The following is a 72,089-nucleotide window of genomic DNA, read 5'->3' as shown; positions in this document are numbered from 1 at the left end:
GAGCTGTTATCGACATCTGGTGAGACATTCAAGTCTATAGCATATTTAGAAATATATTTACTTAGAACTACTTATTTCGCCTGCTGTATATGTATATATATATATATATATATATATATATATATATATATATATATATATATATATATATATATATATATATATATATTTATTTACAGACTGCCTTATTGGATGCAAGCCTACCCCGGACCCTGGACTGACAAAGCTTCCTATCGAAGACATAAAAGTCCAAAATTGCACTCAATAGTTAAAAAGAATGGATTCTTTATTCACCAACACCAGCATACTGTGTTGGTGAATAAAAGATCCTAATTTATTTATTTTTTTTCACTTTTTTGGATGTCCTGCCTCCTTTTTGGATTTTTATGTACTGTATATATCACTTTTGTATGAATGTAGTCTAACAATGAACTGTATGTTGACTGCTGTCATCCACTTAAAACCATTTGAACATTTGGCTTTCATATCACCAAATGCCCAATGATTTCTAACAGTAGATGTGACAGTCATTCTGCTAACCCTTGTTTCTGCAGGAAATTATAAAGGGGAATAAAGGAATTATCAGGAAAGAATGACTGGACATTTTTTAGGTAACATGAATGAATTTGAGTATCCTTGCCTATGTGCAACAATTTTAGCTAGTAACGTGAACGTATTCATTGAACCAAGCAATTATCTGTATGTATGTGGCACATTTGAAATCAATACATATTGTCTTAAGAATTTGATCACCCATTACTTGGAAACAATTATATTGCCCTGTGTCTATGGAGGGGTGAGCTATGACTGAGAGATTAAACTGTCAGTTTCTTTTCTAATCTCATTATCAGTTTCTCAGGGATTTTACTGAACTATGGGATTTTACAATGATGCTCGGGAGCTCAATGACTTTTTTTATGATTTTGTTTATTTGAGGCATATAAAACATTATACTTCACATAATCAGTGGAAACTCAATAACAATGGAAACAATCTGCTCTTTGTAATCTTAGATTTACTTGGATTTCTCACTTCATTCCCCTGATATAGTCATACTGTATATGTGTAGAGTAATCATTTAGCCATGTTATAAGATGACAAACAAATCTAAGATTTTATATTTCATGTAGTAACCAGTAAAGACCATGAATGCCTTCTAGATGGATATCATTGGCGTTGGCACAGTATTTTCTATTGTGGGAGTGCTGCATTTTCTCGGGTCCTCTGGAGCATTACATGGTAACATGGTTTACTTTTCTACAAGTTGGAACACGTGTTTTTTAGATTTTGTGTAAACAAATGGAAGACCAATACCATGTTCAAATTACACATGTGTAGTAGGACTCACTCCTTCATAAATAATATATAGCTTGTTCTCATTAAATACTTCTTGTTGAGTATAGAACTAAAGTCTGATATCATTCATTCAATATAATACATTATTTATATATTTGGAAACAACAAAATGACTAACGATGGAGTGGTGGAAAAAAAATAGCGTAAGCATGGTACGTACAAAAATATAATGTCAACTATTCTTCACCATTGTACCAATTATTTTTTTACTATTAGAAGGTCTTTAAGAGATCACTAATAAGCTGTGTTTCTTTCTATTGCTGTACATTGTTGTAAATGAAGCTACAAGATGACACTTAAAATTGCGACTACCCCAGGAACTAGTCAGATATTATGTGTCGTGCTTTTTCTACGCCATGATTTCCAACTTCTAAGCTTTCACCAATACATTTAAAAAACATGCATTGGGTCTAATTTATTAAGAAGTGTATGATTCTTAAAGAGGTTGTTCACTACTCACCATTAGGGGCCACATCGCTCTAAAACTCATAGGGAAGGCCTTTGTCAAATAGCTTGTGTAGCACATTCTGCCTCTGAGTGGCACTATTGCAGTCCGCTCATTCCCATTAAGTGACCCCCAGGGCTCCGTTACTTCTGAGATCCGGTGATGTCCTGTCAACTTCCAGTTGACCCGACATCACCGAGGCCAGCCCCAGTCTCCTTGAGTGACTGGGCTATGGGCAGAGTTTCACCGCTTGTCACAACCCAGCATACTCCTGCTTACTGCAGTCTGCAGTGAAGGAGAGCTCGCGTGACATGCTGCACTGTGATGTTGGGCTGTGACGAGTGGTGAAACTCGCCCACAGCCCAATCACTGGGGCCAGCCTCAGTGTTATTGGGTCAACTAGTAGTTGACGTGATATCAGCGGATCTCATAGCTCACGGAGCAAAGGGGTCACTTGATGAGGATGAGTGGACTGCAATAGCGCCGCTCAGAGGTAGAATGTGCTACACAAGCTATTTGACAAAAGCCTTCCCTATGAGTTTTACAGCGATATGGCCACTAATGGTGAGTAGTGAACTACCCCTTTAATAAATCAGGTTGATCTTCTGTCAGTGTACTTTTCCTTGAAATCAGCATGATAGATAACTCCACAGATTTTGGAAAAGAATGATGCTGTTTCAACAAGAAAGAAGCTATGCCTTTAAATCTACAACTTTCCTATCCTAAATAGTATATATAAGACCATAGTTTCTGCTCTGTGATTACCAGCTTTGTGATTTGTACAATAAAATATCTACAAGACCTAGAATGGCTAAAGCAAGGAAGAATTAAGGCCCTGATTCATCAAAGAGATTGCACAAAAATCTAGATTATATTGCTTGGAAAAGTCATAACATTTTTTACACAAGGCACACATTTTGTGTTTTTTGATGTTTTTACACTAGTTTCAACCAGCTTCGATGAAGTAGGCAAGGTTGAGGCAAAACGGAGGTGAAACGTGGGCACAATGTTACAGCTCATCTAATACATGACAAGCTGTAGCGTACCTTATGTCTGAAATCGTTCCTCATTCCCCGACTGGAGTAAGATTTGTGGTGACACGCCCTGAGGTGCACACTTGTCAGACATATCAGATTCATTAAGACGTGCATGCTTCTTAATCTGACTCCAACACGTTCCCGGATTCATCAAGACTGGAGTGAACACCAGTCTTGATGAATCCGGGTCTTTTCTGTTAAGGAGAATCCCTTACAGGTCAAAAGTGGTAAGCTTTTTTTTTTATTACTGCTGCTCCCCTCATTTCTTTTTAATCCACCATACGGTTGAAGATATATGAGCCTTTTATTCAATTAATTTTTAAGGTCTTTACCAACAGGGCATTGCTGACAGGATAATAATGCAGAGTAGCCAAAAGACATGCTTCTAGGAAATAATATAAGCCACAACCCCTTGGTAACAACTATAAAGAATAGCATTAAATAAAAGTGACCCTATCTCTGGTTGCCATGGTAGTGACAAATTATGTGATGACTCCTGTCGCTATCATGATGTATTTCCTGTGTGAGCCGACACTCGGTCGGCTCACACAGGAACGCTGTATTTCTCCTGATCAGAGCGATGCTGCTCTGATCAACAGAAATGAAAAAGGGATCAGACTGTGCAGGCATCAAGTCCCCTAGGGGGACTAGTAAAATAAATAAAAAAATGGAAAAAAACACCCTAAAAGTTCAAATCACCCCCATTCACCCCATTGAAAATAAAACTGTTAAAAAAATAAAAAATATGCACACATTTGGTATCGCCACATTAAAAACTGCCTGATCTATTAAAATACACAATCATTTCATCTGATTGCCACACACCGTATCGAAAAAAAAATTCCAAACGCCAAAAATACGTTTTTTAGTAGCTGCCAATTTTTTAAAATATGCAATAATAGGTGATCAAAATGTACCACAAAAATGATATAATTAAAAATGTCACCTCAAGATGCAAAAAATAAGCGATCACTGAGCCCCAGATCCCAAAAAATGAGAACACTACAGGTCTTAGAAAATGACGCAAAAAGTACCATTCTTTTTTTTAGCCTAACTTCTGAATTTTTTTTAACCTCTTAGAGAAAAGTAAATGTATACATATTTGGTATCTACAAACTCATACCGACCATAGGCATCATACTGACACATCAGTTTTACCCTATAGTGAACATGGTGAATAAAATATCCCAAAAACAATTACACCTTTTTTGTCATTTCACCGCACTTAGATTTTTTTCCCGTTTTCCAGTACACTATATGGTTAAATTAATAGGTTCATTCAAAAATATAACTCATCCCACAAAAATAAGCAAAATTGACCGAAAATAAAAAAGTTGCTGCTCTTGGAAGAAGGGGAACAAAAAACGAAAACGGAAACTCACCCGGGGTAAAGGGGTTAACTGCATGAGATCTGTAGGAGTTGTAGGGTCTGTGAACGATTTGCGCCATTAGTGTAGAAAATATTGCTAAATGTAAAAATAATAAAAAAACAAAAAGTGGAACATATTTTTGTAGTAACTTGAATATTGAAGTGATAACTTTACTACCATGGGTTGAATTACAAATAGTTACAACTTTTTACAGATGACTATAAAGCAAAGAGAAGGCAAGATACAGTATAGTAGTTGCAGCAGTATAAAACGTCTATTCGATGACTGATGATTCTATTCTTTGCTAAGTTAAAGGGGTCCAGCACTCATCCGTTAATACAGCTGAGGAAAAAATTGCAGATCAGCTCTGCCTCATTGAATAATATTGGACTGAGTGCAATACGATTGTTTTCGGTTTGGACTTGTCCGATTTAAACGCCAGTGTGAGCAAACCCTACAATTGGACATGTCTCTGTGACTCTGTGCAGACCACTCCGTCTACAAAAATAAAAAGGCATGTAAACAGTCCCACAGACTATAATATATATATATGTTCTACCATAGATGAAACTTGTATGTGAAAAACTGGCACCTGAATCAGTCCGATGTCCCGCAGTTTACAGGAGCAACTATGCTTTCCACTCATTGAAATGAATAAAGAAAAGTTACATAAAAATAATACCTGCAAAAAAACAAAAACAAATAAAGTGCTATTATTTAACACAGAATTTTTGCTGCCAAGAGATGCATTTTTGGTGCAGAAGTTTCTGCTGCAAATACTTAACGTGCTAATACTAATATATTAATACTTCATATTCTCAACTGTATTTTTTTTCACTGAGAGACCATGACCTTGTGAGTGAACTGTCCCAATTTTTTTAAAAAAACATCCCCTGTAAAACTAAACAAAACAGTAAGGCCATGTGTCCACGCTGCGGAAAATGCGCGGATTTTGCCGTGGATTTCTCGCGGAAAAGCCGCGGATTTTCCGAAAATCTGCAGCAGCGGTACTTCCCAGCCATTTCTATGGCATTTTGGAAATGCTGTGCCCATGCTGCGGATTTTGATCCGGAAAAATCTGCAACATGTCAATTATTGTTGCGGATTTTGATCCGGATTTTGGCTATAGAATTGGGAAAAAAAAAAATCCGCACCAAAATCCGCGGTAAATCCGCGGCAAATCCGCACCTTTGAAAAGGTGCGGATTTGCCAGGAAAGTCGCGGATTTTCATGCAAAAAAATCCGCAGCAACATTCTACCGTGGACACATAGCCTTACATTACAATTAGGGATGATCGAATACCTCAAATATTCGGCTTCGCGAATATTTGCCGAATAGGTCGCTGCTATTCGAATATTCGCGAATATTCGATGCACAATGTAAGTCTATGGGAAACCCGAATAACAACTATTCAAAGGTATTCGGGCTTCACATAGACTTACATTGCGCATCAAATATTCGCATAGAGGCGACTTATTTGTCGGATATTCGCGAAGCCGAATATTTGAGGTATTTGATCATCCCTAATTACATTATATTTTTAATTTTGACAGAATTTTTCTATCCCTAACTAAGGATAGTGCTGAGACTAGAGTTAGGGTTAGCTTTAGGATAATAAAATAGTTCATTAAAAAATTAACAAAAATATAACATACAACTTTGCATTTTTCAACATTTTCTTACAAAACTACAGGGTGCACAGATTAGGTATAAATTTCTTGCCTAGTTAGGCAAATAGTTATTACTTTTCCACTACCGAGGAGCCTCATTTTTAATGTCTCTGACCTAATTTTCTCTATGATCTTCTATTTTTTCCGGTAAACACTTTCTAGCCTTGAGTTGGTAGGCAGACACTTTGTAGGATCCCTGTATCACTGTACAGAACAAATATAAGGCACCATCTTTCAGAGGTATTTTCTCTGTGCCATTTATTGAGCTTCAATATTATGGCCACAATAGATGGACGCCCTTAGTTCTACTGAACTGAACATGGCCCTTGACATGGTTTTGTGATAAATCAAGTTTGGATCAGCAGAGCCCTTGGGTGGTCTTATTGTTGGGATGTAAAATAGATAATATAGTTTAATACATTAATCTACATTATCTTAATTATACTTTTTTCCCCATTAACTTTTAGTGAATTATTTTTCTGGTTCTCACAAAAACTAAGTTCTTCCCTATAGATGCTAAGTTTAATAAAACTATTTTCCTTCATAAATGCTATGGTCAGGGGATTTTTATACTGCTGCACCTAAAATGTGATTTTTTTTTTTTTCTTTTTTCCCATGTTGATACTGAAAGTGCAGGAAGCATAAGGCAATGGAGAAGGGAAAGTAATAGAGGGAGAGGTTAAAGATCAGGTTACTGGTGAGAACTCTAAACTAAAGTTTCTCAACTTTAGTCATTAAACATGCCCAACAGGTCAACTTTTAAGGATTTCCTTTGGTGGGATCATGAGGAGTAATTACTGACTAAGCCAAACAGATTAACTCACCTGTGCATGATTAAGAAAAGCCCCACAACATGACCTGATGTGATAGTTCAAGAGCAAACCTGAGAAACTCTTAACCCCACGTCACTTTCTCTCACATGCATGTTGTCAATCCGATTGGTTGCTCTGTGCTTCTCGCTCAATATTTAGACCATTATTTAGGTGAATATTCTATTTTTTTAATTTCATTATTGATATATATCATATATTTCACATGGTCTTAACTATTATTACTTATTTGGAAATTCTTATTCAACGTATAGTATTATAAGGCTAGGTTCGCACACTGCGTCTTTTTGACGCTGCGTTTTTGTGCGTTTTGGCCGCTAAAAACGCACAAAAACGCACCTGCGTCGAAAAAACGCATCAAAAAACGCATGCGTTTTTACCGCGATTTGGTGCATTTTTGGCTGCGTTTTGCTGCGTTTTTGATCTCTGCGTTTTGCTGCGTTTTTCAAATGCATTGCATGGGCGGAAAACGCAGAAAAACGCAGGAAAGAACTGACATGTCCATTTTTTTTTTTTAACTCAAAAACGCAGGTAAAAAAAACAGATGTGTGCGGACAGCAAAAATGAAAACTCATAGACTTTGCTGGGGAAGCAAAGTCCTGCAGTTTTAAGGCCAAAAACGCACCTGAAAAACGCGCAAAAACGCACTGTGCGCACATAGCCTAAGTCTTGAATAATGGAATCATAACAAAGAAGGTGATAATAAAGATGCATATCAGAAATCGTATTCTTCAGATTTGTATAGCGGAATCTGCAATCCTTAAAGCATGCTGACATAAAATAATACACCAAAACTATCCTAAAAGGTAAGGTCATAATTAGAGATGAGCGGATCTGTGGATACTTAGGTTCCCTGGGTTCAGCCAGACTTTAGTTAAAAGTTTGTTTTGGGACCCAGACTAAACCTGAACTTCCCAGACAATAAAGGTAAAAAAGTTTTTTTCAGCTCACCCGGTAAGTAATGCAACTGGTTCCTTTGTCCAGGACGGTGCAGGGAGAAGGGCTCTGTGTTCAGGAGTGGAATGGTAATACGGTTTGCAGCATTTGTATGACATCTCAAAGCCTACCTCCAGGAACTTGTCAGGAGCATCGAGACATTTTTTGTATGACCATAATGGTGACGTTAGTTTCCTCCGGGTGAACGCCTTTGAACAAATTCCGCTCCCTAGAAGAAGGGGTGACTGCACTCATATGCTGCGAGATAAGGAGGCCAAATGGATCCTAACATATAATTCCTGCATGCCAACGGGTATGAATATCAGAAGTGATCTCATGTACATATATTAATTATATTAGCTGTAGTTCTAATGAATTTTTCATTTATTATCTCCTGGCATTTTATTTATTTTTATATATATATATATATATATATATATATATATATATATATATATATATATATATATATATATATATATATATATATATATATATATATACATATGGAATATTATGAAATATGGCATATCATGTTATTTTATTAATCCTTTAGTGGGAAAACTGACTGATAATCTCAATGTGTTTTTTCAACATAACAAGACCTGGCTGATTTTTTATGTGAATATACTATGTCTAATGGCTTATGATGGGTTAAATGACTTGCAGAGATCTATTGGTCATAATGTTCTGTTGTTGCTACTCCAACAGTTTGATTAGTATAACCTGTGTGTGTTTGAACCGGATATGATGTTCAAGGGAGGGATCAGGTATTTTCTATACATATTGTGTTTCATTCAAACAGCATATGTCTAAGATTAAGAGCCACACCGGCTTGAAACGCGTAAGACTTTTTTTTTATCTTTTCTGGATGTCTATCTAACGCTTTGTTAGTTTTATGTTTCTTTGAAATAAAATTAAATTTTAAATTAAATCATCTTTGGACGTGATGCTGGACAGGAAACTTTTTTCCAAACCGTATTGCCACTGAACTTCCCAGACCCCAAACCCCATGAAAGTGAATGGGGACCCGAACTACTGGGCTTCACTTGAGCAATGAGTATAATGGAAGTCAATAATTGGGCAGTTTGGCTCTCCACCCACATACAGGCAGCCATAAACAGAGCATTTCCGGGAGAGGGAGGTTGGGTGTTTTGTGGGAGTTTTTTGGACACACTACATCCAAAATTATTCAGAGACTATAAGTGGCTCTCACTGGGTCGAGCATGGAGTGTACCCGAGCAGCTTGATGCTCGATCGAGTGGTTAACATACAAACAGCACTCAAACTCTGATAAAGACGTTTTTGAAAAAAAAAAAACATATTTGGGTCCAAGCCCCAGACACCCAATGTTCAGTTCAGGTTTGCTTATCTCTAGCACCAATTTATCAAGAGCAGCACGTGGACACATCAGTCAGGTTTGATGAATTGGTAAGGTGGAGTGCGAGAAACCTGATTCTTTAACAGTACACCACCCTTTGTAATGATTTTGATGAGTGCGGTCTCTACACCTCATCACGCTGCCATCCTGATCCAGATTTACCCACTGTTTTGGAGCTAGACAAAAAGGAGTGAAACTGCTAAAAGTTGCAACACTTTTGCATTGCTGTTTATTGCACAAACATTTTACAACTTTTCAAAGCTTTTTTATTTCACTTTTCTGGCATAGAAGCTTTGATGAGTCAGGGTCTTAAATGTATGTAACCAATAACGCGATTGTGTCTTAAAGGGGTAGTTCACTACGAAGCATTACTGGCCACATCGCTATAACATTCAGATACAAGGCTTCTCTCAAATACCTTGTGTTGGCAATAGTGCATCTGACCGGTGCTATTGCGGTCCACTCATCCTGATCACGTGACCCCCAGGCTCCGTGACCTCTCAGATCCGGTGATATCATGTTAACTTCCAGTTGACCTGACACCTCAAGGCTGGCCCCAGTCTCCCTGAGTGACTGGACTGTGGGCAGAGTTTTCCCGCATATCACAGCCCAGCATCACTCCTCACTGCGGCGCTCTGCAGCGAAGGAGAGAGCGTGCAGGATACTGGTCTGTGACAAGTGGTGAAACTCCGCCCACAGCCTAGTCACTCAGGAAGACTGAGGCCTGCCTCGGTGATGTCAGGTCAACTAGAAGTTGACATAACATCTTCGGATCTCAGAGGTCACGGAGCGTGAGGATCACGCAATGGGGATGAGCAGACCGCAATAGCGCTGCTTAGAGGCACTATTGCCAACACAAGGTATTTGAGAGAAGCTTTTTTTCTTAACACTTTATTGATGTGGCTAGTAATGCTAAGTTGTGAACCATCCCTTTAATAACTAACTGATAACAAGACCTCCTTTAAGTTCAAAGCATCTTACAATTGTAAGAAAGTATTTATTGAGAAATATAATAATATGCTTGATGGATAGGAAGGTACAGCACAAGTAATACAGAAAAACATGTACGATGCATCTGCTTGAGTGTAAAACTAAGAAAACTAAGCAGAATTACAAATTAGAAACTGGAATGCCATGGACAGCAACCAAAAATAAAGAATAACGGCAACAAATTTTGTCATTTATTGATGCGACATCAGAAAACGCCTCCACAATAGTAACAGCTGGGTACCGTCACTGCACAGGGATAGAAACAGAACAATTGCATTTATTGTAAAATCCACCAACAAAATGAGACTGGGAAATCATGTGTTGCGTTTTTCATTGACCTCTTTTAACCTCTTTATTTTAACCTTATTATTTTACAGATTTTGACCTAAAAGAACTGGAATCAGTAATAATATGATCAATCGAGCATCATTCATCAGCTTTCATTAACATATATCGGATTTCTGAAACTGTAAACCAAGAAACATTATAATTTCTGAATCCGTTTCTAATCATGTTTTCCAAAAGTGCAAAAAAAGATTCATGTGACACAGCCCGAAATAGAAAGAAAAAGATCACATATGGTTTTCATTAAACACATTCATTTATACATAGTTGGTATATTAGAAACTGTTTTTTGTTTTTTTTCTATGAAATTACTCTTTTGGCCAATCAAAAAATGTGTAATGCTTAAAAAAAAAAACAGTCATTATATAATATATATAGCTGTGAAACTATAAGTGGAACAGAAGCTTCAATTAACAAAGGCCTTGGACCCTGAGGAAGACAATAACAGCGGCACTTTGGAGTGCCGTGGTTATTCTCTTCTCCATTTGGGTGGACTTTCACTATCAGTAGTCGGTGGACTACTACTAAACCAATAGTACTAAACCTTTATATTTAGTGATCCTGGGACTCTGAGGAGCCGCATATGGTTCATCATTACTACCATAAACTACTTATGTAGTTGGGGGCCAAAGTTTGTGCTGAAACCCATGAGCCTTAAGATACCCCTTTAATGCAGTATTCCCATTTTCATAGATGAATATTGTCGGATAGTGCTTGTAAAAGCAAATACTTTTGCAATTTACAGCTCATTACAATTTTCAGTCATACTTGAGATATTGTAACAAAAAGGAGACAATTGCACTCTGTAGTACTATGAATATGGGAATACAGACATACATTACTGCTATAAAAAAACATGTAAAAATTGAGTGACTTAGCACACAAAATTGGCCAGTTTTATGTGAGCCCAACAGCCAATGGTAAGGCAACCTCCTTTTGTTCGATCGCTATCAAACTAATGCCTCTCTTTGGGTTAAAAACCCTACAAATTATGGGCAGACAGGGACTTGCAAATGGAGAATTAAAATAGGCTAAGGCTGAAGAGCAGGAGTGCTCAATCAGAAACAGAAGGCATGACCCTGTAATCTTTTTACGAAATATGAATAGCCTTTTAACCTCTTCAAAACCTTGGACGTATATACTGTATGCATCCTAGATCATGTCCCTCTGGTTACCGCGGGCTCCGGTGGTGAGCCCGCGATAATACTCGCACCTGTCTGCTGATCCGATCATCAGATGTGCGGTTAACAGGCATGGGTGGATCAGTAATTGACAGCACGATTTAAAAGGCCGCAGTGGGGATCGCGCCATTCTCCACCGCCATTGGCAGCCCTGAGACTCACAGGAATGCTGCATTTCTGCTGATCAGAGCGATGCTGCGCTGCTCAGAAGAAATGAATAGACGATCGGACTGTGCAGTGATAAAGTCCTCTAGGGGGACTAGTAAAATAAATAAAAAATGTAAAAAAAACATTTTTGAAATAATATGAAAAAATAAAAAAAAAAAAAAAAAAAGTTCAAATCACCCCCCCATTTGCCCCATTGAAAATAAAACAAACTAAAACTAAAAAATATACACATGTTTGTAGGCGGGACGAGAAAAAAATTCCAAATGCCAAAATTAGGCTTTTTGGTCGGTGCAAAATAATTTTTAAAATGCAATAACGGCGATGAATATGTAGCATCTGTACAAAACTGTTATAATTAAAAACATCAGCTGAAGACACAATAAGCTGAAATAAGCTGTTACTGAGTCCCAGATCTTGAAAAATGAGAACAGTACAGGTCTTGGATATTGGCGCCAAAAGCGCAATTCTTTTTTGGTCAAACTTCTGACATTTTTTTAACCCCATAGATAAAAGTAAAAGTATACAAGTTCGGTATCTACGAACTCATACCGATTTGAGGCATCATACTGACACCTTAGTTTTACCATATTGTGAACAAGGTGAATGAAAAACCAGAAAAACAATCATGCAATTCCACTTTTTTTGCAATTTCACTGCACTTGGATTTTTTTTTCCCATTTTCCATTACACTATTTGGTAAAACAAATTATTTTATTCAAAAGTACAACATGTCCCACAAAAAACAATTGGCAATATTGACGGAAAAGTAAAAAAGTTATGGCTCTTGGAATATGGGGAGGAAAAAACTAAAATGAAAAATGGAAAATCACCAGGGGGTGAAGGGGTTAAAGGGAACCTGTCACCAGGTTTTTGATACCTCATCTCAGATTTTCCTCATCTGAGAGCAGCATAACAAAGGATAAGAAACCCTGATTGCAGTGACGGATCACTTAGTTTACTGGGTGCACAAGTTGTGACACAAGCTGGACTTTTAGATGTAGCAAAGCTCAGAAAGTACCCCAGCTTTCTGTGTACATTGTCTATTGACAGTGAGCTGTTTATAAGAGGAGGGGGCATCGTCATTCTGGCAGGCACATGAGCTGTAGTCTGGGCAGTGATAATTTCCTGGTGATAAAACCTTCATTTTAAGTTATTCACACAGGCTAATAAGTGTCGCGTTGGTGTCGCTGCCCCATCTTCTGATGTCTTCAGATTACATAGCAAAAAGCTGCTGACAGAATCCATTTAAATACATTAAAACAGCTTTGTAATGGCTATACAAATCGTTGTGCAAACTGAAGTAGCATCCCCTCCCACAAAAAAAATGTAACACCAAACATAAAATGTCAAAAACAGTGAGTATGTAATGTAATAGATGTCACCTATGTAACATCACAGATAACAGTGATAAGTCTCTGAGTGCATATAGTATAGTAGATGATTCCTGCAGTTCAATGTAACACCATAGATAACGCTGATATTTTGAGTACAAATAATGTAATAGATATCTCCTGCAGTTCTATATAACACAAATATTACCATCAAACATTGACTATATAGTGGTAAATATAAGCTATATACAGGCTTTTGCTGCAGATCTTGAAAGTATACAGTACAGAGAAATCCAGAAACTCACATGTGACATCTCTGATTATAATTGTTCATTTTCCCTTTTCCTCTCCATCTGATCCAGAACACATTGATGACTTCTTCCAGGACTTGTCTTGTCAAAATGTAACTTACAGACATGTTTGGTACATCACTTTTCCAGCACCTTCTCTACAGTAATTGTACTTCAAAACATTAATAGGGCTATGTGCGCACGCTGCATTCTGGCTTGACAACAAAACTGCAGCATTTTCACAAATGTAAACACTGTTTGACAAAAAAAAATCGCGGTCAAAATGCATGCGTTTTGAGCGCGTTTTCCTTGTGCTTTCATTGCGTTCTGGAAAGTGTATTTTGAGATTGAGAAGTGAATGGGTAGAAAATGTTCACAAAACACAATGAAGAAGTGACATGCTGTTTTCTTTGGGTAACGATTTTGACAAATATTTGTCAAACAAAACGCTGCCGAAAAAAGCAACGTGCGCATGGAATTTCTGATTTCTCATAGACCTTGTTGTGAAAGCAAATGCATGCATTTTGTCACTGACACTGTGCAACCAAAACGCAAGAAAATACACAATGCGCGGACAGACCCTAACAGTGTGTGACGCCCTGGACTAGCCAGGTAGTCACATACATAGCAACACACACACCCCCACCCTAGGCAGTCACACCAGCCAAACCAAAAACCCTTGTTGCCTCCCTCCAGGGGCTGATGTCCACACCAGGTGGGGCGGAGCCAGGTGGTTGGCCCCACCCACCGAGGAGTTCACAGGCCTGGAGGCGGGAAAAGCAGACAGTTTAGTTAAGGAGGTGAAAGTGAGAGGTCACGTACTGCAAGTGTCTGGGTTGGAGGCCAGACACTGACAGCAAGGTTGGCAGACAGTGGTGGCCGTCTGCAGGAGTTGGTGGAACTCCGCAGAGACGTAAGGACCAGGGTCGGGCGTCGGCCCGCCGGTACCGGACCGGGGAACGGAGTGAAGCTAAGCACACAGGCAGGGCCATCGGACCTCGACCAGGCTTGGAGCTGCCGTCAATAGTCAAATCCGAATGTGACAGAAACCCCAGGGGTTTCTCAACTACTAAAGTCCCGATTGAAGGCAACCGTCCACCCAGAGAGGATATACAGCCACTGCCACAGGCTAGAGATCCAAGGGCCAGCGCCTGCGGGCAAAACGGGCTCCTACGGCACCTATACGCCGGGGAGCGGACTACCGGTGGGCAACCACAGGAGTCAAGAACATTCTCAAAGGTGCAGGGAAAGACAGCCACCATCAGCCGTCCGGGGAGAGCACAACAGCAACACTGCAGCCGGCTGCGGGACCCGTCCATCTGGCTATTTTGGTTTACCTACGACTCTGTCAGTGATTGTCTGAGTGAGTGCACCAGTGCCGTCCGGCACCGCGCCGCGCAATCCCTGCACCCCAGCCATCCGGCCTCCCCGTATCACCACCGGGCCCTAAGATCACCAACTCCTGCCCATGGAGGGGACAACATCTCAGCTGCACCCTACCTTCTCTCCCCGGATCCCCGTTACCAGCAGCGGTGGTGCCATTATCACCACGACCCGTGGGTGGCGTCATGAACAATCTCCCTAAACATACCATCCCCATTGCACTCACGGGTGAGGAGCGCTGCTCGAGTCCCTGTGTCCAGTCCAACCGCTCGAGCCACCGAGCAGCAGCAGCAGAAGCCCCGGACCCGAGCGTGGCGAGCGCTTCCCCTCCGCCCACGACAAGTGCACATTTGGAGCCTCCGCCTGGTAATTGTGCCCACGTCCACTTTGTCTCTCCACATAATATTAGTGACCCTCCGTCTCTCCATATAATAATAGTGACCCTCCATCTCTCCATATAATAATAGCGCATGATGTTAATGATAACTTATTGTGTGTCCAGGCTTGGGGAAAAAAGTCTGCAGTCATGCTATGTGCTAATCACATAATGTATATGCAGCCCTGTGACCGCCCACTTCCATTGAGTATACTAAGAAATCTTGACAGTGTGCACACCTCACCCTAGTGATTACATACTTTTGTTCTACATCTGGACAACCCCTGTAAACATTTTGTTCAAGCACACAAATTTGCACATGCCACATGACAGGCACATACAATAAATACATTACATTTTCTGCAGAACAACAGTTTGCAGAAGAGGATTGCACAAGTAAAACTTCTGCAGGTTGATGCACATGGCAAGAATCTTACCACAGTTGTGATATCAGGGGGGCTTACTTGCAGTTGGCAGAGGTGGTGATATATTCTGTGGTCCCCGGGCTGAGCTACGGAGACCACAGTGCTGGAGCTGGCAGCCACACTTTGCTGGCTGCTTGCCCTTTAAATACTTACGTGCATGCAGTGTTCATCTGTGGGCAGAGCTAGCGAGTGGTGCACACCTGTCCCACAGATGAAGAGAAAGCAGCCGCAGTGCCAGTGTCCCACTAAAACTGTATGCCCCACAGAGCTGTATGCTGCCCCATCCCAGTGCTGACTGTCCCCTCAGAGATGTATGCCACCCAAACGCAGTGCTGAATGCTCCCCCAGAGCTGTATGCCTCCCCACCCCAGTGCTGAGTGTCTCCTCCTCAATGCTGTTTACCCCTCCAGAGCTGTATGTCTCCCACAGGAGTGCTGTATACCCCTCCAAAGCTGTATGCCCCCACCACAGTGCTGGATGTCCCCCAACCCCAAAACTGTATACCCCCAAGAGCTGTCTGTTTCCCAATCCAGTGCTGTCTACTCCTCCAGAGCTGTATGTGTAGCATTTTGACCTACTCGTTGCTGGGCTGGGGGTGCAGATCCTCTGCGTCGTCACTAGGTGGCCTGGCCTGGTTCCGTTGCCCCGAGGCGTACAGGAAGGAGGGTGGAGGGTGGTAGGAAGGATGGAGGTGGTAGTTGGTGGTTAGGAAAGTCTTTTTAAGACTGTGACGCCACCTGTGGTACGCGGCCAGGGATGGGCTACCACTGCAGGTGCTGCTCTCCGGGGCTGATGGCGAGGGTCGCAGCTGGGATAGTGTCGCTCCCCACAGGTGGAGAGGGGTTACACCGGGAAGGATGATGGAGGACAGGGGTGGTGATAGTCCCAGTTGGCGCTGCAGCGCTGGGCGACGGCGCCGGTAATGGAGAGACAGAGACACGGGATGCAGTTCCAGGTCTTTTACTCACAAGTAGTTCAGGCACTGCCCCAGAGTACCGATCTCTGCCATGATGGGCTCCAGCTGATCCCGGATAGTCGGCGGTCACTGCCGGTGCCCGTGAAAGTCTTTTAGTTAAGTGTCCCTTGGTTGCTGGAACCTGGGCCGAGCCTCCTGCTCCAAGCCACGGGCCCACAGAGAGAGAGAAACACTAACTCCTGTTGTCAGTGCTAGATGTTATCCCTAGTTGTGCCCAGGAAGGTTCTGCTCTAAGTGTGTTGGTTGTGCCTACTTCTACCCTATGTGGTGCCCGCCCCCAGTGGTTGTCCTAGTGACTGGAAAAGTCCCATGCTTCGTGAAGGCTAACTATCCTGTCTGCCCTAGTCCAACCCCCTGTGGGAAGGCACCTTACTACTGTTGTATGTGTGTGTTTTGTGAAGGCACTGGCAGGTTAATCCTCTCCTAACCCGGGAAAGATATTACCCCTGAAAAGTGGTGTAATACCCTGTGGCGCCTGAAGCCCAGGGGCGCCACATGTGTAGCGCCCCTGAGACTGGTCACTACAGGGTATATCATTATATCCTTCCCGGTCAGGGAGAGGTTGGTCCGGTAAGTTTACACACACCACCATACAGCCAGGAGAAGCAGTCACTAGGAAAGGGTTAACTTTCTACACACAGTTCCTGGCAGACGCCAGGTGGCCTCCACTAATTAGATCAAGAGTGGTTGCCATAGCAACTTGCAAAGGTGGGGGCATGGGCAGTTAGGAGTAGAAAACAAAGCAGTTTCACTTCTAGTGAGGGAGAACAGCTTGGACACGAGACAGAGCAGACGCACGGTGTGTAGCTCCCTGAGGGTTACTGTCAGGCCCTCAGGGAGGCAGAACAGAGCTGTCTGGATGTAACACCATAGAGACAACACAGCCAAGTCGGGGCCAGTAACATCTAGAGAGACGGGACCCAGCACCTGTAATCGTGGACTTAAAGACAGTAGTCGCCAGAGCATGGACTGAGCACAAGAGAGATACAGAGCCCCAGTTTGGGTGGCCACGGCACGGCAGCAGAGAGGGAACCTGGGAGGTGGGACAGAGGTCTTGCCACGAGAGACCCAGGCTGCCGGCCTGTACGGGTCAGGACTGGGGGAGAGTACAGAGTTGTGCATGGAGGAGAAAGGCCACAGATTACTAAACCGGATCCAGCCTCTGACCTGCCCATGATCGACCGGAGTCTCTGACGGTGAGGACCAGCACCCCGGGTCCGATACCACCTGAGCCAGTAAATAAAGTGACTGCAACACGCATCTGGTGACTCTGTGACTAACTACCGCCACCCTGCACTCCGGTGCTCCCGTGGACTGCCGCTCCTGTTCTCACCAACCTCCCGGGGTTCCCTGCTCCGCCCGTGGGGAGCGACACCATTTCGACTGCACCTAACACCTGCCCTAACCTGGCCGCATACCACGGGTGGCGCTGCGAAGCATACCCGTTCCCTCCTTCCATCCCCATCTGTACTGGACACTTGTTTGGTTTGTTTGTTGTTTGTTTTTCATGTAGCCGACGGGGTCACGGAACTGGGTCAGGCCAGTCACAGCTACCCCAAGGAACCACTGTCCCGGTGACGAGTACCCTAAGGCACCGTGGGATGCTACATATGCACCCCACCCCAGTGTTGGATGCCCCCCTGAGCAGTATGCCCCCCACCCCAGTGATGAATGCCCCCCTCCACCCCAATGCTGTAAATCCCTCCAGAGCTGTATGGCCCTCACCACAGTGCTGCATACCCCTCCAGAGCTGTATAAGCCCCCACCTAGTGCTGAATTCCCAACCATCCTAATGCTGTATACCCCTTCAGAGCTGTATGCCCCCCACCCCAGTGCTGTATACTATTCCATAGCTTTATGCCCCCCACTTCAGTGCTGAATACCCGCACCCCAATATTGTATGCCCCAAGAGCTGTATGCCCACTCCAGTTCTATATACCCCTCCATAGCTGTATTTTCCCCTCCCCCAATGCTGTATACACCCCAGAGCTGTATGTCCACCCCAGAGCTGTATGCCCCTCAAGAAGTGTATGTTCCCCCATTGCTATATGCCCCACCAGAGCTGTATGTTTCCCTTCCAATGCTGTATCCCCCCCAGAGCTGTATGCCCCCAACCCAGTAAGGTATATGCCCCCACCCAGAGCTGTATGTCCCTCGGAGCTGAATGCCCCCTCTCAAGCTCTATGTTCCCCTTCCATTGCTGTATGCCCCCCAGAGCTGTATGTTCCCCTTCCATTGCTGTATGCTCCTCAAAGCTGTATGCCCCCACCCTAGTAATGTGTATGCCCCAAGCCTCCCCTGTGATGCATTTGCCCCAGACCCTCCTGTGATGTAAGCGGGGGAAGATGAGTGAGGCTGTAATGTTACTGTGTGCATGTATGATGTGTATATCTATGTATGTCAGTTTATATGACTGTGTACAGATGTCTGTTTATATGTATTTTTCTCAATTTCTCATATATATATATACTATATATATATATATATATATGTGTATATTTATGTGTATATATATGTGTGTGTATATATATATATATATGTACATATGCTTGTCTGTGTACATATCTGTGTATGTGCGTGTCTGTCTGTACATGAGGCCCACTGAGACTCTTTTGCCCAGGACCCATGAAAACCTGGAGCCGACCGTGGGAGTGAGAGTGTAAAAAAGCATCTTCGTTGTGGGTGTATGAGCCAGTGTCATTGCATGCCTTAGTAGTCCACTGTCTCTACTCTTCTTTTCAACCTCCAGCATCTTCATTTGTTATCAGCACCACTCCTGTCAGTCTCCAGAAGCTTGTTACCTGCCGGTTTGCTCCACTGTTTCATGGAGCATCCTAGAGGTCACTCTTCAGTAGAAGTCTATGAGAGCCCCATTCTGATCCCGTTCTGGCTCTCATAGACTTGCATTGGGAGCTTGTGACATAACTTCTGACTTACGGCCAGTCAGAAGTTGCAGTCACAAAATGTCACCTGGAGATTACAAAAGGTGAAAACACCAAAAAGTGAGTATAAGAGTAGAGGCAGGGAGCCAGGGACCTTACATGAATAGCACCATTTTAGGGCTGAAAAGGAAAATTTTCGAGGAGTGCATTAACACCAAAAGTTACTCTCTAACTTGAAGCAATCCTATACTGAAAACCTTATCCCCCAAACGTGTTGTATTTTTAGGAAAATACAGGTGTGATTATGTTTTTTGTTTTAACCTTATATTTTTTTCCATATTTTGTTAAAATGGCACATAAATGTAAAAATATATAATTTTCTTTACTTTTTTGTTACATTTTTTTTTAAATCATTTTATCCTAAACCGACTTCTATGCCTAACAATATCCATAATCGTATCCCTAGACCTAAGCCTAACCCTTCAACCAATTCCTAGCCCTAGGCCTAATCTTAGCATTCACATTAGCTGAGTGATTGGCTGTGGCACTGATGTGTGCAGTTGACATGACATTACCACTGCAGCTGAGGCAAAAAGATGGGAGTCACTCCAGAATAAGATCTGAACCCAGGGAAGGTAAGTACTATTTGTATTATTTTACTAGCATCTGATTGTTTGGAGTCCACTTTTCTTAAACTGGAAGTCCCGTTTAAGGTAGAACTGGATTTTTTGTTATGGTAGGACGAGCTGCAAACACTCTAGCTGCTACATTAACTTTAGGAAACTTTTAAAAGCCTAGCTCCTTAGTTTATAAAAGAGGCTAAGTATCATTTTGGGAAATACAATAAAGAACAGGGATACAAGCTCCAGATCAAAATTTATGGTGGTTCACCCAGTATACAGCATTGGCTGGAGATTTTTAATCAAGTTTATTTGACATTAGAGATGAGATATAACCATTTCAGGAAAAAAATTTAATTTGCATTGTTTTTCCCAGGAAGATCTATTCATAGAGAAGTTTTTCATCCAAGAATGTTATACCCCTTGTTATGCCCTGGGGTCTCACCAGACTCCAGAGCTTAATAAATGTAAGATGTAGACAATAAAAATGTTCCTTATACTCACTTCACTACTCACATTCTGAGCCACTCTGCTCATCACGGTCATCCATCTGGTCCTCACATAGAGATGAGCGGGTCCATTGAAGCTCGGTTCACCGGCAGCAAACGAGGTTGACCCAAACCCCGGATCAAGTCACTGATTGGCAATTTGAGTCTCTGCCCACATACAGCCAGCCATAAGCATATCACTTAAAAGGGAAGGGCTTTTGCAACCTTTTTTTTGTTGCACACTACATGTGATCACACTGTTATTACCCCAAGTGTGTGCTGTTCAAACACTGCATGCGGCTTCCACAGGGCTGAGCACCTAGCGTACCTGAGCACAGCTTTGCTAGTAAGGTGATTCCCTGCAGGGTATATAATAAAAAACAAACACGCGGCGCCAATCTCAGCGCGTTATCAAAGCGGCTCTCTGGTGCCCTTTTTTTACTGAAGTTTTATGCACTCACCTTTTGCTACAAAACTTCAGGCATATATGACTTTTCCAAAGTCTCCTTATCCGGGTCTGCTGCTTGCCTTGAATTGATTCTGTGTTTGGTCCTGCCTCGGATTCCCACAGGTGAAAAAGTTAAAAATGAAGTAAACCAAGTAAACCAATTCTGTAGTGGCCGCGCTCCCCGTAGTAATGATTTTAAAAGCAAGAGTTTTTAAAATCATTACTACGGGGAGCGCGGCCACTACAGAATTGGTTTACTTCATTGTTAACAGCTTTGCTAGTGCGAGTTTTGTTCACATGTAAAGCATTCGAACTCCAAACCCGAACCTTGATCTTTAAATTTGGTGTTCGGTTTGAAAACCGAATCTCAGGTTCGCTCATCTCTACCCACCACACATTATAATAATTGACCCTCGCACTGAAATCCTAGGACTAGAGATGAGCGAACTTGAGGTTCAGGTTTAGAAACAGACTTCCAAAAAAACAAGGTTTGGGTTCGAGGTGACGAGTACGAACCACTCAAGTGAGTAGCGCTGTGCTTGGGTATGAGTGATGCTCAACCCTGTGAGAGCCACGTGCAGTGTTTGATTGGGTTACATTAGGGATATAATCAGCATGATCAGATGTGTGCGCACACACAACCCTCCACAAAAAAAAATTATAAACCCTGCCTACCCTGCCCCTGAATTGTTTTGGTTATGGGCAATTAGCAAAACACTTTCGGGGCAGGGTGAGTGGTGTTTCTGAAATTTTTTTTAGGGGGGTTGTGTGTGTACACTACATCTGATCACGCTGATTTTACGCCAAATATGAGCCGATCAAACACTGCTCGCGGCTCGCACAGGGCTGAGCATCACTCATACCCAAGCACAGCGCTGTTCACTTGAGTGGTTCGCACTCGTCACTCGCTCGAACCCGAAATTTGTTTTTTTTGGAAGTCAGTTTCCGAACCCAAACCTCGAACCTCAAACCTCAGGTTCGCTCATCTCTACCCAGGACTTCCGGGTCTGATGAAGCCGGGAGGGTTCCAACAAGTGCGTCAAAGGTCACAATTCCATGACCTTACTCATGCAAGCACAGAACTGTCTCAGTTCTCTTCAGATCTGGAAGTCTCAGCCTAGTGTGCAAACTCCAAAGGATTTCATCACGTGCAGCAATAAGCAGGCAGAGAGGTGAGTGGTGAGTGTAAGGATCTTTTAACATTTTTAACCTTTTGATAGCCCTTTACAGTTCAGAAAAATGAAGTGCAGCGGACATCAATTTGTTGAATTTACACCAAAGCGAACCTTTTTTTTTAGAGAATTAAATTCCATTCGAATATATTCACTCGTCTTTTTTTGACATTAATACCTGCAAAGAAGATAGATCAGAAAAGTCAACTCTTCTGAAGAAAAATAGTAGACAGTATAACAAGATGGCTGGCTGTATGTGGGGATAATTACAAGAAGTTTGGAGACCCGCAAACACTAAATTGATGCAATTTGAGCATTTGGAGTTGTTTTTATGAAATACATTTACTGAGATTGAAGGAACTTGCATTAACAATTTGACTCAATTGCATGAAAAAGTGGAGCTTGTTCTGTAATTATGAAGTAAAGAGGCTTCATAACAGATATAGTTCAAGGTTTTACAAATTGCACCCATTTAGTAAGAGGTGCGCAAATCATTTGCAAGCAAACTGAAATCAGCCAAATTCAGTGAATCACCTTTACTTAATGGTATTCATTATGTGATTTTTATTTCTATTTTCTTAAGTAATCACTTAAGTTCTTCACAGTTTCATCCTTGCATTTAAAAAAAATTAAACACATTTCTTATTTTTTTTAAGTCGTTGAGCAAGTGAATAAAAAACGGCATTTGGAAATCAGAAAAGTGAAAAAAGAGTCTTAATAGTTTTGGGTTTACAAGTGGATTTTCAAAGGAAAACAAAGGTGCAGTATATTTCATGCTCTTCTTCAACAAAACACTACTTTTGTAGCATTTTTTCACACTTTAAATCTAGACAATATTGTAACATCCTAAATGAAAGGGGATCAGATTCACACTCAGTGCCACGTTAAGTATTTGTAACCCAGTAGGATATTCTTTTATCAATGTTCCTTGTTATTCTAGTGTACCACTTATGTTGTAGCAGCCATGCAAACCTATGCTAAGCATGCCACTGTATACATTCACTTTGCATTTAGCCAATATGTCATAGGGATGTTTGTTTAACCGTTTAGTGACGGAGCTAATTTTCACCTTAATGACCAGACCAAATTTTGCAATTCTGACCAGTGTCACTTCATGAGGTTATAACTCTGGAACGCTTCAACGGATCCCGGTGATTCTGAGATTGTTTTTTCGTCACATATTGGACTTCATGTTAGTACCAAATTTAGGACAATATTTTTTGCGTTTATGAAAAAAATTGAATATTGGCAAAAATTTTGAAAATTTAGCAATTTTCAACTTTTGAATTTTTATACCGTTAAACAAGAGATTTCTGTGACACAAAATAGTTAATAAATAACATTTCCCACTTGTCTACTTTACATCAGCACAATTTTGGAAACAAAATTTTTTTTGTTAGGAAGTTAGAGGGGTTCAAAGTTTATCAGCGATTTCTCATTTTTACATCAAAATTTACAAAACCATTTTTTTAGGGACCACATTACATTTGAAGTGACTTCAATAGGCCTAGATGACAGAAAATACCCAAAAGTGACACCATTATAAAAACTGCACCCCCCAAAGTACTCAAAACCACATTCAAGAAGTTTATTAACCCTTCAGGTGCTTCACATGAACAAAAGCAATGTGGAATGAAAAAAAGCAAAAATTAAATTTTACCTAAAAATGTTGCTCTAACCCAAATTTATTCACTTTTAGAAGAAATAACACAACAAAATGGACCCCAAAACTTGTTCCCCACTTTCTTATGAGCGCGCCGATACCCCACATGTGGTCAGAAACCTCTGTTTGGACAAATTGGAGGGCTCGGAACAGAAGGAGCAATATTTGAATTTTGGAAAGCAAATTTGGCTGAAATAGATTGCGGGCACCATGTTGCATTTACAGGTCCGCTAAGGTACCTAAACAGAAGAAATCCCTCACAAGTGACACCATTTTGGAAACTAGACCCCTTAAGGCTTCTATCTAGGGGTATAGTGAGCATTTTAGATCCACAGGTACTTCACAGATTTTGTTAACGTTACGTTGTCATATTGAAAATTTTAATAATTTTCTCAAAAATGTTGCTTTAGCATCAATTTTCTCACTTTTTCAAGAGGTAATTCCAAAAATTTGACCTCAAGGTTTGTTAACCACTTTTTTATGAGCGCGGTGATACCTCACATGTGGTCTGAAACCTTTGTTTGGACAAATGGGAGGGCTTGGAACGAAAGGAGCAATATTTGAATTTTGGAAAGGAAATTTGGCTGAAAAAGATTGCGGGCACCATGTCACATTTGGAGGACCCCTAAGGTACCTAAACAGCAGAAACCCCGCACAAGTGACCCCATTTTGGAAACTAGTCCCCTCAAGGAATTTATCTAGATGTTTGGTGAGTACCCTGAACCCCCAGGTGCTTCACAGAATTTTATAACGTTGAGCCATGAAAAAAAAAAAATAAAATTTTACCACAAAATTGTTATTTCAACCAGGTAGCTTTTTTTTTACAAGAGTAAATGGAAAAAATTCAGCATAACATTTATTGTGCAATTTCTCCAGAGTTTGGCGATACCTTATATGTGGTGGAAATCAACTGTTTGGGCGCATGGCAGGGCTCGGAAGGGAAGGAGTGCCATTTGACTGCAAAATTGGCTGGAATCAATAGCGGACGCCAGGTTGCATTTGGAGAGCCCCTGAGGTGCCTAAACAGTGGCGGTCCCCCACAAGTGACTCCATTCTGGAAACAAGACACCTCAAGGCTTTTATCTAGGTGTCTAGTGAGCAGTTTGAATCCATGAATACTTCACAGAATTTGATAAGCTTAGGTTGCCATATTGAAAATTTTCATTTTTTTTCACAAAAATGTTGCTTCAGCATCACATTTCTCACTTTTTCAAGAGACAACAACAAACTGTGGACCCAACAGGTTGTTATTCAATGTCTTATGAGCACAGGGATACCCCACATGTGGCCAAAAACCTCTGTTTGGATAAATGGGAGGGCTTGGAATGGAAGGAGTACCATTTGAATTCTGGTAAAGTTGAGATAAATTGCGGGCACCATGTCACATTTGCAGGGCCCCTTGGGTACCTATACATTAGAAACCCCCCACAAGTGACTCCATTTTGGAAACTGGATTTTATTCAGGAGTATAGTAAGCATTTTGAATCCACTGGTACTTCACAAAAATGTTGCTGTAGCAACAAATGTCTCACTTTTAGGCTATGTGGCCATGATCCAGCGACACGGCGTCTAGTATACAGTGTCAGCCTTCCTGCAGAGATGTGAGTGTTGTCCACGGGAGAACGCAGCTGCCCATGCCCACGATTTGGGTTCAGGCCGCTGTGGAGCTCTATGCTACCTGCAGAGAACACTCATCTCCGCAGCATAAATTGACATGCTGAGGCTCGGGAAGCTGCGCCACACGTCAGTGTATGCTGCGGAGAAAAGAAGCACATTGGGCACGGGATTTCTAAAAATCCTTCCACTGTGCTTCTACTGCACAATGCAGTGCTATGGACGCAGGGAAAACACTATGGACACACTCTGCGCCCAAAACGCTGCAAACCCCGATTGTGGGCACACAGCCTAAAATGCTACAATGGATGAATGGATAGATGTCAAACAAATATAACGTCCCACCCCCTGCATATTCTAAGCTGGCGCCCTTTAGTGCCTTTCATGTGGCACTAAAGGGTGCCTAGCCTTGTATTTAGCCCCCCAAAAAATTAAAAATTAAAATAAACGACGTGGGATCCCCCCTATTTTTGATAGCCAGCTAGGGTAAAGCAGACAGCTGTAGCCTGCAAACCACAGCTGACAGCTTCACCTTGGCTGGTGATCAATTTGGAGGGCTCCCCAGGCGGTTTTTTAAAAAAAAAAAAAAACGTGGGGTCCCCCCCAAATTAGATCACCAGCCAATGTGAAGCGGACAGCTGGGGTCTGGTATTCTCAGGGTGGGAGGAGCCATGGTTATTGGACTCTTCCCAGCCTAAAAATAGCAGGCCGCAGCCGCCCCAGAAGTGGCGCATCCATTAGATGCGCCAATCCTGGCGCTTCGCTCCAGCTCATCCCGCGCCCTGGTGCGGTGGCAGATGGGGTAATATACGGGGTTGATACCAGCTGTAATGTCACCTGGCATCAAGCCCTGGGGTTAGTGATGTCACGGCATCTAAACAGATACCCGACATTACTAACCCAGTCAAGTAATAGAAAAAAATAAAGACAAAAAAAAAATTTATGACGGGGCGGAGCTAGACATGGCTGAGTGAAGACGTGATTCCTGGAGCTCCTCCATATAATCCCCCATAAAGCCGGCTTTTATATGCAAAATGGGCAAATCCACCACTAAGAAGGCTAAGCCCAGCACCCCAAGTCGGCCCCCTGCTCCCCAGAACAACATTGGGGCATATTTCACCCGTTCCAAGGAGCATGAGACAACTGCGCAGCCGAGGAAAAAATCGCGGCCTGCGGGGCCTGATCCGGTCCCTGCCCCTGTCCTGATGCCTGGGAATGTGACAATGCTGGAGACCCGGGATAGATGTGAAGCAGCAGAGACTCCCCGTGGTATGAGTGAGCCGGCCGAGAGACCCGCAGCGGCGGTGTGCACATTCAAGAGCCCAGCGACGGGAGGAGCGGTAAACCTGCTGGCGCCATTCCAAGATGGCGCCCGCTCCCCTGAGACGCGGCCTGAAAGACTAGCACTGGAGGACGAGACACCCGTGGCCGCGATCTTGCCTCCCCTGCACCCCAAGGCGTCGCCGATGAGACCGGTTAGCCCCCACAACTTACCTGCAGCCAGAGCCAGTGGATCCTGGAGAGTTGCAGCGTGCGAGAGTGATCTGTACAAGTGCCCGGGCCCAGGTGATGACTCACCGCTGCAGCCCCGGGCACTGAAGAATCAGACGCCGAGCAGAGCGGCCGAAGCTCAGGTACTGTCAGCCTCTTATGTGAGGGCGACTGATGATGGTGGGGACGACGCAGCAGGCACCCCTGCAGGACTGCTGGACCAAACGTTACAGGTACAGGGGGGGAAAGGGGACCTGCTAAAAGGGGCCCACATCAGGGGCGGTGGTAGCAGCATAAACCACACTCCCCTACCAAGGACCACACGGACCTCAGAGGGACCTGCGGACAGAGGAGGACCGCAAGAGTCTATGGAGGTGGCCGCTGAGTTCTGGGGGATACCTCAGAAGGAGCTGCCCCCCACCTCTCCAGACAGTTGGTGCACGGGATCCTCCTGGGCTGAGAGCCAGACGGGCGCAGACGGGGTTCTGGATGGGGGCACATTGATACCCGTACACAAAGGGCCCATGAAGCTGGGAGCTCCCTCACACCACCTTGTAGCCGGACCACCGCTATGGGAGGACATGAACAACCCCCAAAATACGCAGAAAATGATCTTTGGCCCAGTTATACAGGACTCTTTTTATGCATACCCCAATATGCCTCATGCTGCCGCCTCAGCGAGCGAAGATCGCCCGGCATCCCTGGCAGATCTGCGGGCACTGTTACAAGCAATTCCCACTAAGAACGACATTGCAGCACTGGCCAAGCAGGTGGTGGCGGAATGTAAACAAGAATTTATCCAACTGCGGTCTGATCTCTCCTCACTTACCCATAGGGTTGATACCCTTACCGAACAGCAATCAAATTCTCAAGTCTCTATTCAATCCATCCAAGAGACAGTAAAGAATCAGTCCAAACAATTATTTGCCCTTCAACAACACGTAGATGATCAAGAAAACAGAAATAGAAGAAACAATCTACGTGTTAGAGGCCTTCCTGAATCGATTGCGCCCCCAGACATCCCAGCCGTCCTCCGTTCCATTTTCAATAATCTATTAAGGAAGCCACCAGGAACCCCTCTAGAGCTGGACAGAGCCCATAGGGCTCTACGTCCCCCGGACCCAGAGGACCCTCGCCCAAGGGATGTGGTGTGCAGGGTGCACTTCTTTGCTGCAAAGGAGGCCATTTTACAAGCTGCCAGGAAGAAGCCGAACCTATCATACAACGGCTCTGCCATTCGCATCATGCCAGATCTTTCAAGGCACACCCTAGCCCAACGTGCTACCCTTAAGCCTCTTCTGGATGTCCTAAAAGAAAAGGGACTACCGTTCCGGTGGGGATTTCCGTTCTCCCTATCGGTTCAGAAAGACTCCCGATGGTGGGTCCTACGCTCCCCAGAGGATATCCCGACGTTCACCAAGAACTTGGGCCTACCTGCCATTTCTATTACGGCCTGGCCACTTACGCTGCTCCAGCCCTGGGTTCCGAGGGAAAGGAACACCTATACCAGGCCAGACCCACCTTCTGGGTACAACAGGGGACTACCTCCACGAGGTGAACGGGGCCGTGGGGCGGGCCGCTCTCGTTACCTGACATAGAGAGGCTCAGAGGCCACGTGCGCCCCTTTGGCCTATCTTATCTACAAATATTCAAAGCTAAATGACTTTTACTTGTGTTTTAAAGTTTACTCAATGCCCGTATCATATCAGCATCTAATTCTTTTGCCGGTGCTTATGGTTATCTTTAAGGTTCTTCATATATCCAGAGCTCTGCTTGGTCATGCCTGACATCCTTTTTCCCCAAATAGGTCGGGATCCTCTGTCCTGCCTAGTTAGGGCGGATATGTTCCCTAGGAACGTTTGTTCGGATTTAGTTTACTGTGCAAGGTCTTTTTCCTGATGTTCTTTCTGTTTTCTTTCCCGCTACACTCTACCCATCTTAAACCTCTTTCTCCCCTTTACTTGGGCGGCCGGGCTGATCGTGTTCGATCCCCTTTCTCATATATTTCTAATGTCTCACTCTCTTATAGATGGCGGACCTGACTATTGCTTCTTTCAATGCCAGGGGCCTTAATGTCCCGGAGAAGAGATCACAGATATTGTACCACCTTCACAAACGGAAGGTAAGCATGGTGTGTTTTCAGGAGACCCATTTCAAACAAGGGCATGTCCCCACTCTTAAAAATAAGTATTATCAGACATGGGTATCCTCAGACAACCCGGATTCCCGTTCCAAGGGTGTGGCGATAGCTATTCATAAATCCCTCCCACATCAAATCCTAAAATGCACGACAGATAGTCTTGGAAGATACATTATCCTCTCACTGAGGGTGGGGGACCAAATACTTACAATCATTAACGCATACTCCCCAAATCAAAAGCAGGACAGCTTTGTTACACGTCTGGTGGACGCTGCGATCCCCCTGATACAAGGTACAGTAATTTTATGCGGTGATCTCAATGTCACCCTTGACCCCACTTTGGATAACTCCAGGGGGAAATCTAACACTGCCTACACCACCATTAAACGGATCAAAAAAGCCCTATTGCGCATTCAACTATTTGACACATGGAGATTGAAACATCCGTCCGACAGAGACTATAGTTACTATTCCCATACCCAAGACTCATATAGCCGCATAGATTACATATTATTACAGCACAACGCTCTCCCCTGGATCCAACACACTGAGATGGATAGCATATTGTGGTCGGACCATGCGCCGGTCTATTGTTCGATTGAGATCCCCTCCCTCCCAGCCCCCAGGGGGTCGTGGCGGTTGAATGAGTCGCTGCTGCTGGATGAGCTCTGTGTTACTGATGTTCAGACCTCTATCACAAGGTTCATAGAAGACCACTCCGTAGATGACACAGCTCCCACTTATAAGTGGGAAGCATTGAAATGTGTCATGCGAGGTATTTTTATCAAACATGGGTCCCGAATTAAAAAAGAACGGGCCCAAGATATAGTAAAAGCTCTTCAAAAGGTTTCTGAACTGGAGCTCATTCACAAGCAAGCCTTATCGGCCGCAAACTTACAGGCTCTTCTGCAGGCCAGGATAGAGGTTAAAAAACTTCTGGACTCCTCATATAAGCGCCTAATGCAGGTAGGAAAGGGGAGATTCTATGAGTTTGGGGACAAGCCAGGTAGGTTGTTGGCTAATGCATTGAGAGAAAGGAGAGCCCACACCCTCATTCCCTGTATTAAGAACTCACGCGACGAATTAATCTATGCCACCCCTGACATATCTAATACTTTCCATGATTTTTATTCCAAGCTATATAATTTACCTGTCGAGCCCCCTGCGTCGAGTGACGGATGCCCCGCAATACCCTCACCTTTTCGGCGTCTCAATAGCTCCATAATTGAAGACCTGGAAAGTCCATTTTTATTGAATGATCTGCTAGCATCTGCGACACACCGGGTAACAAGAGTCCTGGACCCGACGGATTCCCTGCCAAATTTTACAAGGCCTTTGCGGATCGGTTGGCACCCTTAATGCTTCTTTCCTTCAACTCAATCTCGGACTCTGCCCCTTTCCCGCCCCATTCAACCACCGCCTATATTTCCCTGATCCGTAAAGAGGGAAAGGACCCCACGGCATGTGGTAGTTTCAGACCGATATCACTCCTTAATGTCGATTTAAAATTCTACGCCAAGCTACTGGCAAATAGATTGGGCCCTCTGCTCCCTGACCTAATTCATCTAGATCAGGTCGGATTTGTCCCGGGTATGGAGGCAAGGGACAATACCATAAAGACCCTAGATCTAATCCAACACGCGCACAATAAAAAACTCTCTCTTATGTTGCTGTCCCTGGATGCCGAGAAGGCTTTCGACAGTCTCATGGCAGTCACTTTCACAGACACTGGAGCATATAGGCCTGGGACCTGTCTTCTCATCCAAGATTATGGCCTTATATCATTCCCCGACTGCATATCTTAAGATTAATGGCACTCTGTCGAGACCCTTCCCCATCCGGAACGGGACCCGGCAAGGTTGTGCCTTGTCACCGTTACTTTATGTTCTAGTAATGGAACATCTGCTATCGGCCATCAGGAATAACCCGGATATACAGGGTGTTCGGATCGCCAACCGGGAACATAAATGTGCCGCGTTTGCCGATGATCTCCTTATTTATCTATGTAACCCTCTCACATCCCTCCCGTCTCTACTACTGGAGCTAAACCGCTTCAGCAAATGGTCCAACTTTAAAATCAATTTTGATAAATCAGAGGCCCTAAATATCTCTCTACCCCTAACGACGGTAAATGCTCTTAAACCAAATTTTCCCTTTCGATGGCCGCCCCACGGCAGTATTGGATACCTGGGTATAAAGATCCCTGCTGATCCAGCCAGGCTTTTCCAATTAAATTATCAAACTTTCCTGTCAAGGCTCGAGGGAGATTTGGCCTCATGGCAAAAAGGCACTCTATCGTGGTTTGGCAGGATTAGCGCTCTCAGGATGACGGCCTTGCCACGACTGTTGTACTTAATACAGACGGTTCCGGTCTACATCCCGGCAGCATACTGGGCCAAGGTACAACGCCTATTCAATCAATTTGTCTGGTCCAAAAAGCGAGCTCGCTTGAGATTCAGCGTCTTAACTAGGACCAAGAACGCAGGCGGAGCGGGTCTGCCCGATTGTAGGCGATACTACATGGCAGCTGCGTACGCCAGGGTTCTGGACCTTCTGCATTGTTCTGGATCCAAGCTCTGGGTTGATCTGGCGCAGGATTTGTGCCCTTTGTCAATTCCGACCCTGCCGTGGACTTGGCCTCTCCTCACCAAACATAAAATTGAGATGTCCTATAGCACCAAACAAACATTGAAAACAATACATTCTATGTCATCACGCAACCTCATGATCCAGCCTAGAGGACCCCTTATGCCACTAACTGACAATCCGGAGTTCCTACCGGGAGCATCGTCCAACAATTTTCTGGGCAGCACGAAACTAAACCCTCTGAGATTAAAACAGGTGGCCCCGGGGGGTTCCCTCCTTCCGCTCCGGGAGATTGTAGAGAATCGTCACTTCAAACTGCGGTTCCATTTTGAATATGCCCAACTCAAACACTTTATAACCTCCCCAGACACTGTCAGGGCCCATTGCCCGCCCCAAACACCTTTTGAAAATCTTTGTAGTGGGTCTTCTGATTCGCGCCATGCAATCTCAAGGGTGTACAAGTTTATGACAGGCACGGCAGAGACGTCCCGCCCTCACTTTTGTGCGGCATGGGAAACAGAGCTCAATCAGACGTTCCCTAGGAAACAATGGGAGCGTTGTTACCGCCTGACCCATAGGTCAGTGGTGGCCACCAGGATGCAAGAAACCAGCTATAAAATTCTTTCTAGGTGGTACAGGGTCTCAGCATCTCTTCATGCATGGTGTCCCGAAGTTCCTGACACATGCTGGCGCTGTGGAGCGCAGGGGGGCACCATGTCACACATCTGGTGGCACTGCCCGAGTCTGTCGGTCTTTTGGAACAAAGTATTGGTGGCCATCCATGAGGTTACTGGGATTGTGGTTCCCAGCCACCCAGAAGCTGTTTTGCTGTACATCTTTAACATACCCGAAAAGGTCTATAAAAAATCTATCCTGGGTCACCTCCTCCAGGCTGCCAAGACAGTGATCCCACGACGTTGGAAGGATCCTACCCCCCCTACGCTAGATGAGTGGGTAATGGAGGTGAATGTAATTCACCGGATGGAAATGGTGATGGCCCAGTCACGTGGGCAGACGGTAGAGATAGCCGCCAAATGGTTTCAGTGGGAATCATTCCTGTCAGGTAAAAAATTTCTGGAACTAATCTAATCTCCGGAGGGTAAGTACCCTGGCCCCCCTTATTCTTCAGATATATACTACCCTTTTGATGTATTATGGTCCAACAGACACAGTACCAGCTCCGGTCGCCGTGCCCAACTTTCCTCCCTTACACTTCCTCCTCTGACCCGCTCTTTTCTCTCTACTCTTTACGACTGCCTCTTTTCTTATGCTTTCTTCTTTGTTTCACTATCTTCTAGGGTTTAAAAATGATTATCCATATATCTTTGTAATCATCCATATTCCATTATGAAGCTCTTGATAGTTTTTTTATTGATTCAGATTATGGATGAACGCTATTTGAGGCAGCATGGTTTTGTGTTCTTCTCATGTATGTTTTATGTTTCTTTTTGAAAAATTTAATAAAACTTTAAATTGGAAAAAAAAAAAAAAAAAATTTATTTGAAAAAAAAAACTCCCCGAAACATTCCTCTTTTACCAATTTATTGAAAATAAATAAATTTCGGTCGCTGTAATCCATTTTGGAGGTCCCACGCCGACTCTGGATCTTCTAGAATATGGGGGGCACGTTCAGGGAACGCATCCCCCATTTTCTGGAAGAGCAAGCTCTCCATGAGCAGTGTGGGTGCAGTAATCTGAGAATACTGCACTCACACTGCCCCGGTCCAACCTAGGGCAGAGTGACCTGCAGTAACCTCATTCTAGAATATGAGGGGCACGCTCACAGAACGTACCCCCCATTTTCTAGAACAGCAGTCTCTCCATGTGAGGAGTGTGGCTGCAGATTACCGCACTCACCCTCCCCCGGTCCACAGTGGAGCAGCCTGTGCAGTAGCGACGTCAGTGTCCCTGCTTGCAGGGATCCAGCTGACAGCCGCTGTCTGCGCATGCGCCGCCAGCTTTCAAGAAGGAGGCGGCGTGATCGCGGGGCCGGAGCACCAGCAGCCAGGTAACGTAAAACCGGGGGCTGGGGGGGTGACGGGGGGGTGACGGAGGGTGACGAGGGGACCTAGGGACAACTTTCTGCCGCATGTGACGTGTCACATGCGGCAGAAAGAGCAGGATGAATGCGGCCACCATCTTCCTTGCTCCGGAGGGGGGAGGGGGGAGGGGGGAGGCGGCTCTGGAGAACCGGAGGGGGCTCCGGGGACCAGAGATCTCCGGTGTACCAGAGGAGGGGTCAGGGGGAGGACATTTCCCTCCGATCTGAAATGTTTGATCATTTCAGATCGGAGGGAAATGAATGCAGAGCCGGCGGCGGCGGGAGTTTTCAGCGCGCGTCGGCGCCATCTTGGATTTTCCGGAGGGGGGGGTGTTGGATAGATTTCTCCGGTACCGGGGGCTTTGGGGGCACTAAGGGCTCATATTTATTTCTCATCTGACATGTTTGATCACGTCAGATGAGAAATAAATCAATTTTACCGGCCATTTATTTTTTTTTAATGTTGTCGCCGGTATACGGTGTATACCGGCGATCGCATTAACGGGGTCCAGAAAAAACACCCCGATTAATAATCTGGGGGGTCTCAGCTACCCCTGGTAGCTGAAACCCCCGAGATTTTCGGTCGCTGGGGGGCGCTACAGGGTTTTTTCGGGCCGACGCTTTAAAGCGGCGGAACAGAATAAGTAGCCTGTTTTGCCGCCGCTTTAAGTCGTACGGCCGTCGTTATGAGGTTAAAGCCCTGAAAAACGGGAAGGAATTAGGAACAGTTGCAGATATGAGTTTATGTTGATTTAAAACCTAGAAGACTCTGCTAAAAAGTTGAAGAGGTCTTTAAGTATCTTCAGATACAACATGCATTCCATTCCCAGTTTCCACATGAGGACACTAAGTTTCCTTTCCTTACGGTCATTGGTATTATTCAATAAGGAATAACGTTTGGAACACCATTCTAAGTCTGAACTGGGTGCAAAAACCTAAAAAAACATCACTATGGGGAGATAAGGTATGCACACCAGTGACTATGTAAGGGGAATACATGGAATAGCAGAAACTGCTGTGTGAATACTGACTTGAAAAATCCAATAGCTATATGTATAAATGAAATGTGAAAAATGGAATCTGCATTACTGCCATGAACATATGAATCAAGAGAAATTTAGCTACTGAATTGATCAATGCAATAGAGCCCCAACACTACGCCAAAGTATTTCTCTACGTTGGGGTCCCTAGCTTGTGTGTGTCCTCTCATGCAGTTAAAAAACTTACCGTGTATGGGAAGCTGAGACCCAGGCTATTTATGCGTATGATATGGATTTCAAGTCAGTATTCACACAGCAGTTTCTGCTATTTCATGTATTCCCCTTACATAGTCACTGGTGTGCATACCTTATCTCCCCATAGTGATGTTTTTTTAGGTTTTTGCACCCAGTTCAGACTTAGAATGGTGTTCCAAACGTTATTCCTTATTGTTAGTAGTTTTTCGTTTGTGAACCCTCCCCAACCACACCTATTGCCAATCCATATCATACGCATAAATAGCCTGGGTCTCAGCTTCCCATACACGGTAAGTTTTTTAACTGCATGAGAGGACACACACAAGCTAGGAACCCCAACGTAGAGAAATACTTTGGCGTAGTGTTGGGGCTCTATTGCATTGATCAATTCAGTAGCTAAATTTCTCTTGATTCATATGTTCATGGCAGTAATGCAGATTCCATTTTTCACATTTTCACTCTTACATATAGCTATTGGATTTTTCAAGTCAGTATTCACACAGCAGTTTCTGCTATTTCATGTATTCCCCTTACATAGTCACTGGTGTGCATACCTTATCTCCCCATATTGGTATTATTCAATCTCAGGGCCGGTGGGGGGGTTTGGTATCCACTCTGTATTCTTCTCTTATTCAAGCTGAGGCCCATTGTAACCCCCTTTTGGTTCTGAACAAGTGAAAATTAAAAATCGCTACAATAGATGATATCATCAGTAGCGATATTGTTTAGTTGCACACACTCGTCTCACCAGCGATTAACAATAAGCGGATTCAGTTATATATCATTCATCAGAGTTACACTACTACTATCAGATTGAGTAGAAGGAGGAACTCTCGGAGTGACTGTTGCTCGAGATGAGGGGAGTTGGCGGCAAACTTTTGGCACATTAATTGGGCCTGTCGGGACATCCAGTCATACTGGAGAGAGGCGGTGGTCTTATCTGAAGTTCTGGAAATGGATGTCTCGATGGACCCATTGCTAAGTATATTTGGGATTTTGAATGCGGAGGAGTGGTAGTGGTATGCTAAAATACTCTTGAAGAAGAATTTGTTATTGCCGCAAAAGGAGATAGTGCTCAGATGGATGGATGGCAAGCCACCTAGTAGATCGCAATGCACCCGCTTGGTTAATGCTACCTCGTCTTTTGAACACTTAATCTACAAAAGCATGGGGTGCCCACATAAGTTTGACAGAGTGTGGGGTGCGTGGTGTCAGTCCCCTCTGACTGGGGGATCTATACCAAATTTTAAATCCCTTTTGGGAGATCTGACTAGCTTTTGAACCTCTCACTCTACATGACCTGACAAATCATTGATGTCTCACACAGGAAAGTAAGTCCAATTTAAGTTATATTGTTCTGTTTCTTTAAAGGTTATGGAGTATATAGAGCTATACTGTTACAAATCATAGATCTCATAAAGGTTCATTTTGACGGCATTAGCCTAAATCCTTGTTACATTATGGACTAAATATATGTAACCCATTGTGATTTATATCCAGTTTGTAACTCTTTCTGTTTTACTGCTTTTTATACTATGTGTATCCTTCAATAAACCAAGTTTAAAAAAAAAAGTTGAAGCGGAATTTCTTCGTTCAACATACAACCTTAAGCATATCTACAAATCTACAAATGAACGGCTTCACCATACAGATGGTAGATGAACAGACGAGGGGAGATAATTTGCTAGATCTGGTCCTGTCAAATAGACCAGATACAATTTCAGATCTTCAGGTCTGGGAGCACTTGGGCACCAGCGATCATAATATGGTAAGCTTCAAAATAATATTCAATAGAACATTTGAAAGGGAAAATGCTAAAACCTGGAATTTTAGGAAAGCTGATTTCAACAAATTAAGGGAAAAGCTTAATTGTGTAGATTGGGACAATGTTATGATAACTGGGGATACCGAACATAAATGAGGTAAGTTTAAGGATATACTCCTAGAGTCCAGTAAAAAAACGTATACCCTCTGGTAATAAAATGTCCAGGAATAAAAAGAAACCACTTTGGATAAATAAGACAGTACAAAGTATAATCAAACAAAAACAAAGGGTGTTTGAAATTTTGAAGGCTGAGAATATAGAAATAGCATTTCAGAAGTATAACGATATCAATAGGAAATGTAAAAAAGAAATAAATCAAGCAAAATTAGCTACTGAAACAAAAATCACCAAGGACATTAAAATAAATCCCAAAATCTTTTATAAATCAATTAATGCCATAAGGAAAATAAACAATAGTATCGGCCCCTTAAAATATAATAAGTTAGTTGTAGAGGACACAGAAAAGACTGAGATATTAAAACAGGCACTTCTCATCTGTGCTCACCAAGAAACTGACTGTTCCAGGGATCATTCAACAAGTCAAAAATCAAAGTTCACCACCCGATAAAATGAATTTAAGACAAGATGAAGTACGCCTGCATCGGAGTAAATTTAAACATTGACAAATCCCCCGGGTCAGATGGCATTTATCCACGAATATTAAGGGAATTGAGCTCAGTAATTGACAGACTGTTGTATCTCATCTTCTTAAACTCGCTTGTAAAAGGGTTGGTGCCTTAGGTTTGGAGAATTGCTGATGTGGTACCGATAATTAAGAAAGGTAAGAGGGTGGATCCAGGCAACTATTGTCCAGTAAGCCTGACATCAGTAGTATGCAAAGTTTTTGAGGGTATTATAAGGGATGGCATGCAAAAATATATTGCGGAAAATAATATAATAACTGACAGACAGCATGGATTTGTGAAAGAAAAGTCGTGTCTAACCAACATGTTTGGGTTCTATGAGGAGATAAGTGCAATCCTGGATATTGGTAATGCAGCTGATGTGTTTTATTTGGACTTTGCAAAGGCATTTAATACTGTACTACATAATTGCCTTATACTAAAGCTCCAGAAGAAAGGACTAGGGGAAAGTATATGCAACTGGGTAAGGAATTGGCTAAAAGATAGGAAACAAAGAGTAGTCATAAATGGTACATTCTCTAAATGGGCTATAGTAAGCAGTGGGGTACCGCAGTGATCTGTGCTAGGACCAGTTCTTTTTAATTCTTTATTAATGACCTTGTGGATGGGATTGATAGTAAAGTGTCAGTCTTTGCTGATGACACCAAACTATGTAGGATATTAGAAACTGACCTTGATAGTACAATATTACAAAACGATCTGGATAAGATGTCAGAATGGGCAGACACTTGGCAAATGAGATTTAATGTTGATAAATGTGAAGTAATGCACCTAGGACAGAGTAATCCTATAGCTATGTATACATTAAATGGAAGTAAAGGTGGGACTAGAGAACAGGAGAAGGACTTGGGTATTCTGATTACAAATGAGCTGAGCAACAGTACTCAATGTCAAGCAGCAGCTGCTGAAACAAACAAGATTTTAGGGTGTATAAAAAGAAAGATTAGATCCCGTGATCCCAACGTATTGTTTCCTCTCTATAAATCACTTGTAAGGCCACATCTGGAATATGGGATCCAGTTTTGGGCTCCACATTTTAAAAAGGACATTCAGAAGTTAGAGTCAATTCAAAGGTGGGTAACTAGACTACTACAAGGAATGGAGGCCTCACATATGATGACAGGTTGAAAAAGTTAAATTTGTTTAGCTTAGAAAAAAGACGTCTCAGAGGAGATCTGCGAGTGGAAGAAAAGCGATTCCGGCAGGTAAATAGGAAAGGGTTTTTTACACTTAGAGCAGCCAGACTGTGGACTGCCCTATCACAAGAGGTAGTGATGGCAGACACTCTAACAGCTTTTAAGAAAGGGCTGGTGATTTCCTCAGTAGACACAACATTGTTGGTTATAAGTGACTTAGTGACGAAATATATAATTGGTGGAGGAAGGTTGAACTAGATGGACCTAGGCCTTTTTTCAACCTATGTAACAATGTAACTAGAGGAAGATCATAATTTTGGAATGGCCCAGACCTGAATCCAATTGAAAATGTGTGTGTTGACCAGAAGACGGCGCTGTACACAGGAGATGCCCTTGCAATCTGACAGATTTGGAGCGCTACTAGTAGGAAGAGTAGGCACAGATTACCAAATCTAGGTGTGCCATGCTGATAGACTCCTACTCAAAAAGAATGAATGGTGTGATAAATTCAAAGGGCACGTCAACAAAGTATTAGTTTTAGTTTGTGCATATTTATGCAACCACATTATTTTAGCTTTTTATTTTTGTTTTTCCACTCAAAACGTTTTCTGTTTGTTTCCCAATGGATTTATACAGATCATAGGTGACATTAAAGGTGGAAAAAGTTCTGAAATTCTTCTTCTTGGTATAATGTTTTTATATGATAAGAACTGGGCATTTTAGCAAGGGTGTAGAATTTTTATATCCGGTGTATATATTTTTTAAACAAATCTTTGCTCTTTTAGTGCATTCAATTTGATGACGACAATACAAATAGAAAAAATATCTGGCTTACTATTCTACATTTACAAACACTTAGTCATAGATGAATACAGAAGCCTTAAATATGTAAAAGAGCATATTGTGCTCTTCAACTGTGTTCTGAGAAACTTGCACACATAACTCTGCTCTGTGCTGTATCCTATGTCTGTAAACATTTCACTGCCAATAAAAAAGGATTCTTGAAACTATTTCAAAGTCTAGTTTGCTGCAGCACTTCACCATATTTTCTCCTACAATAGAGCTGTTTTTTCACTGTAACCCTCAGCCAGCTCCGTCAGCAAGACTCGCCGTAGTTTAATAGGATGCCTATATATCTTAAAAACTTGTCACCAGTCCAAAATGTCACATCTTGATTTGCATCTCTAAACTGTGGGTCAGTATATAACAGTGTCCCTTACTCCACTGTCAGGCAAGATTTTCTGCAGCACCATGAATGAGAAGCTGACTATCATCAGACATATTTTTGATGGACACTTGAATAATTCTAGGACAGGGGTGGGGAACCTCCGGTCCGCGGGCCGTATGCAGCCCGCAATGGCTTTTTATGCGCCCCCCGAGCAGATTCCTGGTGGCCACAGTGCTCAGGCAGAGGCTCCACTTGTCGGCTACCAGCCCTTTAAATCGCCATATGCGTTGCAAGCATGGCCGTCCGTAGCTATTTGCACTCTGTGTAGTCACACACAGCCCGGCCGGAAGACTGCAGTGGAGGGGGGCATTTCCCTCCCTCCCTCTGGTTCTGGCTCATGTAGGCTGTCCTGTCAGATTGTAGTTAGAAGCAGAGTGAGGGGGAGGGGTCTGCATGGCACTGACAAAACTCCATGTGCAGCGCACTCAGCCTCTCCCCTCCCCCCATCCTGTGCACTCAGGCCTCTGTGATGTTCAGCTCTAGCACCACTGAGGAGACAGGAGAAGATGAAGCCAGCACTGATTGGCCACACATTCACCACTCAGTGCCTGGCTGCTTTCTGCTGTACTTTATCTGAGCTGCTGTATCCATCTTACATGAGGAGGGAGCGTCAGTCAGCAACTTGTGCTGCAGCTGATGTTACAGGGGCAACTAAGCGGCAGGTACTTATATCCGAGCGAAGTGTGTTTATATCTAATATATACCAGCATATATCTTATGTATTAGTGACTTCAATATTCAGTGAATGTGTGCCGTATATGTCCAGTGAGTGAGTGCTGTATACGGGGTGTGAGTGTTGTGTACAGAGAGTCAGTGTTGAATACGGGGTGTGAGTGTTGTGTACAGAGAGAGAGTTCTGTATACAGGGTGTGAGTGTTGTGTACAGGAAGTGAGTGCTGTATACGGCGTCTGTGAGTGCTGTATACGGCGTCTGTGAGTGCTGTATACGGCGTCTGTGAGTGCTGTATACGGCGTCTGTGAGTGCTGTATACGGCGTCTGTGAGTGCTGTATACGGCGTCTGTGAGTGCTGTGGATGGCATATGTGAGTACTGTGTACAGTGTACAATATGTACAGTGCATCTGTACTGTATATGGCCAGTGTGTGTCGTGTGCGGTATACAATATGACCAGTGTGTCAAGGCTGTGTGTGGTATACGGCCAGTGTGTGAGTACAATGTGCGGTTTACAGTCAGTGTGTCAATTTTGTGTTCTGTATACTGCCAGTGTGTCAATTTTGTGTGCTGTATACTGCCAGTGTGTCCGGGCTGTGTGCGGTATACGGCCAGTGTGTCAGAGCTGTGTGCGGTATACGGTCAGTGTGTCAGAGCTCTGTGTGGTATATGGCCAGCATGTCATGGCTGTGTGCGGTATATGGCCAGTGTGTCAGAGCTGTGTGCGGTATACGGCTAATGTTTCAGAGCTGTATGCGGTATATGGCCAGTGTGTCAGAGCTATGTGCGGTATACGGCCAGTGTGTCGGGGCTATGTGCGGTATATGGCCAGTGTGTCAGGGCGATGTAATATATACGGTCAGTGTGTCTGGGCTGTGTGCTGTATACGGCCAGTGTTGGGGCTGTGTGCAGTATATGGCCACTATTTCAGGGCTGTGTGTTGTTTACGGCCAGTGTGTCGTGTCTGTGTGCTGTATACGGCCAGTGTGTCGGGGCTGTGTGCGGTATACGGCCAGTGTGTCAGAGCTGTGTGCGGTATATAGCCAGTGTGTCATGGCTGTGTGCAGTATACGGCCAGCGTGTGAGGGCTGTGTGTGTATGTACAGCGTCTCCTATGTGATATATATGATTTACCAATCTTAATTTCACAAAGTTGACTGCGCTCCAGATCCAGACCGAGACAAATCTGGAAAAGCAGTTGTGAGAAGCAACATGATCAATATCACCGAACATCACAGCCGCACCAAAGAAAAGCTCCAGCCACCACAGTAGGAGTGTAGGCATGAGTTAAAGGGAACCTGTCATGTAGAATATGCGTTCTGACCTATCAGCAGATGCATGTGTGCCCTAATTACACCTCCCTACCCATACCTGTGTTGTAAAATTGTGTAATATAAAAGTAATAAAAAAAGTTTTATTATTTCATATTTCCTATGTAAATAGCAGAGCTCGTCGCCCCATGGGCATCACATCACCCTGTGGGCGTTTGCATACTTTCCATGGTATCACACCCTTGTGGGCGTGATACTATGGATTCACATGTACGACGTCCCCCGTCTGCTCCTTCAGATCCCACGCATGTTTGCACTTACCATTCCCGCAGCCTTTTCCGGGTGTTCACTCGCCGACTTCAGACGTGCTTAGCACATGATCGAGCACCCAGAAAAGACTGCAGGGAATGGTGAGTGCGCAAACGCAGGATCTGAAAGAGCGACAGGGGAAGGCGCACATGTGAATCCATGGTATCACGCCCTCAAGGACGTGATTCTATGGAAAGTATACAAATGCCAACAGGGCGATGTAACACCCATGGGGCAACGAGCTCTGCTATTTACCGATATCGCTAGCGAGCGTACCCGCCCCCGTCAGTTGTGTGACACGGGCAAATTGCTGCCCGTGGTGCACAACATTGCAAACACCCGTCACACGGAGTTGCCTTCCCTACGACGTCGCTTTGGCCGGCGATCCGCCTCCTTTCTAAGGGGGAGGTTCGTGCGGCGTCACAGCGATGTCACACGGCAACCGTCCAATAGCAGATGAGAGGCGGAGATGAGCGGCCGGAACATGCCGCCCACCTCCTTCCTTCCTCATTGCCGGTGGACGCAGGGAAGAAGATGTTCGTTGTTCCTGCGGTGTCACACATAGCGATGTGTGATGCCGCAGGAACGACGAACAACATCGTACCTGCAGCAGCAACGATATTAAGGAAATGAACGACGTGTCAATGAGCAATGCTTTTCATGTTTTTTGCGCTCGTTCATTGTTGCTCATTGGTGTCACACGCTGCGATGTCGCTAACGGCGCCGGATGTGTGTCACTAACGACGTGACCCCGACGATATATCGTTAGCATTAATGTCTAACTTGTGACCAATCTGTCACCGTCATTATTTCCTTTTTTCTGGTTTTACAAATAAATAGAAAAAATGGAAAGCCTAAATGACAGGCAGAACTGGAAAGATTAGCATAATCATGTAAATTATATGGCCCTATATTAATAGAAATTACATGAAGGAAACCATCACAGCAATTTTTCTCTAATGCGCTGATCATGGAATATAGATACTTCTGGTGAAAAAGGTGCATCAATGCAAGACTGGATCATTATGTTATGGGACCAGGGATGGATCAATGTTGATGGAGGTCCTTGGGCAAAAAAATAATACAAAAAAAAAATAGTGATACTCTTTCCCAAATAGAAGTATCATATTATATACACAGGACATGTGTTAAAATTAACTCACAAAAATCTAAGTCAGAAATTGCAGAAGCATCAAGTTGCGTAAATTGTGAAACTCGATTATTTAGGATGGAAGCTGTATTCACACGACTTCACTGTACATTGACCACAGTCGTCATATACAAGTCCTGGCAAAAATGATGGAATCACCTGGCTCTGAGGATGTTCATTCAGTTGTTTACTTTTGTTTAAAAAAAGCAGGTCACAGACATGGCACAAAACTAAAGTCATTTCATCTGTCAACTTTCTGGCTTTAAGAAACACTAAATAAAATCATGAAATCATAATGTACTAGCCAGTAATGGTTACTTTTCAAGACCAAACGGGGAAAAATTATGGAATCACTTAATTCTAAGGTAAAAAATTATGGAATCATGAAAAACAAACAAACAAAAGAACACTCCAATACATCACTAGTATTTTGTTGCACCACCCCTGGCTTTTATAACAGCTTGCAGTCTCTGAGGCATGGGCTTAATGAGTGACAAACAGTACTCTTCATCAATCTGGCTCCAACTTTCTCTGATTGCTGTTGCCAGATCAGCTTTGCAGGTTGGAGCCTTGTCATGGACCATTTTCTTCAACTTCCACCAAAGATTTTCAATTGGATTGAAATCCAGATTATTTGCAGGCCATGACATTGACCTTATGAGTCTTCTTTCAAGGAATGTTTTCACAGTTTTTGCTCTGTGGCAGGATGCATTATTATCTTGATAAATGATTTCGTCATCCCCAAACATCCTTTCAATTGATGGGATAAGAAAAGTGTCCAAAATTTCAATGTAAACTTGAGCATTTATTGAAGATGTAATGACAGCCATCTCCCCAGTGCCTTTACCTGACATGCAGCCCCATATCATGGACTGTGGAAAATTACATGGGTGTCCTCCTCCAATAGGCGTATACTTAAGAAAGTGTTGCATAACAAAGCATGTGGTGAATCCATCTGCACTATCAGAGTCAGTGGCCTCATCAGCGCATACATCCAAAACCCATTTTGCGGGGAGTTCAGATGGAAGCCCAGACGGGACCACTGAACAGGGAGAGGAACGCAGTGTAAAAGCATCCTTATAGAAAAGGAAAACAAATATAATGCAGAAATAACATGAATATTTAGAAAAACACAAACGCTTAGGTATCCAAATAGCCAACTTCTTAGAACAGATGATCATCTATATTATTATGAAAAATAAAAAGTGTATCAGTCACACTTGTTTCAATATATGAACACACATTAATATATTGTATCATAATCAGTTGGATGATGGTATTAGAAGGTAACTAAGAACATGAAATGTACAGAGAGAAAGAAGCCACAGCGCTGAAGGCACAAAAAAGAACAAGCAATGGGCATTATCTTTTCTTGGAGTATAGGATGTATATGTGGTGTGTGTGGGTGTAATGAATAGGAGGAGACAGGCATATGTGACAAATTATACATTGTGCGTCTTTATACTAGCTAATATCAGTGGAAATTGCACACGATGCTAGTGAAAAGTCAGGCATATCTGCATGTTTTGTAAAACCAGAATCCATTCATCCACGCAGTATAAACGCTGAGCCCCATCCCTCCGCTGGGATGATTGCTAAGTCAGTACATTTTTGCCTTCAGATCTTATTACAATCGTAGAGTGGAGACGTATAGAGCTACTTACATCTCATGTCAGAGTGCTCTTAAATTTGAAGGAAAACATTAAAATAACATATGTTTCCATTTGAAGGGGGTTACCTTTCCCTAGATTTTCTTTTTTTAATAGTCATCACCTTGCTGACGACTGGAGGGTATCCGGTTTCCTGTATAAGAGATCAGCAACAGTGTTGGCACTGCGATACATTCAATTGTTAAAAGTTTGGGACAATAGCTATAACAATTCATAAATGCACCCTCAAGTCTAATATTTCCCTAAAGCAATAGAATCATTTATTCCCCTATTTCTTCAATGAGACTTAAATGGTTCTGTTTTTACTAACACTGATTTTATTTTTAACAAATGTATCCTTTTTTTGCAACGGCAACTTCTAAAGCCAATGCTCTGCAGTACAATTTTCTAATTAATAGTTATATTCTTATACATAAATCACTGTTCACGTCCCCTATATATAGATAAGAGTTTACTTATATTTGCGTAATTCATTACATTTACTAACTGTGGGATCCCCATGTGCCCCCATAAGCATTTGTACTATGTATTGTTAAAGGGAACCTGTCATCAGGTTTTTCCCTTATGAGCTGCGGCCACTACCTGTGAGCCCTTATATACTGAATTCCAGAATACTGTATATAAGTGCCCAGGCTGCTTTGTAGAATGTAAAAATTACCTTTATAATACTCACCTAGGGGGCGGTCCAGTCCGATGGGCATTGCTGCTCTCGGTCCAGCACCTCAATTGTGCTCCTGCGCATGCACACTTTTATCTGCCTGGCTAAAGGCAGATCAAAGTATGGTAGTGCTCATGCACGGACTGGGCAGGAGGAGGGCAAATACACAGGAAAGGGAAGGCGCCGGACCGAGAGCAGCGACACTCATCGGACTGGACTTCCCCCTAGATGACTATTATAAAGGTGTTTTTTGTTATGTTCTACAGAGTGACCTGGGCTCTTATATACACAGTATTCTAGAATGCTGTATATAAGTGCTGACTTATGGTGATCGCAGATCATAAGTGAAAAACCTAGTGACAGGTTCCTTTTAAACATAAAGGGACATATTTATCATTGTGTTTGTGCCCCAAATTTTGCTCAATTTGCCTAATTTCCTAATCATGAATGCTGCTCCAAATTTATCAATGTTTTTTTGCATTTTTATTCACCATTTTTTTAATACCAACCTCAAAATTTAAAAGTAATGACAAAAAGGGGTGTGGGAAGTTGGGAAGTATGACATATTCATGCATTTATTTCTATAAATACTGTTGGAAATTGATCCCAGGTAAGAGCTGTCCTAAAAAAAAAAATGAAACTAATACATTTATGTTGCAACCTTCATTTTTTAACATACATAAAAATTCACATTTAGGGAAAATTCAACATTAACATTCAAAATGTAATAATTGACCTACTGCTCTTTTCTAATATTACAAACTGTACCAATTTAGTAAACATGCCTAAACGGGAACTCGTCAGGTGGTTCATGCCGCCCAAACTGCAGGCAACATGGATCGCAGCCATGAAATGTTCCAGCGGTTCAGTGAGAGTTTTCTATGAAGATCTGTCCGGCTCTTCCAGAGGCGCCTCATGTCAATCTCCACCTGCGGCGCTAGGAGAAGCTGATCTCTGAATCTTCAAAGTATATTATCTCTAAAATGCCAGGGAGTTTCAGAGATTAATTTATGTGGCTGCAATCATGCAGAAAGGCTGCAATTCATGTTGCTGCATTTTGTGCAGCAAAATGGCCTGTCACGTTGCCTTTAAGTATGTTTAATACATTATCGTATTATTGCTCCAACATTTGCAAAGTTAGAAAAGAGCAGGAGACCAATTGATAAAATTTTGCTTGTAGATGGTCAATTTGCCGCCAATTGCGACTTTTCATACATCTCAAAAAATTTAGGTTGCCACAGTTCCAATCTAGATTATAAAATTTATTTGCAACATTTGTATAGAAATGCATTCACAAATATGTCATTCTTCATGCCACGGTTATCCACGCCCCAATGAATTATCTAACAGTTTCCCTTTAAAAAGTTGCACTGGCATAGCGTGACCAACATTTATCATTAGGATGCATCATTTGATATACAGTACTGAGCAAAAGGGTAACAATGTTTTGAACTTATACCTTTAAAGCTCCATATCTCACAATCCACTACAACTTTGAGTGCGAGACTACCTTCATTTTATAAACAATTATCTTGGCGATCTCATACATAAATTTGACTTGCACCTATTTAGCATGGGATTAATTATGCAGATTCTTGTCATGTCATTGCATTGTTACTGTTTTGCTCCTGATGCTTGAAATGTTTATTTCTTCCTGCATACTTCAAATTACAACCCGTTCTCACATTCCCTAATAGCTCAGTGCTGATTCCATATTGAAAAGTCACTAGTTCGAATTGAGGAGAAGCCATGAAGAAGATTTCCCAAGAAAATAAAAACAGCGTCATCCAGTTCATCAATAGCAGTTTTTCGGCTAAGCAAATTGCCAACCTGCATCATGTATGTGCCATGACAGTTGGAAGCATACAAAATAAAGTCTGTTCATCCATTCAAAAGCCAAAAGATGGGCATCCATCGGAGTGAAAAAGTTGGTTTATTACAAGGTCTATCAGTTCTGGAGCGACAAACACAGCACTGGAGGTGGCTCATATGCTTTTTAATAGTGAGATCACAGATGCAAGCAATATGTGATGCATATTATAAAAGTCTGGATTGGTGTCCCAAAAAAATGTGATCAAGCCTAGACTTCAATATCGTGCTAAGAAGTGTTGGCTTGAGTTTGCAAAGAAGTACGAAAAGTGGACAGGTAAAGATTTTAAACGCGTGATTCACAGTGATGAGATGAATGTTGATAGACTAGGCTCTGATGGGTGCAAAGAAAGGAAGAGACAAGGGAAAAAGGGACAAATGGATAGAGAAATTGTCGAGTTCTGTGGAAGAAGCCTGATGATATGGGGTTGTTTCACAGCCAAAGGTGTTGGATACTTGACCAGGATCAATGGTGGTCTCAGTGTTGACCTACTTGTATATGTGAGTGTCTTACGAGATGACTAACTTCATACACTTTAGTACTATGGGTATGAAAAGGACAACACAGTGTTTCAGCAAGACAACGACCTAAAGCATACGTGAAGATTGGCAAAGATATGGTTCAATGACAATGAAGTAGAGGTGGTGGATTGGCCCCCACAGTCCCCAGACATCAAACCAATTGAACACTTGTGGGTAGAATTGAAGAAAAAGCTATATACAAACCCAAGGGAGTTGACCAGTATGTACTAATATTGGGACCATGTACAAGAATGCTGGGACCAAATTTTGGTTGAAACATGCTTGAATCTGATTGAGAACATTGCCATGAAGGATTCAGGAAGTGTTGAAAGCTAATGGTGGATTTACAAAATACTAACAAATTAATAATTCAAATGTAAACTTTTAGAAATAAAACAGTAACAATGCAATGACATGACAAGAATCTGCATAATTAATCATATGCTAAATAGTTGCAAGTCAAATTTATGAGATAGCCAGGAAGATTGTATATAGAATGCTCAATTTGAGTATTGAGCATTTGAGCATTTTAGTGCTCACTCATCCCTAGTACTAAATGCATTATTTTATTACTTGTATTATAATTTAGTTCAAAATCTAAAGTATCATTACAATAATATGCATTATATTTTGATAATAAATCTATAAAGACATCATGCATAAAACTAAAATGGTAAGGAAAAAGTGTCAGCGGTGCTCAGAGCAACAAATCAGCACTTTACTTTTATTTTCTTTGAAAACATTTAGAATACAAAGAAGTGCTCTTGTTGGTGTCTTAGAACTTAAGACACTTTTTCAACATGAGGCCCGTAGACTATGTTTTTTTATATTCTAACCTACAAACTATGCCAGTTGGTCACCAGGGACGCATTTTGCATATTGGCAGAGTGTTGCTCTTGTGGGTCGTTTCCTCAGCAGGAAATACACACAAGCTGCAAGTACATGGTTTATACAGAAGTAGCCCAAATGGATTGGTTGATTTTATGGGTAGATAGCGCACTTATTTTTATAGCAGTGCTTAGGTTTACATGTAATATAGAAGACATCTAGTCCACAGATGTCTCCAAAAAATTGGCAAGCCTAATTTTTCACATTAACATATTATGTATAAGGGCTGAGACAAGGACTATGAGCACAAAAACTCATAAAGGTTCATGTATCATGGATTAGACAATGCAAAAATGGTGTCCATACAAAACAAAAAAATGTTTTATCTCTGATACTAGGTAATTGATAATACTGACAAAGGTATGACCACATGTATGAGAGTCTTTTCGAACAATGTTCCATTTATTAACTATCCTCATATGTATTTTGAAGAATGTAGGATACCGGTATTAGGGTTCGCGCACACTGCATATTTTAGTTCTAAGTGCGATCAAAAAACAAAATATCACCTAAAATATCAGACCAACGTTATTCTATGGGGCTGTGCACATGTTCGACTTTTTCCTCAAACTGAGATGGTTTGAGGAAAACATCGCAGCATGTCTGAGTGGGATCTGATTATCGGACTGCACTCGGATGACATCTGAGTGCAGTTCAATTTCACAAACTGACAGAATGCAGAAGATGGAGAATTTTTTTTCTCCATCTTCTCCTCATCCAAGACTATCCAAGAGTTTTGCAGGTTAATAGTGTTCTGATGCTGCCCAGCACTAATGTTTAGCCGGCTTATCAGCCATGGTCGGAGTGTGGTTACAGCCAAAGCTCACTATGCACAGAGCAGAAGTTGAATCCTTGTCGGCTGTGCCCCTATGACTTAAAACCCAAGCCTGCTGAGAGAAATAAAGTTTATTTCCTCCCGGCAGCGTGACTCTTAAGGCCGCTTTACATGCAATGACATCGCTAATGAGATGTTGTTGGGGTCACGGAATTCGTGACGCACATCCGGCCTCGTTAGCGACGTCGTTGCGTGTGAAATGCAGGAACGACCGTTAACAATCAAAAATACTCACCATATCATTGATCGTTGACACGTTGTTCTAATCTCAAATATCGTTGCTGCTGCAGATACGATGTTATTCGTCGTTCCTGCAACAGCACACATCGGTATGTGTGACACCGCAGGAACGAGTAACAACATCGGATCTGCGGCCGCCACCAATGAGGAAGGAAGGAGGTGGGCGGGATGTTACGGCCGCTCATCTCCGCTCCTCCGCTTCTATTGGGCGGCCGCTTAGTGACGCCGCTGTTACGCCGTACGAACCACCCCCTTAGAAAGGAGGCTGTTTGCTGGCCACAGCGACGTTGCTAGGCAGGTAAGTATGTGTGACGGGTGTTAGTGATGTTGTGCGCCACGGGCAGCGATTTGCCTGTGATGCACAACCAACGGGGGCGGATGCTTTCACCAGCAATGTCGCTGTGTGTAAAGTGACCTTTAGTGTTGGTGCCAGGCAGCATCAGATGCTATTAACCTGAAGATTAACCCCATATTTGTAGGTTAATAGCAATGGTTTTATAAGACAGGTTCCCTTTAATCGCACAAAGAGTTGATCTTTTGAAAATAAAAGAAAAAGGCAATACTTATTCTCTACCACTTCTCTGATGCTACTTGGTGGTCTCTTCTGCAGCAAAAACACAGCAAAAGGACACACAGAAAACAGCAGAAGAAAGGCAGTCATATTCATGAACATAGGTCACAAAACTAATGCACTTACAGGATGCAGCAGCCCCCCATGCAACACAGGTGCAAAAGACTGATGAAATAACCACTCACACGCCGACCAATTGATGGTGGGGATGCTTGCCTAGTATTAGAATCACTGGTAGGCCGGTGTCACACTTGCGAGTGCCTTGCGTGTATCTTGCACGAGTCTCGTGTTGCATCACCCGGCATGGACTCATACTCTCCTGACAGGAGCAGGTCAATTGCATGCATCTCTATGCAGCTGAGATGCTCCTGTCCAGAGAGTGTGTGGCCGTGACGGGTGATGCAACGCGAGACTCGCGCGAGGCACTCGCAAGTGTGACACCAGACGTAGACAAAGAAAAAAGGGCCCCTGTGCAAGAACAATATATGGGCCTTTTGCAGCCTAAAGGGTGCTTTACATGCTGCAACATCGCTAGCGATGTCGCTAGCGATCGCACCCGCCCCCGTCGCTTGTGTGTCACGGGCAAATCGTTGCCTGTGGTGAACAATATCGCTAGGATGTGTCACACATACTTAACTTCCTAGCGATGTCGCTGTGGGCGGCAAACAACCTCTTTTTTAAGGGGGAGGATCGTGCGCCATCACAGTGACGTCACACAGCGACCCGCCAATAGAAGCGGAGGGGCGGAGACCAGCCGCATTAAAGAAACACCCACCTCATTGCCAGAGGACGCAGGAACGCTGTTGTTCGTCGTTCCCGGGGTATCCCACATAGCAATGTGTGCTGCCTCAGGAACGACAAACAACCTGCATCCAGCACCAGCAATGATATTTGGGAATTGTGCGACGTGTCAACGATCAACGATTAGGTGAGTATTTTTGATCGTTAGCAGACGCTCGTAGGTGTCACACGCAACGACGTCGCTAGCGACGCCAGATGTGCATCACGAATTCCATGACCCCAACGATATCTCATTAGCGATGTCGTTGCGTGTGAAGCGGTCTTGAGAATTACTCAAAATACACAATTTCAACTCCTTTGGAGGTAGTAAGAGCCCTTTTACCTCTTGGACCCCTGTATGGCCTCACAGGTTGCACAATGATATGTATGCCTCATATTGGAATTGCACACCGTTAAAGCTTATATACGCTGCTTGTCACACTTCGAGGCAGCTAATGTGATGTCACTGCTGCAGCCATGTCAACAATGCGAGCAATGTGTATGTAGGGATAAATAATTAGGACTATATTTTGGTGGGTTTTTAACCCCATACATAAAAAATTCTATATAGTATATCACAAAAGTGAGTACAACCCTCAAATATTTCTAAATATTTTATTATATCTTTTCATGGGACAGCACTGAAGATATGACACTATGATACAATGTAAAGTAGTCAATGTACAGGTTGTATAATAGTGTAAATTTGATGAGCCCTGTAAATAACTGCTGTCTTAACTGCTAGCAACAAAAGTGAGTACACCCCTAATTGAAAATGGACAAATTGTGCCCAAAGCGTCGATATTTTGAGTGACCACCATTATTTTCAAGCACAGCTTTAAGTCTCTTGGGATGGCGTTCACTTGAGTGTCACAGGAGCCATTGGAGTCCTTTTCCACTCCTACATGATGACAACACAGAGCTGGTGGATGTTAGAGACCTTGTGCTTCTCCTTATTCTGTTTGACGATGCCCCACAGATGCTCAATAGGCTTTAGATCTGGAGACATGCTTGACCAATACAGTAGCTTTACCTTCACTTTCTTTAACAAGTCATTGATTGTCTTGGGGCTGTGTTTGGGGTCATTAACATGTTGAAATACTGCCCTGCGGCCCAGTTTTCAAATGGATGGGATCATGCTCTGCTTCAGTATGTCACAGTACAAGTTGAAATTCATGGTTCCATCAATGAACTGTAGCTCCCACAGCCGGTAGCACTCATGCAGTCCCAAACCATCACTCTTCCATCACCAAGCTTGACTGTAGGCAAGACACACCACACACGCTTACCACCATCTGAACCAAATAAGTTTATCTTGGTCTCATCAGACCACAGGACATGATTCCAGTTATCCATGTCCTTTGTGTGCTTGTCTTCAGCAAACTGTTTGTGGGCTTTCTTGTGCATCATCTTTAGAAGAGGCTTCCTTCTGGCATGACAGCCATGCAGGCCATTTTAATGCAGTGTTGCACACTCAACTTCTTTGTTCAACCATGGTGAGGCCTGTTCTGATTGAAACCTGTCTTGCTAAACCACTGTATGGCCTTGGCCACAATGCTACAGCTCAGTTTCAGGGTGTTGGCAACCTTCCTATAGCCTAGGCGATCTTTATGTAGAGCAACAATTATTTTTTTCAGATTCTCAGATAATTTTTTGCCATGAGGAGCCATGTTGAACTTCCAGTGACCAGCATGAGGGATTGTGTGACCAAAAACACCAAATTTAACACACCTGTATTTAGTCACAATACACTGGGAGGGGAAAATGGCTAATTGGGCAAAATTAGTACATTTTCTTTCAGTGGTGAACTCACTTTTATTACCAGTGGTTTAGACATTAATGGCTGTGTTGAGTTATTTAGAGGGTACACCATATTTACATTGTTTTACAAGCTGTACACTCACTACTTTACATTGTATCAAAGTTTCAAATTTTTAGAGTTGTCCCATGAAAAGATATAATAAAATATTAACAAATATGGAAAAGGTGTACTCACTTTTGTGATATCTTGTACATGTATATGACAGTATGCTGGGCTCCCAGATCTCCTATACATCTAAACAGTGTATGACAGTATGATGGGCCCCCAGCTCTACTATAGATCTATACAGAGTATGACAGTATGATGGGCCCCCAGCTCTCCTATACATCTATACAGAGTATGACAGTATGATAGGCCCCAGCTCTACTATACATCTATACAGTGTATGACAGTATGAAGGGCCCCCAGCTCTCCTATACATCTATACAGTGTATGACAGTATGATGGGCCCCCAGCTCTACTATAGATCTATACAGAGTATGACAGTATGATGGGCTCCCAGATCTGCTATACATCTATACAGAGTATGACAGTATGATGGGCCCCAGCTCTACTATACAGTGTATGACAGTATGATGGGCCCCCAGCTCTCCTATACATCTATACAGTGTATGACAGTATGATGGGCCCCAGCTCTACTATACATCTATACAGTGTATGACAGTATGATGGGCTCCAGCTCTACTGTACATCTATACAGAGTATGACAGTATGATGGGCCCCCAGCTCTCCTATACATCTATACAGCGTATGACAGTATGATGGGCCCCCAGATATCCTATACATCTATACAGCGTATGACAGTATGATGGGCCCCCAGCTCTCCTATACATTTATACAGTGTATGACAGTATGATGGGCCCCCAGCTCTCCTATACATCTATACAGAGTATGACAGTATGATGGGCCCCAGCTCTACTATACATCTATACAGTGTATGACAGTATGATGGGCCCCAAGATCTCCTATACATTTATACAGTGTATGACAGTATGATGGGCCCCCAGATCTCCTATACATTTATACAGTGTATGACAGTATGATGGGCACCCAGCTCTCCTATACATCTATAGAGTGTATGACAGTATGATGGGCCCCCAGCTCCCCTATACATCTATACAGTGTATGACAGTATGATGGGCCCCCAGCTTTCCTATACATCTATACAGTATATGACAGTATGATGGGCCCCCAGCTCTCCTATACAGTGTATGACAGTATGATGGGCCCCCAGCTCTCCTATACATCTATACAGTGTATGACAGTATGATGGGCCCCCAGCTCTCCTATACATCTATACAGTGTATGACAGTATGATGGGACCCCAGCTCTCCTATACATCTATACAGTGTATGACAGTATGATGGGACCCCAGCTCTCCTATACAACTATACAGTGTATGACAGTATGATGGGCCCCCAGCTCTCCTATACATCTATACAGTGTATGACAGTATGATGGGCCCCCAGCTCTCCTATACATCTATACAGTGTATGACAGTATGATGGGCCCCCAGCTCTCCTATACACCTATACAGTGTATGACAGTATGATGGGCCCCCAGCTCTCCTATACATCTATACCGTGTATGACAGTATGATGGGCCCCCAGCTCTCCTATACATCTATACAGTGTATGACAGTATGATGGGCCCCCAGATCTCCTATACATTTATACAGTGTATGACAGTATGATGGGCACCCAGCTCTCCTATACATCTATACAGTGTATGACAGTATGATGGGCCCCCAGATCTCCTATACATCTATACAGTATATGACAGTATGATGGGCCCCCAGCTCTCCTATACATCTATACAGTATATGACAGTATGATGGGCCCCAGCTCTACTATACATCTATGCAGTGTATGACAGTATGATGGGCTCCAGCACTACTGTACATCTATACAGAGTATGACAGTATGATGGGCCCCCAGCTCTCCTATACATCTATACAGCGTATGACAGTATGATGGGCCCCCAGATATCCTATACATCTATACAGTGTATGACAGTATGATGGGCCCCCAGCTCTCCTATACATTTATACAGTGTATGACAGTATGATGGGCCCCCAGCTCTCCTATACATCTATACAGAGTATGACAGTATGATGGGCCCCAGCTCTACTATACATCTATACAGTGTATGACAGTATGATGGGCCCCAAGATCTCCTATACATTTATACAGTGTATGACAGTATGATGGGCCCCCAGATCTCCTATACATTTATACAGTATATGACAGTATGATGGGCCCCCAGCTCTCCTATACATCTATACAGTGTATGACAGTATGATGGGCCCCAAGCTCTCCTATACATCTATACAGTGTATGACAGTATGATGGGCCCCCAGCTCTCCTATACATCTATACAGTGTAAGACAGTATGATGGGCCCCCAGCTCTCCTATACATCTATACAGAGTATGACAGTATGATGGGCCCCCAGCTCTCCTATACAACTATACAGAGTATGACAGTATGATGGGCCCCCAGCTTTCCTATACATCTATACAGTGTATGACAGTATGATGGGCCCCCAGCTTTCCTATATAACTATACAGTGTATGACAGTATGATGGGCCCCCAGCTCTCCTATACAACTATACAGTGTATGACAGTATGATGGGCCCCCAGCTCTCCTATACATCTATACAGTGTATGACAGTATGATGGGACCCCAGCTCTCCTATACATCTATACAGTGTATGACAGTATGATGGGACCCCATCTCTCCTATACATCTATACAGTGTAGGACAGTATGATGGGCCCCCAGCTCTCCTATACATCTATACAGTATATGACAGTATGATGGGACCCCAGCTCTCCTATACACCTATACAGTGTATGACAGTATGATGGGACCCCAGCTCTCCTATACAACTATACAGTGTATGACAGTATGATGGGCCCCCAGCTCTCCTATACATCTATACAGTGTATGACAGTATGATGGGCCCCCAGCTCTCCTATACATCTATACAGTGTATGACAGTATGATGGGCCCCCAGCTCTCCTATACATCTATACAGTGTATGACAGTATGATGGGCCCCCAGATCTCCTATACATTTATACAGTGTATGACAGTATGATGGGCACCCAGCTCTCCTATACATCTATACAGTGTATGACAGTATGATGGGCCCCCAGCTCTCCTATACATCTATACAGTGTATGACAGTATGATGGGCCCCCAGCTCTCCTATACATCTATACAGTATATGACAGTATGATCTGCCCCAAGCTCTCCTATACATCTATACAGTGTATGACAGTATGATGGGCCCCCAGCTCTCCTATACATCTATACAGTATATGACAGTATGATGGGCCCCCAGCTCTCCTATACATCTATACAGAGTATGACAGTATGATGGGCCCCCAGCTCTCCTATACATCTATACAGTGTATGACAGTATGATGGGCCCCCAGATCTCCTATACAACTATACAGAGTATGACAGTATGATGGGCCCCCAGCTTTCCTATACATCTATACAGTGTATGACAGTATGATGGGCCCCCAGCTTTCCTATACAACTATACAGTGTATGACAGTATGATGGGCCCCCAGATCTCCTATACATCTATACAGTGTATGACAGTATGATGGGCCCCCAGATCTCCTATACATCTATACAGTGTATGACAGTATGATGGGTCCCCAGCTCTCCTATACATCTATACAGTGTATGACAGTATGATGGGCCCCCAGCTCTCCTATACATCTATACAGTGTATGACAGTATGATGGGCCCCCAGCTCTCCTATACATCTATACAGTGTATGACAGTATGATGGGACCCCATCTCTCCTATACATCTATACAGTGTAGGACAGTATGATGGGCCCCCAGATCTCCTATACATCTATACAGTGTATGACAGTATGATGGGCCCCCAGCTCTCCTATACATCTATACAGTGTATGACAGTATGATGGGCCCCCAGCTCTCCTATACATCTATACAGTGTATGACAGTATGATGGGCCCCCAGCTCTCCTATACATCTATACAGAGTATGACAGTATGATGGGCCCCCAGCTCTCCTATACATCTATACAGTGTATGACAGTATGATGGGACCCCATCTCTCCTATACATCTATACAGTGTAGGACAGTATGATGGGCCCCCAGCTCTCCTATACATCTATACAGTATATGACAGTATGATGGGCCCCCAGCTCTCCTATACATCTATACAGTATATGACAGTATGATGGGCCCCCAGCTCTCCTATACATCTATACAGAGTATGACAGTATGATGGGCCCCCAGCTCTCCTATACATCTATACAGTGTATGACAGTATGATGGGCCCCCAGATCTCCTATACAACTAAACAGAGTATGACAGTATGATGGGCCCCCAGCTTTCCTATACAACTATACAGTGTATGACAGTATGATGGGCCCCCAGATCTCCTATACATCTATACAGTGTATGACAGTATGATGGGCCCCCAGATCTCCTATACATCTATACAGTGTATGACAGTATGATGGGCCCCCAGCTCTCCTATACATCTATACAGTGTATGACAGTATGATGGGCCCCCAGCTCTCCTATACATCTATACAGTGTATGACAGTATGATGGGCCCCCAGCTCTCCTATACATCTATACAGTGTATGACAGTATGATGGGCCCCCAGCTCTCCTATACATCTATACAGTGTATGACAGTATGATGGGACCCCATCTCTCCTATACAGTGTAGGACAGTATGATGGGCCCCCAGCTCTCCTATACATCTATACAGTGTATGACAGTATGATGGGACCCCAGCTCTCCTATACAACTATACAGTGTATGACAGTATGATGGGCCCCCAGCTCTCCTATACATCTATACAGTGTATGACAGTATGATGGGCCCCCAGCTCTCCTATACATCTATACAGTGTATGACAGTATGATGGGACCCCATCTCTCCTATACATCTATACAGTGTAGGACAGTATGATGGGCCCCCAGCTCTCCTATACATCTATACAGTGTATGACAGTATGATGGGCCCCCAGCTCTCCTATACATCTATACAGAGTATGACAGTATGATGGGCCCCCAGCTCTCCTATACATCTATACAGTGTATGACAGTATGATGGGCCCCCAGCTCTCCTATACATCTATACAGAGTATGACAGTATGATGGGCCCCCAGCTCTCCTATACATCTATACAGTGTATGACAGTATGATGGGACCCCATCTCTCCTATACATCTATACAGTGTATGACAGTATGATGGGCCCCCAGCTCTCCTATACATCTATACAGTGTATGACAGTATGATGGGCTCCCAGATCTGCTATACATCTATACAGAGTATGACAGTATGATGGGCCCCAGCTCTACTATACAGTGTATGACAGTATGATGGGCCCCCAGCTCTCCTATACATCTATACAGTGTATGACAGTATGATGGGCCCCAGCTCTACTATACATCTATACAGTGTATGACAGTATGATGGGCTCCAGCTCTACTGTACATCTATACAGAGTATGACAGTATGATGGGCCCCCAGCTCTCCTATACATCTATACAGCGTATGACAGTATGATGGGCCCCCAGATATCCTATACATCTATACAGCGTATGACAGTATGATGGGCCCCCAGCTCTCCTATACATTTATACAGTGTATGACAGTATGATGGGCCCCCAGCTCTCCTATACATCTATACAGAGTATGACAGTATGATGGGCCCCAGCTCTACTATACATCTATACAGTGTATGACAGTATGATGGGCCCCAAGATCTCCTATACATTTATACAGTGTATGACAGTATGATGGGCCCCCAGATCTCCTATACATTTATACAGTGTATGACAGTATGATGGGCACCCAGCTCTCCTACACATCTATAGAGTGTATGACAGTATGATGGGCCCCCAGCTCCCCTATACATCTATACAGTGTATGACAGTATGATGGGCCCCCAGCTCCCCTATACATCTATACAGTGTATGACAGTATGCTGGGCCCCCAGCTTTCCTATACATCTATACAGTATATGACAGTATGATGGGCCCCCAGCTCTCCTATACATCTATACAGTGTATGACAGTATGATGGGCCCCCAGCTCTCCTATACATCTATACAGTGTATGACAGTATGATGGGCCCCCAGCTCTCCTATACATCTATACAGTGTATGACAGTATGATGGGACCCCAGCTCTCCTATACATCTATACAGTGTATGACAGTATGATGGGACCCCAGCTCTCCTATACAACTATACAGTGTATGACAGTATGATGGGCCCCCAGCTCTCCTATACATCTATACAGTGTATGACAGTATGATGGGCCCCCAGCTCTCCTATACATCTATACAGTGTATGACAGTATGATGGGCCCCCAGCTCTCCTATACATCTACACAGTGTATGACAGTATGATGGGCCCCCAGCTCTCCTATACATCTATACAGTGTATGACAGTATGATGGGCCCCCAGATCTCCTATACATTTATACAGTGTATGACAGTATGATGGGCACCCAGCTCTCCTATACATCTATACAGTGTATGACAGTATGATGGGCCCCCAGATCTCCTATACATCTATACAGTATATGACAGTATGATGGGCCCCCAGCTCTCCTATACATCTATACAGTATATGACAGTATGATGGGCCCCAGCTCTACTATACATCTATGCAGTGTATGACAGTATGATGGTCTCCAGCTCTACTGTACATCTATACAGAGTATGACAGTATGATGGGCCCCCAGCTCTCCTATACATCTATACAGCGTATGACAGTATGATGGGCCCCCAGATATCCTATACATCTATACAGTGTATGACAGTATGATGGGCCCCCAGCTCTACTATACAACTATACAGAGTATGACAGTATGATGGGCCCCCAGCTCTCCTATACATTTATACAGTGTATGACAGTATGATGGGCCCCCAGCTCTCCTATACATCTATACAGAGTATGACAGTATGATGGGCCCCAGCTCTACTATACATCTATACAGTGTATGACAGTATGATGGGCCCCAAGATCTCCTATACATTTATACAGTGTATGACAGTATGATGGGCCCCCAGATCTCCTATACATTTATACAGTGTATGACAGTATGATGGGCACCCAGCTCTCCTATACATCTATACAGTGTATGACAGTATGATGGGCCCCCAGCTCCCCTATACATCTATACAGTGTATGACAGTATGATGGGCCCCCAGCTCTCCTATACATCTATACAGTATATGACAGTATGATCTGCCCCAAGCTCTCCTATACATCTATACAGTGTATGACAGTATGATGGGCCCCCAGCTCTCCTATACATCTATACAGTATATGACAGTATGATGGGCCCCCAGCTCTCCTATACATCTATACAGAGTATGACAGTATGATGGGCCCCCAGCTCTCCTATACATCTATACAGTGTATGACAGTATGATGGGCCCCCAGATCTCCTATACAACTATACAGAGTATGACAGTATGATGGGCCCCCAGCTTTCCTATACATCTATACAGTGTATGACAGTATGATGGGCCCCCAGCTTTCCTATACAACTATACAGTGTATGACAGTATGATGGGCCCCCAGATCTCCTATACATCTATACAGTGTATGACAGTATGATGGGCCCCCAGATCTCCTATACATCTATACAGTGTATGACAGTATGATGGGTCCCCAGCTCTCCTATACATCTATACAGTGTATGACAGTATGATGGGCCCCCAGCTCTCCTATACATCTATACAGTGTATGACAGTATGATGGGCCCCCAGCTCTCCTATACATCTATACAGTGTATGACAGTATGATGGGACCCCATCTCTCCTATACATCTATACAGTGTAGGACAGTATGATGGGCCCCCAGATCTCCTATACATCTATACAGTGTATGACAGTATGATGGGCCCCCAGCTCTCCTATACATCTATACAGTGTATGACAGTATGATGGGACCCCATCTCTCCTATACATCTATACAGTGTAGGACAGTATGATGGGCCCCCAGATCTCCTATACATCTATACAGTGTATGACAGTATGATGGGCCCCCAGCTCTCCTATACATCTATACAGTGTATGACAGTATGATGGGCCCCCAGCTCTCCTATTCATCTATACAGTGTATGACAGTATGATGGGACCCCATCTCTCCTGTACATCTATACAGTGTAGGACAGTATGATGGGCCCCCAGCTCTCCTATACATCTATACAGTGTATGACAGTATGATGGGATCCCAGCTCTCCTATACAACTATACAGTGTATGACAGTATGATGGGCCCCCAGCTCTCCTATACATCTATACAGTGTATGACAGTATGATGGGCCCCCAGCTCTCCTATACATCTATACAGTGTATGACAGTATGATGGGCCCCCAGCTCTCCTATACATCTATACAGTGTATGACAGTATGATGGGACCCCATCTCTCCTATACATCTATACAGTGTAGGACAGTATGATGGGCCCCCAGCTCTCCTATACATCTATACAGTATATGACAGTATGATGGGCCCCCAGCTCTCCTATACATCTATACAGTATATAACAGTATGATGGGCCCCCAGCTCTCCTATACATCTATACAGAGTATGACAGTATGATGGGCCCCCAGCTCTCCTATACATCTATACAGTGTATGACAGTATGATGGGCCCCCAGATCTCCTATACAACTAAACAGAGTATGACAGTATGATGGGCCCCCAGCTTTCCTATACATCTATACAGTGTATGACAGTATGATGGGCCCCCAGCTTTCCTATACAACTATACAGTGTATGACAGTATGATGGGCCCCCAGATCTCCTATACATCTATACAGTGTATGACAGTATGATGGGCCCCCAGCTCTCCTATACATCTATACAGTGTAGGACAGTATGATGGGCCCCCAGCTCTCCTATACATCTATACAGTGTATGACAGTATGATGGGACCCCAGCTCTCCTATACATCTATACAGTGTATGACAGTATGATGGGCCCCCAGCTCTCCTATACATCTATACAGTGTATGACAGTATGATGGGCCCCCAGCTCTCCTATACATCTATACAGTGTATGACAGTATGATGGGACCCCATCTCTCCTATACATCTATACAGTGTAGGACAGTATGATGGGCCCCCAGCTCTCCTATACATCTATACAGTGTATGACAGTATGATGGGCCCCCAGCTCTCCTATACATCTATACAGAGTATGACAGTATGATGGGCCCCCAGCTCTCCTATACATCTATACAGTGTATGACAGTATGATGGGACCCCATCTCTCCTATACATCTATACAGTGTATGACAGTATGATGGGCCCCCAGCTCTCCTATACATCTATACAGTGTATGACAGTATGATGGGACCCCATCTCTCCTATACATCTATACAGTGTAGGACAGTATGATGGGCCCCCAGCTCTCCTATACATCTATACAGTGTATGACAGTATGATGGGACCCCAGCTCTCCTATACAACTATACAGTGTATGACAGTATGATGGGCCCCCAGCTCTCCTATACATCTATACAGTGTATGACAGTATGATGGGCCCCCAGCTCTCCTATACATCCATACAGTGTATGACAGTATGATGGGCCCCCAGCTCTCCTATACATCTATACAGTGTATGACAGTATGATGGGACCCCATCTCTCCTATACATCTATACAGTGTAGGACAGTATGATGGGCCCCCAGCTCTCCTATACATCTATACAGTGTATGACAGTATGATGGGCCCCCAGCTCTCCTATACAACTTTACAGTGTATGACAGTATGATGGGCCCCCAGCTCTCCTATACATCTATACAGTGTATGACAGTATGATGGGCCCCCAGTTCTCCTATACATCTATACAGTGTATGACAGTATGATGGGCCCCCAGTTCTCCTATACAACTATACAGAGTATGACAGTATGATGTGCCCCCAGCTCTCCTATACATCTATACAGTGTATGACAGTATGATGGGCCCCCAGCTCGCCTCTACATCTATACAGGGTATGACAGTATGATGGGCCCCCAGCTCTCCTATACATCTATACAGTGTATGACAGTATGATGGGCCCCCAGCTCTCCTATACATCTATACAGTGTATGACAGTATGATGGGACCCCATCTCTCCTATACATCTATACAGTGTATGACAGTATGATGGGCCCCCAGCTCTCCTATACATCTATACAGTGTATGACAGTATGATGGGACCCCATCTCTCCTATACATCTATACAGTGTAGGACAGTATGATGGGCCCCCAGCTCTCCTATACATCTATACAGTGTATGACAGTATGATGGGCCCCCAGCTCTCCTATACATCTATACAGAGTATGACAGTATGATGGGCCCCCAGCTCTCCTATACATCTATACAGTGTATGACAGTATGATGGGACCCCATCTCTCCTATACATCTATACAGTGTATGACAGTATGATGGGCCCCCAGCTCTCCTATACATCTATACAGTGTATGACAGTATGATGGGACCCCATCTCTCCTATACATCTATACAGTGTAGGACAGTATGATGGGCCCCCAGCTCTCCTATACATCTATACAGTGTATGACAGTATGATGGGACCCCAGCTCTCCTATACAACTATACAGTGTATGACAGTATGATGGGCCCCCAGCTCTCCTATACATCTATACAGTGTATGACAGTATGATGGGCCCCCAGCTCTCCTATACATCTATACAGTGTATGACAGTATGATGGGCCCCCAGCTCTCCTATACATCTATACAGTGTATGACAGTATGATGGGACCCCATCTCTCCTATACATCTATACAGTGTAGGACAGTATGATGGGCCCCCAGCTCTCCTATACATCTATACAGTGTATGACAGTATGATGGGCCCCCAGCTCTCCTATACAACTTTACAGTGTATGACAGTATGATGGGCCCCCAGCTCTCCTATACATCTATACAGTGTATGACAGTATGATGGGCCCCCAGTTCTCCTATACATCTATACAGTGTATGACAGTATGATGGGCCCCCAGTTCTCCTATACAACTATACAGAGTATGACAGTATGATGGGCCCCCAGCTCTCCTATACATCTATACAATGTATGACAGTATGATGGGCCCCCAGTTCTCCTATACAACTATACAATGTATGACAGTATGATGGGCCCCCAGCTCTCCTATACATCTATACAATGTATGACAGTATGATGGGCCACCAGCTCTCCTATACATCTATACGTTGTATGACATTATGATGGGCCCCCAGCTCTCCTATACATCTATACGTTGTATGACATTATGATGGGCCCCCAGCTCTCCTATACATCTATACAGTGTATGACAGTATGATGGGCCCCCAGATCTCCTATATATCTATACAGAGTATGACAGTATGATGGGCCAACAGGAGACTGATGCTGGAGCTCTCAGATTCAGGGGTGGTTCAACAGCAAACTTGCCTTTATATGTAATAGATATCTCTTTAATTTAATATTTAAATAACTTTTAGAAATGTACTTTAAGTAAATATTCCTTCCCTGACTGTAGAACACCCACAATCACCACAAAGTAAGTACACAGTGCACCACAGTCACACAGTACAGATTAGGATTTCTCCAGACCATAAGGCTACATGCGCATGCTGCAATTTTCGTTGCGTTTTTGAGGCGTTTTTTGGTGCAGTTTTGTTGTCAGAAACTTCTGACTTTTGACTGCCCAGCAAAGTCTATGAGAATTCAGATTTGCTGTGCGCACGTTACAGTTTTTTGTCTGCAGTTTGTCACAAACTTCTGATAAAAATAATGCAGCATGTTCTATCTTCATGCATTTTTGGCTTGCTTCTACTAAAAAAATGCCTCAAAAACGCATCAAATGTACCATCATTGCAAGTGGATTTTTTTACATTTCCAGGCACTCTGGGACAAGGTGCAGTTTGGGTGCAGTTTTTGTGACAACAAAACTGCTGCGTGCGCATATAACCTAATGAACACTGCCCCCTGCCACCACAGTAACTCACGTCCCTCCGTCACTGTACACAATCAAGATGGTATCTGCATCTTACCACCAGCCCGGAGCTCCCTGTGCAGCAGGAGGGAATCCCTGAGACAGCAGAGGGAGAGGGAGGGGGAGCCGGCACTGAGCACTGCACAGGTCCCTGGATGAACAGCCGGGAATCCTCTGCAAACAGTTGTGCTGTGTGATAGGATGTGGCCACGCAACACAAGCTGCACAGGTGCATCCTATACATTTGATGCAGCCAAGCCCCCACCCACAGTGAACACTGAGTGAAAGTGTGGATTGAAAGGTCCGGCTGCAGGCCCGAGCTCTATGGTCCCCGAAAGTCGGCCCGGGAGCTGCAGAATACATCACTGCCCCTACAGACAGCAATTGGGCCAGACCCCCAGTGGTCCAGGGCCCCGGCACTTGCCCAGGTGCTCCGGGTGCTGACACGGGCCCTGAATACAATCACTGCAGATTGCAATACTGTAATGAAAACCTATCACATTAAAAATGGTATCTGATCTGCAGGCGTGATAAAGCAGATCAGATTGATATGCTATGCATTTTTGTTGTAAAAGTTCAGTTAAACGTATTTTATTCATGAAAATCTACTTTTAAGTATATGAGTCCAGTGGGCGTTCCTATTTAGTGATTGACAGTCTTTCCTGTATAACTCTCCATGCAGAGATAGCTGTTGATCACTAGTAGGACTGCCCTGTGGACTTATGCATAGAATAACCAGGGGTTTCAATGAGTAAATAAGCAGTTGTACTGAATCTTTTCTAACAAACCTGTGGCGCCCTGGACTAGCCAGGTTGTCACAGGTACTACAACACACACCCCCACCCCGAGACAGGCACATCAGCCAGACACAAAATCCTTGTTGCCTCCCTCCAGGGGCTGATATCCACACCAGATGGGGTGGAGCCAGGCGGTTGGCCCCACCCACTGAGGAGTTCACAGTCCTGGAGGCGGGAAAAGGAAGAGAGTTCAGTTAGGGAAGTGGAGGAGAGAGGAGTGAAGTGTGGTGGAGGAGTAAACTGACCGTGTCCGGGTGCGTGGCCCAGGCACTAAGAGCAAGGTTGGCAGACGGTGGTGGCCGTCTGCAGGAGAGGCAGATCAACGCGGAACCGTAGGATCGGGGTCGGGCGGTGGCCCGCCGGTACCGAACCGGGGAGCGAAGTGAAGCCAGCACACACCGGCAGGGCCTGCGGACTCCGACCAGGCTTGGAGTCGCCGTTAAGAGGTCAAATCTGTTAGTGACCGGAACCCCAGGGGTTTCCTAACATCCAGGACCCGATAGAAGGCAACCGTCTGACCAGTAGAAGGAAATACAGCTACCGCCACAGCTAGAGTTCCAAGGGCCAGAGCCTGCGGGCAAAAGGGCTCCTCCGGCACACAGGAGCTGGGGAGCGGGTTACCGTTGGGAAGCCATCGGGACCGAACATGCACAAAGGTGCAGGGAAAGGCAGCCACTACCAACCATCCGGGAGAAACCACAGCAGCCGGCTGCGGGACCCGTCCATCCAGCCGTTTGGTTTATCAGAGACTTTGTGTACATTTGTGGCTGAGTGAGTACAACCGTGCCATCCGGCACCGCGCTGCGCAGTCCAGGCGACCCTGCACCTTGCCAGCCCTGCCTCCCCGTCACCTCACCGGGCCCCGGGACCACCAACCCCTACCCACGGAGGAGGGAAAACAACATCCCAGCTGCTCCCTACCATCACTCCCGGGATCCCCGTCACCAGCAGCGGTGGTGCCCAACCTCACCACAACCCATGGGTGGCGTCACGGACTAAAATCCCCCAAACCAACCACCCCTTTCACTGACGGGCAAGGAGCGCCGCTCGAGTCCCCGGATCCGGCCTACCGCTCGAGCCACCGAGCAGCCATCGCAGCAGCGCCGGACCCGAGCGTTAGCGAGCGCAGCGCAGTGGCGTCCTCCCCGCCCGCGACAAACCTATATATGATCTTGCTCAGCCTCTCTTTCTACACTGTGTTGTCCACGGACCAGACTACATATACGACGTGGCAGGTTCCCGATTCTCTAGCTCTGGTCAGCTGAATGTTTGCACTAACAGGAGGTTGTAATGGGGGTTCTCTCTGCATACTTTTTATTTAGACAGTCGTGTCCTGGCTTTCTTTTCATATTGATTATATGTGTGTGGCATATTTATTTCTGGGAACACAGCCAGAGAAGTATTTCTTTCTGAACTGTGTGGGTATTCAGCTATCACAGCTATATATTCTTAGATCTATACTGTGTATATTATTTTATTTGGTACTATGAAATCTTGCTTTTTTTACAGATATATTTATAGATAAAGATAGATGTGGCATCATGAAAGCAACTAACACAGTGTCACATATCCTTATAGCAAATTTGCTATGTACTGTACAAACTGTAGAGAAAATCACATTTTGGCTACAGCTTCCATTGTATATTCATGAGCAATGATTTATTTTCCTGTTTTAACCTATGCTGTGTTTTATTCTAATGTTTGTGCTAGGTGATTAAGAACCACTATAGTGAAGGAATGTTCACACTGGTGTCATGCTTCTATTTTTCAGGTATGGAAATAAAAAAACGTGTCTCCGTTGACTTCACTGATGAAAAAAGCAGGAACTTATCAGACTAGAGACTATCTCATGCCAATTGCTGCTATTTAAAGGGAATCTGTTAGTAAGATCAACCCTTGTAAGTCGTCTATATGGGCATGCATGTCATAGGAAGTTAAAAAAATGATACCTTGATATCTGCGATCTGATGTCTTATTCCAGAGAAATTCATATTTTTCTGCGTATGTAAATGAGGTGATAAGATCTATGGCTCGGACTCAGATCTGCATGAGAATCTGCCTCAAGAACATATTTTAAATGAAAGGGGGAGCTACCAGGGTGAGACATGGAGATCAGGAAAGATGACTGTCAGTCATTACATGTCTCAAACTGGTAATGCCAATTTTAATTTAAAGTAGGCATACTCTCTGGGAGATCAGTGTCTGGCCCATAGATTTTAACAGTTTTTATCCATTGGGCTTTTTGTCCATTGGCAGACAGAAAAGTATAGTATGCTGCACAATTGTTACCATTAAAGAAAAAGTAAAGGAACCTGACCGTGCCAGATACATTAGAATCTCTTACTAAACAGCTAATGTTGATGTCATATCCCTCGTAAAACAGAAGCCCAGTGTGAACAGTTTAAAGAAGTTCTCCCCTATATTAAAAGTTATGATTAATGGACCCAGAGTGGGTTAAGTTAAAACCGTGACTACTCACCTCCCAAACCAGTGCTGTTCATCCACACTGGCTGCATGGACTATAGCGGTCACATGATGCCCCTCAGTCAGATGTTGAAACCAACAGACTGGTGGGGGACAGAGTGGTGAGTGTGGTGGAGTGGTGCTGGTCCAGAAAGTGAATATAGGTTTTTTATCCTAAAGAGAATCTCATCATCTTGTAAAATGCTGTTTAACTGCATATACAGTTAAATCATGTTAGGCTGGTTTATTGGCAGTTCAAATACAAGGAGAAAATGAAGTTATATTTTCCCAGCAGTCACTATTTACTCACTTGCAGTCATCAGGGCGGGGCAGAGGGTTGTAACAGTATCTGCTCACTACCCAGTGTATGTGCTGTAATTATTTCCCCGCTCCATGGCTGATGGCTGCTTCAGTGCAGCCCTGTAAAAAGGGAACCTGTCAGGAGCAATATGCACCCAAAACCAAGAGCAGTTTTGGGTACATATTGCTAATCCCTGCCTAATCGTCCCTGTATCTGTGACGCCCTGGGCAAGCCAGGGGTCACAGGTCAAAACACCACCACACCCTACACCCCAGTTAGGAACATCTAAGCTAACCCAAAAATCCTTGTTGCCTTCCTCCAGGAGCTGGTGTCCAAACCAGGGGGTGGGCCAGGCGGTTGGCTCCGCCCACCGAGGAGTTCACAGCTCTGGAGGCGGGAAAACCAGGCAGAGGAGTTAGGGAAGGGAAGTGAAGTGGAAGGAAGTGGTAGAGGAGCTTGAGAGAGGAGTAAAAGGTGACAGAAAAGTGAGAGTTAAGAAAAGCCTGAAGTTGGTCCGGGTGTGTGCCCCGGACTGAGAGACAGCAAGATCAGCAGACGGTGGTGATAGTCTGCAGGGGGACTGCTCGGAGGTTGCTGGAAGGACCGCGGACGGGTGGTGACCCGGCGGTCTGGAGCAGTATACGAAGAACAGTCAGCACCAGGGCAGGGGCCTTTCGGATCCTGGCAAGGCTTGGAGTCGCCATAATTTGCCAAATCCGTCAGTGAAGGGGACGACTGTCTCCCAACAACCAAGTCCCGATTGAAGGCAACAGTCCAACCGTTACAGAGCGACACCGCCACCGCCAGGGCACCAGTTTCTCAGGGCCAGCGCCTGCGGGCAAAGTAGGGCTCCTCCGGCCCATATCCAAGCCGGGTAGCGGGTTACTGGTGGGAACCCACCGCAACCATCATCATCTTAGGTGCAGGAAAAAGGGACCGTCACCGTCACCTACTGGGGAAAGCAAGTGCAGCCGTCCGTGGGAACCGTCTTTCCAGCCGTGTGTTTTACTGAGAACTGTGTCATCGTCTCAGGCTGAGTGAGTACCACAGTGCCGCAAGGCATAGAGCTACCCCCGCGTCCCTGCACCCCACCAAGCCCTGCATCACCCACCTCCTCACTGGGCCCCGGGACAACCAACCCCCTACCCACGGAGGGGAGGACTAACATCCAGCTGCCCCATACCATCACTCCTGGGATCCCTATACAGAGCAGCGGTGGTGTCTACAAATCACCACAACCGTGGGTGGCGTCACGGACAATAGACAATTCCCACACCCAACAAACCCCCTTTTCACTCACGGGCGAGGAGCGCCGCCAGAGTCCCCGGGATCCGGCCCATCGCTCGAGCCACCGAGCAGCAGCAGGCCACAGCAGCCGCGGCAGCCGGACCCGAGCAGTAGGGAGAGCGCGGCGTCCCCTCCTCCGCCCGCGACATATCTGGTAGCAGAGATAAAGAGATCTTTAGAAAAAATATTTCTAAAGATCCTTTATAATATGCTAATGATGCCAGAAACTAGTCGCAAGGGCGTTAGTTCCTTTGGAGGATGGCCCCCTTAGCATGTTGGCATGCCCCTGTGGGCGTACTAATATTCTAATGAATGTGCAGCATCAGAGGCATGGTCGCTTTCACCACTGCTGCCACCGCTGGTTTTTGGCTCAGTGCACATGATTAGAATGTCCCTGGATCTCCGATCATGCACAGTTCACCAGTTTGAGGCTGGGACGCGTGCACCCGGCTTCAACGTACACATGGCCGGAAGGATTTCTGATCATGCACACTGAGCCGAAATCCAGCATTGGCATGGTGGCAGCAGAGTGGTGAGATTGACCATGCCTCTGACTGCATTCATTAGCATGTTAGTACGCCTACAGGAGTGTGCTTCTATGCTAAGAGGGCCGACTAGCCAAGGCAACTAAAGCCATTGCAACTAGTCCCTGGTCTCATTAGCATGTTATAAAGGATATTAGGAAATACTTTTTCTAAAGATTAATTTATGTATGCTACTAGATGCCTGATGAAGAGACCTGAGTAGTCTCGAAAGCTTGCAATTATTACCATCTTTTCAGTTAGCCATTAAAAGGTATCAACCACTGAGGACTCTCTGTTCTTTTAAACAATTTTTTTATCTCTACTGGCTAACACGGTACAAAGATATATTTTACTTGTAACTAGATGTAGGGACAGTTAAACAGGGATTAGCATAGTGCTCGTGATTCTGGGTGCATATTGCACCTGACAGGTTCCCTTTAAGCCCAGTATAATCTAAATGATATTTCCCTGCAGATTCACACTATATCTGCTGTTAAATAGCTTTATAGGAAGGTTTCTTCAAAAAGAAAAAAATCCCTTGGCCCATTAAAGGGTACATCCTTTAAAAAAAAAGTGCTGTCGATTAAGCCAATTCTGCTGATGTCGTGACAACACAGCAGCGGCTTCTCATCCACTCTGCTCTGTAGATGTGGCGGCACAGCCAACAACACCCTGATTGACGGCCAACTCCTCCAGTAAGGCAGCAGTGAGCCGGCTGTCAATCATCATGTCGTCAGCAGGCTACCCCCGGACACAACAGGCAGTTAGGTAACTATTGCCTGACTGTTAGTGCTTGGGCAATTTTTTTTATTTAGCATCTTGGATATACCCTTTAAGTATAAAACTTAAATTATGGGATAATCCCTTTAATTGCATTAGGAATTTGTTTTAATCTGCTCTACTATAGAAACATAACCCACCTGCACCCCACAAGGAACTGATCTCATGCAGGAGATTTGTGTGTTATATGACAGACACAAGTGGAGCTCAACTTGACCCTATTGAGTATCCATCGGGTATTCGTCATGGCGACTATTTTTTTCTGGAAAAAATATAATGCAGCATACTGTATCAAATTAAGTGGATAGACTCTAGACCTAGACTACTAATGTGCAGATAAGAGCCAAGTCTAAACAGATCCTATTAATTAACACTAGAAGTCCCACAAATTTCTGGGTCTCTGGGTTCCAAAGGTAGAAATGTTAAATGACCCCTCTCTGGGACTTCTAGTGTTAATGGAGTACTGAAAGTGACAGCAATAAGTTTATTTAGTCATATCAGATGGATTATTGTACAGTATGGATTAATCAATAATTGCTGGATTGAATTATCTGATATAACTTCGTTGTCCATCTTCCAAATTATATTCTTTATGTTTTTCAGCAAGAATACGTTTGTGCATAGAGAATCCATCATTTTTTTTTTCTGTATAAATTGTACAAAAAAAATCCCTGTGTGAAATCATATGGAAATATTTAGTAAGGACTCCATACACTTGTATGGGTGGTGGATCACACCGCTACACAACCCGGAGGTTGTACACAGCTGCAGCGGCTGTATCCATAGAGCCAAACTATGTAATACACTAACAACAATCCATATAACAGTACAACATCTTGAAAGCTAAACTTCTATCAGATTTCCATTGGCTACAGACCGAAAATAGAAAATCATGATAGATCTTGTAACACAATCGTCCGCACCAGTCTGGTCTCAAAATTGGTCCTAATCATGAATAAGGTCCAATGATGTA

Source organism: Anomaloglossus baeobatrachus, chromosome 2, assembly GCF_048569485.1.
Source record: "Anomaloglossus baeobatrachus isolate aAnoBae1 chromosome 2, aAnoBae1.hap1, whole genome shotgun sequence".
NCBI lineage: Eukaryota > Metazoa > Chordata > Amphibia > Anura > Aromobatidae > Anomaloglossus > Anomaloglossus baeobatrachus.
Note: the sequence above shows the minus strand (reverse complement) of the source record.